This window comes from Tyto alba, unplaced genomic scaffold (assembly GCF_018691265.1).
Source record: "Tyto alba isolate M040663 unplaced genomic scaffold, T.alba_DEE_v4.0 Super-Scaffold_8, whole genome shotgun sequence".
Lineage (NCBI taxonomy): Eukaryota > Metazoa > Chordata > Aves > Strigiformes > Tytonidae > Tyto > Tyto alba.
In genome coordinates this window covers 18742625-18810857 of record NW_024881329.1, presented here as the reverse complement: position 1 = coordinate 18810857, position 68233 = coordinate 18742625, and the positions used below count along the sequence as shown (strand labels likewise).

Here is a 68233-nt window from a genome sequence, read left to right as displayed (position 1 = left end):
TATGCTGGCTGTCCCGAAGGCTGGTTAATTCAGAGATCTTCCTCTCTCTTGCAGGGCTGAGTCTCCTGCTTTTCTTACCAGCAGGTGGAGGCAGAACTGTGGTGGGAGCCTTTTACGAAGATGCTGTAATCAATGGGGTGGTGTAGAGTGAACGTTTCTTTTCTCTGGAGGCTTGTGGCTCTCTTTGGCAGGTCTTCCCTTGGCTGCACGGGGGCCTGGGGCTTTGGATGTGAAGGCAGAAGCTGACAAGCATGAGTTGTAGCAGCACCAGGGACTGAACGTGCTGCTGCTGTTCAGGTAATTCCCCCTGCTTTTAGCTGCAACTTGGTTTGAAAACCAAGCGGCCTTTTCTTATCAAAAGGTAGATCCAGCTCATGCAGGCCCTTTCTTGTCCTTTATAGAAGGAGAAGGGGGCCTGTGTCTGGGTCCCCCTGGCCCCAGCCCGTGTGTAGCTCCATGCCACAGCAGAGGCAAGGACAAGTGAGAGATGCCAACTGGTTGTGGGTGCCATGCGTGGCTGCCCTGCAGTACCAGCAGCCCCCAAATTCTTCAGGTTGGGAAGCTGGGTCACTGGCTTCACTAAAATAATTTTTCTCTCCTCCATTTATCTGTGGACATTAACATGGAATAAGATTTCTTGCCATCATCTCTTGGTGATGGCAGTGGAGGGGAAAAAGCAAAGCATGAAATGCCTTTGGGAAATGAAATGGGTAGAGCCAGAGCAGAAAACAGGATTAGACCTCATGTCAGTAGTGGTTCTGGGACCTGGGACTTGTCTTGTAGTAAAGGTAAACTTGCAATGAGGATGAGAGAGAGAAAGCCTGGCCTCAGGGAACTTTGTGTCTCAGAGTGAGTGTGCAGTGCTGAGGTTTTCCCCAGCATGGGGCAACGAACCTCAACCCTTATGGGCTTCCTCTGGATTCATGCTTGGTGCAATGGTGATCAGGCCATCACCATTTTTCCTGTTTGCATGTAATCCTGAGACCCAGTCACTGATCCTTGCTATGACAGTGTGACAGAAACATCACCATCACCTTCTCCACACTTATGTTTAAAGCCAGGAACTGGGGTCCTGTGTCCTCGCTACTCAAAGAGCCTTGAGATGCTCTTAGCCAGGCCCCCAGATCTCCCTGTCATCCTTTTTCCTTTCCATTCCTGCGTAAACGTGGGCATTATTGCCTCCCTCTGATGGGATGAGCAGCCCCTCACTGCTGCTCTCGGATTTCCCTGTCTTGCTCAGGTAGGTGAGGGTACAGAAGATTTTTCCCTGTCTGGATTCACACCCAATTACATTTGACATCACGGGAGGGAAGGAAGGGCACTGGAGGCAGCTCAGCTTCAACAGATGCCCAGAGGAAGGGGCTGCACCTCTGGGATGTGAAGAACCCCAACAGCTAGCAGCAATGCTTATCCAAAGGTCCTGTGCTGCCTTCTATGATGATGTTAGCGTTTTTCAAACAGCATTACCATTTTATAGGACAAACTGCCTGGGCACGGAGAAGGAAACCCACCTGTGGTTGCAAAGCAGGAACAGAGCTGGCGGTGTCTGCCCATCCTGCTCGTGCCCTCACAGCCAGTGCCGTGGTAGAGCAGGGCTGTGAGCAGTGGGGAGCTGCTGGCAGAGACACAACAAATTCCCCTGGATCCACGGGGGGCTTTGAGGAGGAGATGGCAGGAAGCTGCCAGGGCCAACAGCAGATATGATGGAGTAATTAGAAGGGCTGTCCCCTTCCTGCCAAGCTCAAAGCTTTGTCTGCATGTCCCTTCCCTGATGGGTTCAGAATAGGCTGTTGCCTGTGCTCAGGTGACTGTAAAGTTGCTCTGTGTTTTTTGGCTCCTGAGCTGTCCTGCGTTAAACAGCTATAGTATGAATTGAGAACTGTCTTTAGAAAGGGATATCAATTTTATTTATCTTTATTTTATTTTAGGATCTTACAGAGTCTGCATTAAAAAGTAATACAAGAATCTTCGTTCTTTGCAAGGAAGAGTAGCCTCCGCTCTTTTTCTCCGGAGGTTTGTGCATCGTGGTCAGGCAGCCACAAGAGGGCATAGGCAGACCAGGCAGGGTCTGTCCCCCTGCGAGAATGGAGCATCTTCAGTCCTACCTCACTTCTGCTTCTGTGAAGGCATCACACTTGCTGACCAATCCTCTGCAGCCTCTTGGCAGATTTATTTCTACAGCCTTCCTCTGCTCCTGGCAAGGAGGACTGGTGTTAGATGGGTGCTGTTCTCCTTAGCCAACTAGAGACTAAGTCTGATGTGGAAAGGAAAGGAAGGATTTGGATTTCTTTAAGGGATTCTTAATCCTGAAAAATATTGCAAAGTAATGTGGATGGCCAGGTAAGAGACTGTGGATATTTTGCTATGGCTGGGTCTTTAGGTGTAATGTCCTCACTGGAGTCAGTAGGGGTTGCTATTTGGAAACCTCCCCGTGGCTGGGAGCTGAGCCATGAGGTTGGCTCCTATGCTTCTATGGTCTGAGATGACATCAGCCCTGTCTCTGTCTGCCCACCTCTTCCACCAGAGCTTTCCTACATTTTTTCCTCTTAGAAATAAACCACTGTCCAGTTGCCAGACCCATTCCACGTCCTTTTAACAGTCTCTGGATCTTCCTGTACATGCTGCTGTATGAATAACATTTCTCCTTATGCCCATTTGCCCCACAACATAGGGCCTGCTAGCCTGTCTGGGGCCAAAAAAGAGCTTCAAAGGGATGGCGGTTCAAACATCAGCCTTCGTAGATGTGTGTCACTTGCTTGAAAAACAATGAGCAGAAACATTGGAGAGGATTTTATTTTCCTTCTTCCCTCCTTCCTAAATCATTTTTTCCCTGCCATGAAGCAGAAAGGTGGGTTTATATCTGGAGTTCTGTGTCCGTAACTCAGCCTTTGTGCAATAATCCTTGCATTCTCATGCTCTGTAATCAGAAAAGCGTGTGTGTGTGTGCATTACCTTGAGCCCTTCTTGGAGCTGATGAGGGAAAGGGTGAGTAGGAGCAGACTGCCTATTTGCCCTGGAGATGCCCTAGGAACTGTACGACCAGAGAGGGGTGTGCTGTGACGGACAGTGGCCCTCGGTCATCCCTGCGACTGGTTATGCTGAGAGTCTTGGCCAACTTGAGTAATGATGCTCTGTAGTAGTACTGTAGATATATAGATGCACCAGGATAAATGTATATATAGCTTGATAGTATGTCCCTTGTGCCACCAGGATCTTCAGCAGCAGCCTCTCATGTTTGTTAATATTGTCAGTAAGCAAATTTGCAGGATGTAAGGCATTTTGGTGTGGCACCAAAATACGACTAGTCTGGCAGTTACAGCAGAAGGGACTGGGGATCTTCCTGTGTTTTTTTTTTTCCTGCACCAGTTCCCATGTAGATTATCCTTGGTGGTATCAGTTCAGCCATCAGTGTTGGAGCTTCACTTTCCCCATCTGTCAAACTGGGATATGATTAGTTTCCACTATGAGGTGAATAGTTGGGGCCCACCTTTTAGGACAGCTTCTATCTGGAGCTCTAGTAGGAGTGATAAGGGGCAGGGTGTATATGCCTGGTGTATTTGGTCTACCTGTATGTGGGGGTCTGAGCAGTTATTCATGTACTTATGGCTGGGCAGGATAAGGGTCTGCAGGTCCAGAACGAGGCATCCTAACCTGGACTGCAGAGAAGTTTAGGTTTGCAAAAGGGATATTTTCTATCTCTGATGGAGGTTGGTATTGTGCACAATTAGGTGCTTTTAGATATTTAAATATTGATACATGTTTCAGTGTAGAATCTAGAAGACTCTGCATAGCAGGAGGAGAGAAACCAGGATAAAGGACCTGGAGGTTTGGTTGCTCATGGTAATTCCCTGGGTCTGCTGGGTCCTGTCCTTTACCCTGCCTTTAAGGTTACTCAGGGTTTGCACGGGGCTGTAAATCAGGCTGTCTTGCACAGTCAGTCAGACTGTCCCCACATGCACAGAGAGTTGTGTGTTTCCAGGAATCAACAAAAGAAAGATTTTTTTGTTTGTTTGTTTGCTTCAGATGCAGGCAAGAAGAAAGGAGAAGGTAAGCAGACAGCTTCAAAAACATCAGCTATTTCAAAGCTTTCACGATGACTAGTAACCTTCCTTTGTGACAAACGTACCAAACCAGCAAGGATTACTGCAGAATAGGTGGCACTAAAGCAGCCATGAGGAAATTCCAGTCATTTCAGAAATTTGGAGAGCATGGCCCTGCCAGGAAGAAATCAGTGTCCTGACACAACTCTAAAAGTGCACGTGGCTCTGAGGGCTGAGGCTGGTCGGCTCTGCCAAGGCAACACATTCCTTATAGGAGCAGTTCTTGTGGTGCCACTGGTGCTAGAAGCCAAGAGGTCAGTTCTGCTATTTATCATGTCAATATTTCCGTGTTTGTACAAGGGTTATTGGGCTGAGCTGAAAGGAGCTGGGAGGTTGACTTTAGCCAGACTGTTAAGGCAGGTGGACTTTGTGCCAGTTTACATAACATTTGCAGGATTTTCAGAAGCCAGAACAAGCCCCCATTGGGGTAATTCCCATTTGCGAGAGATGAGTTAGATAGATAGCAAGATGCCTTCTAGACCTGCTTGCTCTGTGATTGTCATGACACACTTCAAATTTTGGTCACCACTGAACTGCTATAGCTGCACACCTGTTGCTGGGGGCTGGGACAAGAAGGCTAAAGTGTGACGTTATGTGTTGAGGTCGAGTGGACAGGGCTCAGTGGACAGCGTGGTCCTTTCTAGGAGGGCTGCTGTGTGCCACAGGGAACTGCAGTAAAGCAGCGGCAAAGCTTGTGCACCACAGAGCTTGGCTAAACAGCAAAGCATCTTCAGCATCCTCTCGACAGTAGGTGTCCAAAGAGACCAACCCCTCCCTACTTACCAAGTAATAATCTATTCTGTGGGTTCCTCCATCACAGGATCTGGGCACACACTGTGGCAGAAGGAACTGAGGTGAAGTACAGGGAGAGCTTTAGAGTATGTAGTGGGCAGTATCAGGAGGCAAGAGAGGGAATGTGAAAGGAGATGAAATCAGAGAGAAGCAGCAAAACTGAGTGGTGTATGTCCTTGGGGAGAACTTGTGCTGGATCACTGGTGTGATGGGAGAATTCATAGCTTGATAATGATTTCACTGGTGAGATGGCGGGTATAAAGTACACAACCTGAAGAGAGAAGTGAAAGAGCTCCTTTGGGGGTGGATTAGAAGGGAAAGAGTGTAGAGAAGATGAGACTAGCTCTAATTGTGGGCTGGGTGTGAGGGGAAGAAAGGCAAATCTGAGCTGACAGCGATGCCTTGGCTCAGGAGATGTGATGGCACTAGCTAGTGTGATAGAGCAGAGAGACAGCAGGGAAAGTTTGGGAAGGAAAAGGTAATTTTTAGCTTTCTTTGGCCAGGTTGAACTTGAAAAGATTCCCCTTGTAGAAGATACCAGACTGGGTGAGCTGAACAGGAAAAGCTGGGTCATTGGTACACGTCTGGTTACTTACAAGTAACTTCCATGATGGAAAAGCGCTCCACAGCAATTTGTGCAGGAGTAGTAGTAAGCCCCAAAACAGCTCCCCGTGCGACTGTCTGAGAGAGAAGCTGTGAAAAGAAACCTGAAAGAGAAATTGGAGGTGGTCCCTAGAAAGCTTTGCAGTGAAAACTGTAGCACTTGTTCATGTGCTACTTAGAGAGCTTTCAATGATACATAGGCACACAGAACCTCATGAGCTTTTTAACTCGATGTACAATACCAGAGACTTCATTAATGTTTCCTATTTATGCTGCCACTTGGGTTCTGGGACTGCAGGTTTTCCTCTGGCAGATGTAGACATGGTATTGACTCAAGGACAGCTCTTCGCCCTTAATTCCCCTGGCTCATTGTGCTAATTCTGCTCTGTTAATCATCTTAGAGTCAATTTAAGATGCCTCATGCCAATGGGCACATATGCCAGTCACGACTGAAAGACACCTTTGCTCTTTCTGCATCAGAACTGCATCTGGGGCTGGAAGAGGTGACTTGTCCATTGCCTTTGATGACCTTCCCCTTTGTCAGGCCACTTGCTGAAAGCCAAGATGGCACAAATTGTAAGGAATGAAGCATGAACTTTCTGTTAAACTGATGACAGTGCAGTGGGCTTGACAAATAATGTTTCTGTGGGAATTGCAGCTGTGTCATATGGTCCCATGAGTGGATGACGAGTCTTTTTGGACAGGTGAAGTGTTGGGACCACCCAAAAATCTTGACCACTCTGACTTGCATTAAGCCTGAAGACTCTTCTAGTTCTACACTAGAGGGGCCACAAGGACCAAGTTTTGTTTGTCTAGCACAGAAATGATACACGTGTCTGAAAAAAGATCTTGTGTTTAACCCCTTGTTTAGGTTGTCTTTCCAGCTCCCCATTCTTCTGACCAGACCACTGCAAATCCGTGGGTTTAGTGATACTTCACTCCTGGTTTGCAGAGGGACTCCTGATGTGACAATTAATTTACACACATCAGACACTACAACAAGCTCTTTAAAATCCTCAGTGACACTGTGAAGACTTAGGAGTTTCCCTGTGGCTCACAGTCCTTAAAATGTTTTAGTTTGGGCTAGTGTTACTGGGTCTGTGACTGAGTGATGGGATAAAACTTATCTCCTTTGCAGCAGATGGTTCTTTCATTTCACATGCAATGCAAATATCACAGGATATTTGCACAGAGGGAAAAAAAGCTCTGGAGGTAATTTAGTCCGACTTCCTACACATAGCTGGGCTACATTTGTGTTAGGTCAGACCAGTCAATGCCGTATCTGATGAGTTTTGAAAACCCAGAAGTAATTTTGCTGTTGTCACTAGTAGTGTCACTAGCTTCTCTTCTTTATGCTGAATTTAAAAGCCTGGCTTTCCACATTCAAAATGCACAAATACCTTAAACCCTCTTACTGCAGCATGCGTGCTACCACACTGTGACTTGTCACTGTCTTAACAGCAACACATCAGTGAAAGCCTTTCTGAAATTTAGGTGCATTTGCAAAATATTTCAGTAGTGACCTTGGAATTTGTCCCTTTCTGTTTAGAAGTGGTTACAGAGACATTGTGGAGAGGAAATTGCTGCTTAATCTCTATCCCCCATTTTCTGTGTGATTCATTTGCGCATCACAAAGCAGACAGATGCAACATCTCTTTGCTTTTTATTTATGGATTTGCAGTTATGCAGACACAAATGTTCATATAATTATAGAATAGTTTGAGTTGGAAGGGACCCTTAATGGTCATCTAGTTCCCGACTTGCCCAAGGTGAGAGACAGAATCTCATGTGGCAACATTCAAGCCCAGACATTTTGTTACTAGGCAAATTGTTGATTTTTTTGCAGGGAGGTGAAAGGAGTCATGATGCTGGAATGCTGCAATGCTCTAGTTTTAAATTCATCCTGATGGTGCCTTGCCCTCTAGTGATGTTGGATTGCATTTCAGTTACACACCTTTACCAAATCAGATGCTTAGCATTTTGTGAGCTTTGGCATGATCGGGAGACAAGAATGAGCAAGGGAGTGGAATTGGTATTGGCAGCAGCACTTTGATTTATGTTCACACTTCATTCCTCTCCCTGCCCAGTGGTGGTGGTGTAGAACAGGATTTGCTGCTTAGGTCCATCTCGAGTCCTGAGTATGGCCTGAAGGTCTGTTGACTTACAAAGGGTGATAATTTCAATTTGGACTGATTGTTCTGGAGATGTTTTTAGGACCAGGCAGAAGGAGGAACTGGCTCCAGCTGAGAAACCAACACCATCTTCTGCAAGATTCAGAAACCAACTTTTCAGGTTTTATCAGGCAGCTGTAAGCAAAGGTGGTTTGGTTTGGTTTTTCCTTTTAATACAGTTTTTCTGGACTAATTCTAATGGCAATATCATCAGTCTAATTTTTCTGTGAAGCATGTTCTTATGGTCTCAGCTGACACTTTTACTTCTCTATGAGCAGTGACTCTCAAAATCACTCGCAGATCTCTTCACTAGAGGTTCTTTCTTGATCCAGGATTTTGTTTGGCACAAAAGGGACCTGAAACAATTTCAGAAGCTGCTCTACAGTGTTCTGGTAGAAGGACAGTGAAATGGCACAGACAAGGGCTGACATGAAATCCTTGAAGACTCACAGTGAAGTGGGTTGATTTGGGCTGGACCTAAAGACTGTCAAGCATTCTTTGTGATTAGAGCCATGCACACAGGGTCTGGCTTTGTGCTGGTCATTATGAAAATGAGAAAAATCACAAGATAAAAAGCAGCATGGTTCCTATGTTTTTATATCAAATGGGTCACTGCTTAATGCAACAGAGGAAAGCAGATCTGAATGCGAGATAACTGAATTAAATTAATCAGACAAGTAGATCAGCCACACCTACTTAAACTAGGATGTGTGCAATCACAACCTATTACTATAATTAATCTTCTCATTGTCATATACAAATTCAGCACCTGGACAGTAAGTTGCATAGTTATCCAATTTGCTAAGAATGATGCTTCAGGCAAGGATGGTCCTTCTGTGTGAGGATCCTTTGCATTGATTTTTTTTTTTTTCCCCTCGTTCCTTGAGTCTTGAATTTCTGCTGAACCTCCCTCGGCTTCTTTGGCTGGACCTGATTAGCCTGTGCTTGACATTCAAACATTAGTTGTTAGCAGTGGGTAGAAGAGCTCTGCTATAAAAACTCAGGGTATTTAGGAAAACATTCATCATTTGCACCAGTGGAGCTCATATTTGCAACCAAGCAACCTCCACAGGGGTTAGATAGCACCTTTATTTATAACACAGCTTGCTGACTTGGGTGGAGTCCCCAAGTATAGTGCAGCCTAAGAATAGCGTCATTGTCTCAGGATCAGCACTATGTGTAGGTGTAGTGGGATATTGTCATTGGATTTAGTGTCTTGAGTACTGGATAACCTTATCTTTTGGTTGAACACAATTAAGTCCAGACAAAAAAACCCCACAACTTTCCTCCAAACTGACTGGCTAATTCTGATCAAAAACTGCAACAGAAGTTAATTATCTGAGCTCCTTTTTTTTTGTTTTGTTTTTTTGTTTTTCTTTTTTTTCTCCTCTTGGGCTTTCTGCCTCTCACTGGGTACACATTTTCTTTAATTCTGCAGCAGGCTGATGGGCAGTTTGTCTCCCTGGGGTGCTAGAAAAGGTGTCTTGATTCAGATCAAATCTGTAATCCAAGATGTGTTCAGCGACTAGAGAAGGCTATGAAACTAATGCCTGATTGTCAGAGAGTCCATTCGCTCACTAAGTCCAGGAAAGACATTAGCTGGAGGTAAAAATTTTGGAACATATTAGTTTTATGGTTCAATTTCATATAGTTGTCTACACAGAGCACTTGTTACCATGAAAGTCAACTTATCGGATCTATAATCATCAAACTTGCACCATGGTATTTCAGGGAACAAGTTTAACTTTTCATATTCATGGTGAGTTACCCTGCATATCTTAGAATAGGATCCCAGATATGAGCATTTTTCTGCATTTCATCTTGCTGGTCACATCTGGGTGCTTGTGGTTTCTTTTTGGTGGAATGCATTTTAGTAGTTGTTTCCCTTGAGTTACGCTTGCCAACAGGCTTTCCATCTCTGTTCCTATTTCCAGTAGTGAATTTTACTGATATTTTTAACACTGGTTCTCAGCACAGGGTTGAATGTTCTTCTGTGATGAGCTGGAGTGACTTTATGAAGAAAACTAATTGCAAAAAAATGATAATGTACTGCTCATAAATAGATTTATGTGTGTGTTGCTATAACTGATATACTATAGTAATAACTGGACTGAAACTCTGGTCCTTTTACATTATATTTATAGGAGAAAGAGAAGTATATGGTGAATATATTGAAGCTGTTCTTCTGGATCTGTGAACTTTTGAACTACTATTACTGTATTTTCCTATAAACCCACATAGAAATGGATGTCCGCTATACATCTTTATTCAGGATTATGGAAGACTGTTTTTAAATTAAACCTTTTATATGACTTGGATTCTCAGCTTGAGTACACTGCTGTTGCTCAAAGAATTAACGTGAATTTAGACAATTCATGGACCAGCCCATGGTCCATGTAGAACAGATTTCTTTGTAGAAAAGATAAATCACTTAAACCGCAATCTCAGTCATGTATTTATGTTGACTCAGTAGATTTCTCACTCTGAATTGTATCTTGTAGCTCTTATTGGAGTAATTGTTTTCCTGTTGTTTCTGGTCAGTGTTTAGGAAACAAAGTCCACACCTATCCTAATTCTGTCAGCAAGCAAAATGTGATAATAATAACTTCTGTACACAAATAAGATCTTTTCATAATTTCCTCCTCCCTGTCTCATTCATCAGTAAGAGGCTGAGCAGCATCATAAACTTCATGCTCTTTGAAAGACTTCTTACCAATTTTCTGAAAGGACTCTCTAATGTCCTGCCTTTACCTTGCCTGTCTTCTCCTTCTCTGTTAAAGGTCTAGTCAGAATTCTGCAAAATGTTCCCCATGTGTCTTGCCTTTCCTGGCTAAGCTCCTGGCTTAAATCATGACTCTCTCCAGCTGAATCACTGGATTCCTGCGGTGGCTGGGGATTGTGGTGCTTCTAAAAACACAGGCTTTCAGGAGAAAGTGATTTCAGATGGTTGTTAAACAATTGATGTGTCTGAGGGTCATGAACGATCTTAATGTCTTCCTGAAGAAGAGGAATGACATCTTGATTCAGACCTTGCTATGCTTGAATGGTGAAATTTCTGGGATGCTGGAAGTGTTGTGCGCCATGCTATGCAAAGGAAAATCACGCTGTGGTAAATAGACCTGTCCCAGAGCAGTGTTAGGGTTGCCATGGGGGGAATGATTCACCTCCCAGCTTGCTTTTGAATTCTGGAATTTTGTATTTTCCCTTTACTACTATTTATAACATGGTTTTCAAACAAGTGATGATTCTCTGCCTGGAAATGTGAATGAAATACTTGCCTTACAAGAGGCTGGAAACTTCACCTATGCCCTATTCTGCAGAAACTGCAAAACAGCTAGGAGAGAGGGACAGTGAAAGTAGGACATAGTATGGATATGTTTCTATATTATACTTGAGGAATTCAGACAGATTTTTCAAGCTGCCAAATAAAATGTATGATAATATGATATAACCTCAACACAAATGTTGAACTAAAAATTGAGTTTCTTCAGAGGCTGAACTTGTCATTGACTCTTCTGAGCAGAATTTTAAAAACCTGTTGCAAGGAAGGAGCTATGTGACAATGTACCTTCTTGCACTATCTGGGTAAAAACTGTATGTATGAATACCAGAGACACATTTCTTATCATGTTGAGATGACTACTAGGTCTGTTGTGAAACAAAGTTCCCTGAGACATCTGGAATCAGGCCATTGCAGAGTAAGTAAACCAGATTTTTTTTTAAAGTAATAGTGCTCATGGATGAAGGCTTCTTTGTAGATCTTACCAATCATAAATATTGCTATTGTTTAGGCTGTTACATAGCTTAAAGTAGAGTTGGAAATGGTGGTCTCAATGCCTGGCATATGAGTATTTAATATAAGAATATTAAGTGCACTTTATGTTGATTTCATGTCTTAAATTTCTTACTATCCATGTGCTAATTTCAAGGGAGGGAATTGAAATTCAGGCTTAATTTCAGCTACCTCATGGAAAGTTTAGTCAGTCACAATTTACTGACACTTAAAGTCAGATTTAAAGAAAAAAAAAAAGCCAACTCAGCCAGTTGTACTACTGGGTTCACAGAGGCAGTATGTTTCCCAAGTTCCCATCTGAGGGATGAGCTGAACTTTGGATAAGCAGAGCCTAAGCTTGTGGAAGATAAAACTTGGAAAACTGGCCAACTTGATGCACTTCAACTAATGCCTGTGATTTCCTAGGAGAGGTACAAGCCCTGTGTAAAAGCAGAGAGGGTTTTAGCACAGCTGTGAGATATGGCTGGGGTGTTGGCATCTTAATCCAGAATGCGAACTCATAACTATCAGGTCCTTGGTCCCCTTCAGGCCATGTTGCCTTGGGATGCTCAGAGGTTCAAGCTATGTTGTGTTTGGTTGCTCAGGGGTTCTGGGAAAAGACTGTACTCCCAGGGAAGAAAGCCAGGTGATATATCCATTTGTAACAGTTTATTTCTGTGTAAGAGCTCCCTGTGTTTGTATTAGGGGAATGTGTTTATTCTAGGATCAAATAAAAGTCCTAATAATGGGGCAAGGTAGGGTCATTTTCTGGTTTGAGTTCTATGACTTCTCATAGAGTGCTTTCTGTGCAGAATGAGTTTACCTATGAAGCAATTAATGTGTACTCTGGAAAACTGTAGTATTGATTTAAGGTAACAAATAACCATAGACTGACCTTTCCTGACTATCGTTTTGTCGCCTGACTTAGGACAGCCTATGCCTATGCTCTTCCTACTTGCAGCCTCTCTCCATTGTTAGGTGCTTCTCTATCTGGTGGTACAGTTCAAATGGGTTTATTTGCAAGAACTAACAGTCCCAGGGTTCTGTTAAAACCTCTGGCCTGACCGAAAGCCCACTGATACTGTTGACTTAAAGCCCACTGAAGCATTAGTCAAGTTGTCGGTTAGAAAAACTGCTGCAAGCTGCTTATCATACCTCTGGGTGAGCTATGAATGGGCAGAAAACTGAGTTTTAGACAAATTGGAAGAAGCTTTATGGAAGTTTTCACATCAGTTTTGTTCTTAGCTGCCTCCCCAAATGGCCTGGAGACTGAGTTTGAGTGGCTGGGCAAATCATTTTACAGGAAGATCTTCTTTTCTTTGGTACTAGTTCCCAAAATGAGGGTAAGCAGTGCCATTGTTCCTGGGCTGTGTGAAGGCTGATGAAATCTATCTATGCTATAAAAGTAAATCTTATAAAAGTAATTTCACTGATTTCACCCTGCAAAGTGGAAAAAAAGGACTTTCCACAATCACTAGCTAACAGCTCATCTTTAAAAAAAACATAGGAAAAAACATAGGGATGCCATAATCAGCAAGACTGATCACAAATCCTTTCTAGAGTTTGCTTCCACAGTGTTCTTATAGTTGTTGGTCTAGGATCTGATTTTGAAGTTATAAGAACAGCAATTACATAAATTCAGACTTGAATCATTCTTCATGCCAAATCCTACCCTGACTCTGTAAGAATTCTGAGTTTTAACATATGTTCTTGATCTCAGAGCCAGACCTGGATGGTGACATTCATTCATGCCCTAGAAAAGTCCCAGCTAGCTTAGCTGCCTTCTCTGTGCTACCTGCTAGTGGGTTTGTATTGCAGAAGGTGTTCTGAGAGGAAGCAGAATCTTTGAGCACTGCAGGGACTCTAGATGTGACTGGAAAAAAGACATAAAGCATTTATATGGTCAACAAACAGTTATGATTTTATTGAGCGGTAGAATACACAAGAAAAAAGTTGTTCTTTTTGAGTTACTGATTTTTTTTTTTTTTTTTTTTAAGAATAATCAGGAGCTTTCCTATAAGGAATGTGGTTTTGATGTTTTAACAGCTACTAGAAAACATTTGAAATGTTAGGACTCTGTTAGGAAGGCTTTTTTCTAGTCTACTAGAAGAGGCCATGACTAGGACATGGCAACTTGTTACAGAAAGAAAAGGATGTCTTTGCCCTAATGAGAACCTAAAATCCAGCCAGTATGATCAGCCCCTGTAGCAAGGAATTATGATGTCTGGAGATATGTCCTGATGAGACTCTGCTGGTGCTCTGAGCCTCCAGGCCCTATTTTGGTAAGCAGTTGGGATCTTAGACTCCACAAATCCATGAGGAAAATTCTCAGTCTTTAAATCCCTTAATTCCCATTGTGCTTCTGCCTGGAAACATGGGGCTAGGTTTTGTGTTAGTTCACAAAGCTGGCACAGGCCTATGGCCTTCAGTGGAGTTGATTTTTGTTGCTGAAGGTCTAGGCTACAGCATTAACCTACTTTAGAACACTTTTCTGGGCAACCTATTGCAGTGTCTCACCACCCTCATAGTAAATGGAAAAATTTGCTGGTGTGCAGAAGCACGTGTTCCGTGGGGGACTCTGACGCTCTGTCAAAGGGCACCGAGCGTGTTACCCCTGTCCGGTCCCTGCTCTCGAGCTGGGGGAGGATGAGCTTGGTGCAAGCTCCAGCTCACCACGAGATGTCTAGGGATGTTGCCAGCCTCTGCTCTCTCCTCTGAGCCTGTGCTCTGCCCTTTCTCGCCTTGTGTCTCCAGCATAAACTCTCGTCCAGGCAGATTCTAGCGATGAATGGGAGAATATGGAACACCTGATTTCAAGTTGCTTTTTCTTCTCTCCCTGCCCTTTGGTGTTTCTTCTCCCACTCCATCACACATCCCTCCCCAGCTGGATCCCTTCCCACATTTCTTCCATCTCTGTATTTCTTCTCCCAGAACACATGCCCATCTCTCTCTTGCCCAGGGGCTTCTCTTGCTTTCGCTGCACTTGCTTCACTTAGTGCCTTTCTCTGCCAGCTGTCTTTGACTATCCTGGTCCTCCAGCTTCTACTTCAGTCCCTGCTAACAAGTGACTGAAGAGAAGCAAAGCCCGTCCTTTCCTGCCTACTGTTTTATTAACTGCCCTGAAACAAACTCTGTGTTTCCAACTTGTGGCCCCTCTCCATTGCCAAGTGCTCATGTAGCCAGTTATGTGGTTTAGCTGCATTAAATAAACCCTGGCAGGCTCCCAGCATGTTTTACAGATTTTTTTTTTTGTGTGTGTGTGTGGGTGTTTCTGTCTCATTACAGTGCAAATGAATGACCTTTACCAAGAGAGAAAGCGTAAAAAATTTCACCTCATTATTTTCAGAGAAAGCAGTTAGTTACGGTCCTTAGAAAGCTGGGCAAAACTGTACTTAAATTTCTGTGTTTGAAACATTTTGATGGCTAATTGTAACCTGCAAAGGGACACTCATCTGTGATTGATTGCTGCATTTTGCCCAGGTTGGAGACAAAGCCAAGCAAGGTCATGTGAACTTTATATCCACCTAAGGTTACAGTTTTACTGAAACTTCTGGAACATCTTCTGTAAACCTGATTACATTTGGTGCTACTTAAAATTATAACGAAGCAGATTGCTTCAGACTTCCAGGGATTCTTTGTCAGGGTTCTGTTTGATCCTGCTCCAGTTAAAGCATGGAGAACTGATACATTAATGTACATGTACAAAAGAGCTTGAATTCCAAGATAAAGGGCTGGGATATTTCGAAGAGAGGGGAAGAAACTATTTGAGCCAGAGAGGCTTTGCCTGAGAAAGCAACCAGCATCTTAACATTTGCACCAGACAAACTTTTTGCACATTTAATTTCAATGAATAAGAGAAATATGAGGCTAATTACAAAGGGTTGGTGACCTGTTCTTTGCAGAACAGACCTTTTTCTCTTGCAGTAGCAAGGACAATGCATAACACTTGGAAATCAGTTCTGTCTATAACATTGTACAGTTTTTATTTCTGGATTTGAGTGACTGATTGATTTTTGTGAAACGGGAATTTTCCAAGAGTCAAAGAAGCAAGTAGCTGGGGAAGAGCTGATATCAAGATCTCTCCTGTTTCCCCCTTTTTTCCTTTGGGTATCTCATCTAAGGTCTTGGGAAAAAAAAATGCCCATTTGTCTAAGAGCTGGCTTTTTCTTCTGCAGAGTGTTGCAGCATAGTTGCTCTCCTTGAATGTTTCAAGTTCTTTCAGCCATCAGCAGCAGTAGCTGCTGTCTCCCAGGTACTGTTAGGCCAGGCTGTTGTGTGGGCAGTACTTTGGGGTTTTAGCAGAAAAATAGTCCTTCCAGTAGACTGGTCAGTGGCAAAAAGGAAGCCGAGCTGCTAAAGCAGGACTATTTACCTAGGCTGAGCTACCAGTTTTCTGCAGTTTCTCAAGGTGTTAAAAAGCAAACAGTTTCCCAAGAAAAAAGAGGGGGAAGAGGGGACAGTGCTAAGGAAGAAGAAGCATCAGTATTGAGAAAATATTTGCTCTGGAACTAAGAACTGGAGGGGTGAAAAAATATGAACTGTCAGAAAAATAAGCTGAATATTTAAAAGATTGCACTGCTGATGCTATTGTGTGCTCGTGGTCATCCTTGCTGGAGCAGAGACAGAGAGATACATTCAAGGAGTCAAGAGAGATGCATACATGAAGGCAGTCTTAACAATGTTAGCCACAATTCTAGGCTAGCTCATTACTACCTATATGGGAAATTACAGCACCCAGAAGGATATTATTGTTTATGCTATTAGAAATCAACTATAAAATTTGCCGAAAGTCTGTTTGAGCTTCAGAGACCCCAAGACAGCAGCTTTTCATCCTAACTATTCCTAGTGATACTCAGGTATTTCCAGCTTAGGGGTGGGCAAGAACACCAGAATAAGCTCTTTACAAACTTTAAGTACTACTAGCTAATTTAAGTTGCAGTTCTGCCTATGAATGTCCTGTCCGTAAGCAAAGATATAATCTCATTTTATTCTCCAAAGAGGGTGGGGGAGGGAGGAATACATTTGTTTTTTGAAGTGGCTGGCCACAGTCTTTTGGAGTTGTCTTTGTTCATGAAGTGCCTTTCTGAGTTTGTGGGACTTGGTTCACATGCAAGGATTTGATGGAGATGATCCAGTTTCAGAGCCGAGCAAAGTAATGAGGCTTGCAAAGTCGTTGCCTAATAACTAGAGTATCCCTATTGTGTGTTTTGAGTGAGCAACGATACATCTGTTGGAACTGGAGACTGATTTGGAAAACGTGGCCCTTTATCATAAACTAAAGGCTATATCTCTGCTGTTGTCTTACAACTGAATCTAAAGCCCTTGATTTATTTGGGATCAGGTTGCCTGTTAGAGAAGCAACTGGAAGCTGTTCAACCACATCTCCTAATAAACCATTAATGGATTTTGGTAATCAGGTGTTGGGCAGACAATAGAGTTTTAGACAACCTGCAAGAGGGTTCTGCAGAAGGTTTTGTATCACCAGCACAGCCGGGTGTTTTCAGCTGCCTCCTGGCAGGCCAGGGGGCCAGGCTGAATGGTTGGGCAGCTCCTCCTTAGGCAGGGAGAACTCATTTTCTTTGCTGATTGTTCCCAAAAGAAGGGTAACCAGTACCATGGCTCCTGGGCTCTGCCAAGCAGAAACAGGCCTGGTTTTTGCCAGGCATGTGCAGACGGACAGAGCCATGTGTTTCTGCAGCACGCTGCCGAACTGCTCTGGTGAAAAGACCATTTGTGGTTACACTGGAGCACTCAGGAGCAATTAGTGAATTTTGCTTATGTGACATCTTTTGTGTAAGTTATGGACAACCCTAATGCTGTGCCAGACCTGTTGATCATTAAAGAGAAATAGACCCTCTTCTAAAGAAGACATGTTGCTGTTTAAGCCCAAAGATCTTCCACAGACCCCTGGAAATAGGGGCTGGTCATAACAATATAGCTATATTAACCCTGTTGAGAGGTGGTTAGATATTAGTTGTGCAGGATCAGTATCACAGCTTTTACTAAAGTGAGCTATGATTAGAGAAATAAAGGAGGGGGAGAAAGGAGGTTCTGGGCAGGGCTGAAAGCCCCATCACAGTACAGCAGCTGTGGGCATCGCAGCCCACCTGAGCTCCCCGTTGTGATGGGCATCATGGACCATGTTATTTTTTCCTTGATAACAAAATGAAACTGTGCTGAGCTCCTCTTTTACACAAACATGGGAAAGGGGAAAGAGGCATAAGCTGACTGGGGTGTCCTTGGATTGCAAGCATGCACTGAAGCCTAGCAACTGTTCTGTGCCTGTGAATCAGGGGCTTGTGTGGTTTAAGTAGAATTAGAATGAATCTTGTGAAGAGAAGGTCAAGGTTGGATATTAACACCTCTTTTTGAAACACTCCTCTCCATCCTCTCCCAACCCTCCATTTTGTGCTATACTGGCATTGCTTTTCATCCTCAGAAGCACATTTTAAATCTGTCTGGATTAAACAGGTTGCCTGAGCCCATACCAGTAGCAGTTGACAAGACAGGAAACTCCCCTCCAACTGTGCACGTAGACATAGACTGAAATCCGAGAGTAAAAGACACGTGTGTGATTTCCCTCCCCCCCCCCCCATGCAGCCCCCCCATCCCTCCTGGTCACTCACACCTCCCCATTAAGATTCATGTTCACTTATGGAGGTAAGCATCCAGCCATAGATCTCCAGATTTCTTTAGGGACCTGTGGAAAAGAAAACGAAAAGTTTGTTTGGCATGTGAATCTTCCCTCTGTCGTTTTATTTTTTTTCTTACAAAGCAGCATGTTTCTGAATTTGAAAATTAATCCCTAGGACACCAAATGTCTTTCCCCAGTACAGCAGATATAGTAAAAAGATCTAGAGTGAGCAAGAACTTCCCCTGATGCCCACTGTATTATCTGTAATCCCTCTAGCCCTGAATAAACAGCGGAGCAGAATTGCCTGGGCTCACCCGATTGCACCTCAAAAGCATTTCCCCACTTCCCCCCAGGAATTCTCATGCAGAATTTCCCATCTGTATCAGCTCCACAAAGATTATGGGACAGATCTGAGCTGGTTTGGGCCCAAAAGTCCTCTAACAGACAGAGTGCAGCCTGAAGGCTAGAAATGTGGCTTTGTATGGTTTACGGGAGATGATCCTTCTATTGGGAGGGCAAATAATTGCTGAGATGGTTTCTGAGAACTTGTGTAGGGAGAGGGGGCTCTGTATGGTGGGAACACCACCCCTGGGTCTCAGCATTGCATGCGTTTTCCTGTGCTAACTGGATAAAAGGACCAAAGGAGGTTTTGAAACAGCTTTCAGCCCTTCTATATGTTGGGGCCAATCTGCTTTAATTTGCAGTTGCTTGGAATGGTTTGAGAGTGGAGATCCCTGGCCTGCAGAATACTTTCTCATGTTCCCTGTCATGAATTATTTCCCCTGGAGTAACTGAGACAGAAACATTAACCCAGTGTCTGCCTGACAAGGACTATTAGCCTAGGCTTCAACTATACCTATAGCGAATCGCCCTTTGCTGCTGGCAGGGCTCAAATGGGAAACAGCACGGGCTGTAACCTGACTCATTCCCCTTTGATTCATCTCACTTTGCAGCCTGAAGATGTGTCGCCAGCTCCCGAAAGTGAGAATCATCAGCTCTCAGAAAAGTGTTTAAAAAAAGGTGTTATAAAAAAGGTCCCTATTGGATCAGGTTAGTATCCATCTAAATGCTAAATATTCGGAACTTTGTTAGCAGTGCTGTGGTTGCAGAAGCTGCTCTGGGGGACGGTTGTTTCTTCCCCCACGATGGAGTGAAGCAGCTTCCCATCTGTTGTCAGTGGGCATTAGTCCACTAAATCAGGGGACCTGTGGCGTTTCTGCTGCGGGTCAACACTGCTGCAGGTGTTCCTCAGGCTGAGATACGAAGATTATTAACCTAGTGACACCCAATTACAACATATCGGCATGGTATTTCTGAAGGGTCTACAGAGTCCTGAATTCTCTGTACTAGAAAATGAAGGTTGTGACAATGAATTGCAAGCTGCAGGTGATACCAGAAGGACCTTACCCAACAATGTCTACGAATGCTTTTCCAAGAGGCTTCTCTTCATATTTGACTCCATACTTGGCACATAATGACATCACCAATGGTTTCACCTTCCAGAAATTGTGCCGTGGCATTGTCGGAAACAGGCTTAAATAGAGAAAGAGAAAACAAACCTGAGAAAACTCTAGAGACTAACCCCAAGGGATGGGCATCTCTGTCTGCCTCCTCACAGGGGCTAATTATTAATGCCTTCTCCTCAGGCTGTACAAGCAGACAAGAGAGGCACAGAGAGATATCCATACTTCACAGTCCTCTGTTTCAAGGAGCCTTCTGAGTACCAAATGCATTGATTCTCCTGCCACTCCACCATGCCTCATAGCACAGCTGTGTTCAAGAAAGACAATGAAAGTCGGTTTGTGCAAGAGAGGACACTATGAGTGCAATGCGAGGGAAGGAAGAGTGAGGAAACAGCCTCAGTCTGCTGAGATGGCTGCCTATTCCCTTTGGGCAATACTAATTGTTTCTTGCCAAATGGAATTCCCAGTTTCCCACCTCTGGAAGCTCATGGAATGGAGAAGCAGGTAAAGAAGAATTTGAGATCACCTTGCCCTCTGCTGTTCAATAGAGATTTCCTCAGCTGACTTCCAAACGAGTCAGCTTTACCCTAAAAGCTGCTGCTTTTACATTTTCTGTTGCCACTGGCAACAGACTGTCCATATGGACTTGGTTTTAATATCTTTCCTGATACAGAGTCCCACACAGCTGTCACACGTTATAAAATGCTGAAGTGCTTTAGGGGAGAGGAAATTTCTGAAATGGATACTCAAGGTCAAGTAGTTAGCTTAGGCTTTGAGTCCATAGCCACTGTAACTGGTAGATAGCTATCGCTAACTCCTAACTAAACCCCAGATTAAAATTACTTCCCTGAAAGCTGAAGTATTTGGTAGCAAGAGAGGAAGATGCCATGCCTGTAGTAGAAACAGACTATGACCCCCAGTAGTCTGGGACTCTCTTTCCTTGGCATACGATAGTGCTCCAAAGATCCTGCCCCATCCCACACATCTGCCTTTAGCAGACTTTCCCTCTCCTCAAGTCCAGTGTTGTGACAACCTGGTAATGGCCAAATGATTCTGGGTCCATACTCACTGGTGCTCAATTTGAAAATTCAGGTGCCCGGTGAACCAGTCGTTGAAAAAGGACTGCTCGATATTGCATGTGGCTGCCATCTGTGAAGGCAAGGAAGCAGCTGTGAAGATTAGTGAAGTCTCACCCTAAAATTAGAACAAAACTCCTCTTGCCTGTGGTGGGAGCTGATATGTGTCTTCCTGTACTGCTGAGCTGTCGGGGGGCAGAGACCGCTGTGCTGGGCACAGCAAGGGGAGCTTTAATCCTCCTTCAGGGTTTACTGCCAACTGGTGTGGTGCCCACGTCTCCATGGGTTTGACCAGTGGTAAAAGGGACGATATAAGGAGGCAGTTTGTGGACATGTGTGACGAGTCACACACCAGTCCACGTATGGACTCCTAAATCTCAGCTTCTCCCATTAAAGATCAGATGGTTAACAACAGTACCAAGCTGGAAAATGGGGGAGCAAAAATGCATGGACATAGAAAGCCTGCTTTCTCCATCCCATCCAGTTATTGCCCAGTTTGCCTTATGTGCAAAGCCTGAATATTCTGGAAATATTTCTTAGGTACTCTTGCTAGTAATGACTGTAAAATTAGGTAGTCTGTCTCAAAATCCTCTTATACTCTGAACTGGCTAAGCTGTGATTTCTATGCAGTAACCGTAGGAGATATACTCCCCTCACCTCCCCAAGATGCATCATAAAACCACATCGGTGTCAAAGAGGCTTATCTTGCTTTCTTATAATCTCCACTCCCCCCTCCAATCTCTCACTCTCACAATCTCTCTGTTTACAGATTCCAGTTGCATAAAGTGTGTATGCAAAAGCTTAAGGTGAGCATCTGAAAACTCCCATGATTTCAATGAATCTATCCACGTGCTTAATTTAAAACAAATGCTCAGGTACTTTCCTGAACAGTAGTTTTAGCGCTTTTTTTTTTTTTAGTTCTTTTAGCACAAGAGAGAGAAATAGACTGTCAGACATTGACAGCTCACCTTCAGTGCCCCATTAACAACTACAAATACTAATATACTAATTAACACACAAGATGCTTTCTTCACTCAGGTCAATTATACCAAATTCATACAGACAGTGTCAAAGTTGCTGTCATTAGCCTTGAGGACTGAACAGGACTTGGATCACTGTAAATAAGAGGTATCCTTTCAGCAGGGTGGATTTGTCAGACCAGGCGTTAAAAAAGATGTAGAAAGCAGCTAGTTTTCATTTCAGTCTTTATTGCTGAAATATAAACTTTAGAAATATATTGAGCTCTCTCTTCAGCTTTGATTTTCATCGGGGCTCTTCTACTTGCTCATAATTATATGCCAAAATTTACCCCCCAGGAAAGCCAAATCATGCTTCTTGAATCTGATATTGCCTCAAATCTGAAGGAAGCTTTTGATTATCAAATTAATTACAGAAGTTTGGACTTTGATGTCTTGACTCAGCATTGCTGGCTCTGGGCAGAACATTTTTCGCGGAGGGGAGTCATGGGCAGAGACCATATAGTGGTAACTCATCCGCTCTTTGAGTAAATCTAATCTGTTTTGGGGTGAGTCAGGGGTATTCTTTCCCCTCCCAGTTACCTGAGAGCTAAGCCAGTCTCTGTGCTTCTCACAATCAATTTCCATTGGAATGTGATTCATCTGCGTGACCCACACAAACCAGTGACTCTCCAGAAACCTTCAAAACCAAACAGGCAAAAACCATGACAATTTATATTGCAGCTCAAGATATGAGGTAAATAGAGTGGGGTTTACAGGGAGCAGCAGGAGACACAACCTGTGAGGAAAGTATTTCTCTGAGGTGTTGAAGTAAATATCTCTTTTTCTATGGAAACGTCTCAACTCTGCCCTGGGCTGGGTATCACTTTAGGGCGGCTTGTTTATTGCTTATGGTATATAACTGCATTTTTAGCACCTGTACAGTAATCTACAGAAATGTACTTTCTTCTCTTTACCCAAAGTAGTTTCTCTACACCAAGACTTAGATGTATGTTGACATGATAGTTGTCCAGAAGCATCCTTGTTTTAGTCTTTAGGCTTGTTTTCTGAAAGAGCAATTTTGCCTTTCATCTTGCACTTTTAGCTTAATCAAAATATGGAAGTTATGGAACTAATGGGTTGGTTGTCCTAAGTTTTTTAGCTTGATTTCAGACCAAAAACGTTGGCTAGGCACTTATACAAATGCATGTCTTTTGGATCTCCTCTTCCTTAGGTCCACAGTGTTTTGAAACTATGAAAACTGAGGTCTTGAACAGTGACATTAAATTTTGTGGAGACAAAAGTTGTAATATTGTGAAGGTTTTTATACATCTGTTGCCATTTCTTTTTACTCAAAAAAAAATATATATAGAAAGTTATTTTCACTGTGATTAAATGTTTCCCTAAAACTAATGCTGACTGTGGGACTAAATGCCATCCTTTGGTACTAGCCAGTCTTCCACACTAGGAGAAGTGGTGAGCATTCACTCGCAGGGGAAGCACGTACAGTGCTCGGCGGGGCTGGTGAATTACCTTTCCAGTAAGCTGGGAAGAGGGTGGCCTGAGACACCCTGGAAGGGTCCAGCCTTGACCAAAGTGGAAAAAATGCATAAATGTGTTGGGATCAGGCAGCACACAAGAACAGGGCACAAGGAAAGAAAGGAAAATCCTGGCTGGACCATCACAAGGGTAGGGGCAGATGCTGAGCACCAGAACCAGTTCTGCTGCAGGGAGGTAGAACTGGGAAATGGTAAGAGGAAAGTGAAGCAGTGGGAATAGCCAAGATAACACACAGTGAGGTCAATGACTGCAGAGAACCTAAATAGGGAAGGCCTGTGGGGCACAGCAGCGCTGAGACTTGGTTCCTCTGGCACTGGAAGGAGGGGAGAGCAGCAGGGATGCCCTTTATCTCCTACCTGACAAAAGTGAGGAGAGACAGGGATCCCAGAACGCCATAGAATGGGATGTATGTGATGAAGTAGCGCATGTAGTAGCTGATGGCCCAGGCTATGTCCTAAGGGAAGAGAAGACATTAGGTATCCCTTTGCCAATCTAATATAACGTGTCCTTGCTGGTGATGTTAAGGACTCTGTGTAGTTAATACAGCAAAGTGCAATCCGTGCCCACTGGCCTCCCTCCCTACTCAAGTTTAATTTCTTACGAGCCAGCTGGACCCCATAAAGATCGAGGGAATGTTTCACTCACCGCCCAGAACCTGCGCCTGATCATGGTCGAGACGATTTGGATTTGGAAATACACAGGGATGAGCAGAGGCGGGAAGACTGCAAAGCAAAGGGAAATGTTTTAGCCATCAGAGGGGCGGAAAGGCATGTGACATGAGTGAGCCAGTGATTTAGGACTGGTTCTAGGGAAAGTCTGCCTAGCACTGGTGAGAGGGGTGAGGGCTGGTGTTGGGGCATGGTTGACTTTCTGTGAAGAAAGGAGGCTCTGCTGCACACCCGTTCATCTTGACTTCTCAAAAAGCATTGACTGGCAACATGCGTTTTTTCCACGGAGCCTCTCACACAGAGGTTGCTTATTCCCCAGTCTCAGTTGTTTGCTTTGCTGTACAGGACCATGCTGGCAATGTTCAAGATGCTCAGATATCACTGAAGAATATACTGAACTGATTTGGGGACCTGCACAGGGGATGGTGGTCCTGAGGAAGGGCAGAATGAGTTGAGACTTAAGGAGGTGCTCTGCTAACACAGTAAGGGCTGGAAAGGTCAACTGGTATTCAGGGAAAAAGGAAAAGTGCAGGGCAGATACTCACTGAGGAAGAAGTACTCGTGCTGGTGGTTGTAAGGCAGGTACTTCAGCTTCTTCTTGCCATACTGCAGGACACAAAGGAGAAAGCTCAGGCTTGGATTATGATGCTCACACGTAAGAAAAGATTCTCTGCAATACTTCTTTATTTATTGACTGGAGAGTTTTGACTAAATTCCTACCACCAGGTAAAAAGTGTTTTGGTATAGTTAAATATCTTTGTAATTGTGATAGGTATAAGTTATTTTTTAAAGTCTTCTGGCTTGATATTCAGATAATTTCTATTTATCTGAGAGCCTGATGGCATTTTAATGCATTTCTTCACCTTTTGCCATGCCTGTGGCTGTGATACAAGCTGCTATCATTACCAACACAAAGGTGATAGGCATAAAGTCTGATTCCATGCAAAATGTCCCAACCATTGACACTTTTTGACTTCTGCAGCTGTCAGCCCCCATGAACTCCTGGCATTAGCCATGTCTTGTAAAAGCTTACTTTACCATCAGTGGGAAATCTAGCGTGGTCCTTGGCTTTTACCACAGCAAGGCATGCAGATGTGCTTAAATCTATAATGTCATGTCACTAGTTTGACATGTAAGTGATAAGAAATATGAGTGCTGTCACTGAGAGCTCTTCTGTACTGATTCCATATTACTATGGTCCACCTACAGAGAGCAGATGTAGAGAAGTTTCTCCAAACACAGGTTCGGACCTTGTATTCACACGAGGAGCTAATGCATGGAGAACCTGTATTGCTGTGAACTTGCATTTTTGCTTCCAGTATAGCAACTTCCTAACGAAGGTAAGTCTTGTAGCACCAATAAGTCAGGCACAACATTCACTCTGGTCTGAGCTCTGAAAGGCTGTGTGCTTAGCATCATCTGGACAAGCATTATATGCAAGTGTGAAAGACTATTGGGATAGACTGATGCTGGCCTAATATTTCAGATATTTTGTAGGAGGGAGATCAAGTTTTCCTTGTTGTCACAAACATTTACATTCTTAGATTTTACTTTAAGTGGTAGAATTATGGTCTGCTTTTAAACCCAGTTATCAGGCACAAGATTTTCCAAAGGGTTGTACCCACATATTTAAGAGTGTGATACCAATTAATATCTTCTAGATAATGTCTTTTTTATGCCCCAGGAGAAGGCCTTCATTTTAGTCATATATAAGAGCCCTTCTGCCTCTTGAAAATTCTGTGTGCAAGACATTCTCTATACATGTCCGTATACCAGTATGTATGTCCCCTACACGTGTCTGGAGTTACTTTCTCAACAGTATAAAAGCTGGCTGAGAAACCATTAACTTTTTAACATTGTATTCCTCTGTCTTGTACTTGCTGCAGATGTTTGTTTGTTTGTTTTCTTTGGGTTTTTTTGTTGTTTTCCTGTTAAAATTAGAAATTCTTGTTCCATTATAAAAAAGACCAAGGATGGTACATGGCTTAAGTCCTTTGTGTAGGTTTCTGTAGAGTAGACATTAAATACTTGGCCTCTGGAAGGACAGAGTGAATTAAAATCCCTTAATATAGCCTGTTATTTCATGTGCAGCATGTTAGTGCATAGTTAATGTAAGAAAGTAAGAAGGTATTGCTTATGCAAGCAATATCCCCTCAACTGCATGGCAAAAGATTCAGTGGAGAGGACCTTGTACAGATTGTCTGGTGCACAACTGGACTGACTAATAATGGAAGATATTTTCTGGGGAAATTGGAGATTGGTTTTGAAATGTTCTGATGAATTACTGACAAACACCATATTTCCCCCTCGTGTTGATATTTCAAGCCAACAGGATAAAGTTATCTTGAATGGCTTTCTACTTTCTTTTCAATCCCATCTTCACTGCTTTTCCCAAGCTACCCCAAAACACTTCCTCCTGTGGACAGTATAGGAAATTGACAGTGAATTATATAGTCAGTCTTGGTCTTCTGCCCAAGCTTTGGGCAGGTGTGACAGGCAAACTCCTGTCAGACAACATAGACAGATGAAATCCCTGGATGAAACATTTCCTTTTTTAGCATTCCTTAAGTCTTGACTGTGTTAAGTCGTGTCTACCAATACTAGCCAACTCCTGGTTTTGCACAAGCATTCTCTGAATTCCTTTAGGAAATGGTTTTCCACATTTTACCCACTTTGCCTTACCTCAACAGGCTGCGTGTCTCCGAGGACCAAAATATGCAGCATGTTCACGTCTGGGTCCTTCTTGAATATATTGGGCTTGGCATGGTGTTGGAAGTGACGATGGTTCCACCAGTTAGCAGAAGCACCCTGGGCAGATAGAAGAACAAGATGTTCATCCATGGGAAACTACAGTTGCTCTAATGGTAGGATTACACATTCATTTATATAAACTAAAACAGTGCAACTCAGATTATGGCCACACTTTTGAAACAGCAATAAGCATTACGTGGCTAAACTGACAACTGCTGTGAGACTGCTGGTTTCAGAGGGCTTCTTTGCCCTCACTAAGGATCATCTGTGTTGAAAGAACAGGGAATAAATATACTTTGAGTGAGTCACATGTCACCACGGCTTCCCACATGTGAAGTTGTCATTAGTAGCTGAATCATGGAGTAATTTAGTTTGGAAAAGACCTTTAAGATCATCGAGTCCAACCATTAACCTAACACTACCAAGTCCACCACTAAACCCTCTTGCTGCCTTACTGATTATTATACTGGTTTCCCTCTACTGCCTGTGCCTGTGAGGAACCAGGCAAGACGAGGTGGGTTTGGGAGAATGCACAAAGCTGTGTCCCACCCTCTACAAGTTCCTACTGCAGGTGGATGCTGAAATGCCTGGACTGGACTGGATCTTGCCCAGGATAGAAGTTCTGAAGGCACCTTGACTGGAAGGGATGTAGCAGGATGGGACATTTGAAAAATATACCTTAGTGGAATGCATGCTGAAAATATGACAGGATGGTCAAGTAGGGGTTTCTGCAATTTAATAAGCTTTGTCCTCAACTGCTATAAATTGATGTGGTTCCACTGAAACTTGTGGAACTACTGTGGTCTGTAACAGCTATGATACAGTCTCTTATGTCTCCTGCACAAGTCTATGTGCAATAGTCACTAACTTCTCTGTGCATCCGCTCACTGTGGAAATGCCCAGAGCTGCAGTTTCCTACTTCAACGTAGTCAAAGTGACTGCTGTTGTTTCTACAGTGCCCTGGGTCCACAAATTCCTTTACCTTCAGATGTCCAATGATGAACTTGTGGACGATGTGGTTCCAGGAAGACTTCTTAAAGACAGAGAGGTGTCCAAAATCATGTTGCAGCCACCCTGCCTGGGCCTGGGAGGAAGGGAAATCAAGTAGTTAGGAAGCTGTTTGAAATCAGAGTTAAGCACAAAAGGAAATGGAGATAGAAGGCAAGTTGTGAGTGTGAGGAAGAGAGGGAATTAATTGAAGTGAGAAAGCGAAGATCTCTGTTTTTGTTCTGGAGGGGAAAATAGAATCATTTAGGTTGGAAAAAGACCTTTATGATCATCAAGTCCAACAGTAAGTCTAACACTACCAAGTCCACCAACACGTGAAAGGAAAGGCCAAAGAGGTGAGAAAAATGTGAGCCACAATCAGCAGTGGGTACAGGTGGACAGAAGTCACCACAGTAACAGGTATGTTATGAATATTTTTCACTAGTGTGAATTTTTTGTACTGGTAAGTCATCTAACATGAAAAGTTAAGTGCACACTGGCCTTCTGAGTGATTTGTGTAGCCAGCATGCTCTGTGCCTACTATTTCTCACCTGGGAAGTTGTAAGGATGCAGGCGAGGATGAGAGTTGTGATCCAGCCAGTACCAAAGTATGAGACCATTAACCAAGCCAAAACTTCCATTGCAATAATATGGCCCAAGTAAAGAGAGAAGAACAAAGGATTTGCTCTGAACAAGTTCATGTCCTCTGCTGTCTTCCTCAGGGTCCGGAAATCCTCCACCAGCTGGGACTGAAAAATAGGCATGCAAGGCACAGTATGCAGCTTATAAGCAAGTCTGAATGTGTCTGAGGAAGGAAGCCCAAGTTCCATACTAAGGAACCTGGCTGTTTCTTGCACTGGTTGTCTGCTCCAGAAGTAAGGAAGGACCTGCCTCCATATTCCCCCTGTATTCTAGCTTTTCATCACACTTTCCTATAAATAAACATCCCGGCTGGTCCGAGCCTGCATCCTGACCTTTTGCACCTTGAGCTAGGAGAGTAATTCAAGCCTGCTGCTGTGAATCAGCAGCACTACGTAGCTCTGTTGAGAGTTACATCGGCTGATGACTCTCGTCTGAATGAGCTTTACAAGTATTAAAGAGGCAGCTGGAGGAGGAGATAATTCAGTCCTATTACTTATGCATAGTTCCAGAGCTCTTATGATGAGCACCCAATATCAGAGCACCTGTCATGTATTTAATATATGGGTCAGCTACCATGCAGTCGTTCATGAAGAACGTTCCTGGGTTAATGCAGGTTAGCATTGTCTCTTCTATTGTGAGTGATACAGATATATCATAATCATCGCCAGTCACAAACAACAGGCCAGGATTGAGTTTCGTGGCAAGAGCTAGTCATGCCATGCACTGGGCCTGAATAATGAATGAACTGTCTGGGAGGGATAAAGAGCTGCCCTGGGGATGCAGAGTGGGTAGAAGAGGCACTTTCTGGGTTTCTGCTGCTTAAGAACAGCCACCTAAATGAGACATCTGGTGCACCTCACCCATAGGTGCCTACTGCTCACGCCATGGATGGCACAAATGTGGCTGCTCTCCAGAGATTTGCTGGTACTGGGCTCAGAAGGATAAGCCAGTTTGAATCTCAAAGAGATATTCCCCTGGGAGTAATCTGTCAAAGGGAACTGCTGAGCAAACAGAGAAAGAGATTCAAGTCTTGTTGAGGTGGTGAGCAGCTTGCTTGTAAGCCTTCTCAGACTTCTTTGCCCACTCCTCTCCTTCCCCTGTAACAGGCAAGCGATGACGTGTTTTAGAGCTTGGTCACCAGAGAAGGAATAGCAGAAGGGACACCAGTCACAAGAGCTGGTGCACATTTCCCAGTTCACATTTCCTTTCAGTATGGGATCAGCCCAGCCTGGGCACCTGGAGTGGGCTGCTAGAAACGGGACACGATTACCACAGACAGAGCTGTTGGTGGCTTGGTGGGAAAGGCAAGGCTTGTACAGCCAGTCTGAATATGTCGCCTCTCTCCCATTTTAATCTATACTGGGATGTGCACACTGCTACATGGAGATGTTCCGTTGCTGAGCACTTTTCTCCCTCTCTGGAGCTGCCTATAGTGAAGAGACCTTTATAATCTGCCCACCTCTGACCTGGGGGACATCCCGAGAGGAAGCAAATGGTGGAACATTCCCATCATAAACCCCAGCTCAGAAACAAATACTCACGTTCTTATCTCGGTCCTGGCTAGGTTCCCCTGGAGCAAGCTCTCCGATAAGTAATGGCTTGAGAAACTTTTGCACCAAGGTGGGATTGATATGGAAGGCCTGGAATGCATCCTGGAGTGGAAATATGAGTAACTGTGTGAGATTCAGGAATAAGCTGTTGCTTCCTACTCATTGTGTCATTCCCATCTACCTCCAGCACTGTCCTTCTATGCAGTCCCCCCACCATGTTACTCTAAAAGAGGGGTGCCAAGCTGACTTCCACCTCTGTGATCACTGTTCAGTGAAGTAATTCTGCTAGAGGCTGATGAATTTGCTTATTTAGTAGGAAGCACATGGTGAGATCTGGGATGCTGTCTAGACATATGGTGAAAGGCACCTCAAGAAATTTTTTCTAAGCAACTAAATACCTAAATCCTGTTAATTCCCTTAGAAGGTAGGCAGAGAGGAATTTGTGCAAATCCCCACTAGGATATAAATACCCGTTGAAAGTCTGCTGCCTGGAGGCAATTCAAGAGAGGGGGTGACTGTGGTGACTGAACCAGGACATGACTGCAGATATAAAAAAATATTACTGGATGTTTTGGCCAGACTTGGAGATCCCAGCACTAACAGCTGAGGAAAAAGTGGTGACTCTTCACTGAGTCAGGCATTGGAGACTGCCTTTCTCTTTTTGTTCTGTAAGATGAGTAACTGAATGCTAACTTAACTCTTCTTTTTTCTAGAACCATATTCTAGATATATAGGCAATTCTATCTCTGTGCAAGTCTAAGTAGTATGTCTTAGAAAGGAAGCAAACCAAAAACTTGGTTGTATACCAGAACTTTAAGCAATTGCTTTAAAGTGCTTGCTATCAAGCTTTGCAGTGTCTAGGACCCCATTCAAAAAGGGATCTACACCAAAAAAAGCAACTTGATTCATTACTCTGAAATATGCCAAGCAGGTTAGCAGTCTTGAAGAGATCATAGTTATCAATACATACGATAAGATTTCTTGTCATTTCTTCTGTGCTGTGCTATATGGCTGCTTGTCCCTATAAGAGGCCCATTAATCTTTTGCGAGACTGCTTGTGTATTTTCTACTCAGTACATACCTTGAATGTTGGGTACATTTTACTGAAGTCTCCCCAACATGTGATAATAGGCATAAATAGCTTGTTAAGTTTCAGCAGAAGAATTTAATTAAGAGATGAAATTTGTGAAATAAATCCTATCCCATATACTGCTGTGGCTGGAAAAGCAGGAAACCCAGATGGAATATTATTTTTCTTACATATTTTCAAGACTTCTTCTAATATGGAAGGACAATGCCTTGATTGTACAGTCTTTTTGATCCTGGCATTCATGAGTTTGCCTGGCTCTTCTTTTTCTGTACTTCTTCCCCTTTCCACATGTTTTTGTCTACCTATGTCCTACAGATGCCTGATGGGAGCATATATTGATGCATCTGCTGATAGTAGTGAGATCCTGCACACCTGTCCTTTCACATGGTGTGGCTTGAATTTTAACCCCAAAGATAGTGGTAGGGACAGAAGGTTGACCAAGGTCAGAAACTCTGTCCTTGCCCCTTTTCTTACTGCACAGAACTGGAGTTAACTCTAGAAAATCACCTAGGAGAGCTGTAATATTGTAAATACATGAAGTGCTAAGACTGATACAGAAAAAACAGTCAAAAATAGAAGTCAGGAGTACCATACTTCAGCCTTTCCACCTTTTTCCCATGCATAACAATAGTAGGGACCAACTGAAATCTCACTTCTGGCTCTAAACAGTAAGGGCAGGCTCAAAAGTGCCCACTGTGTCCAGCTGACCCTTCTGGAAGTTGACCTCCACCAAAAGTCTAGCTCTGGTGTTCAAAAACACCAGCTAACAACCTTGGTCCCAAAGTTCACCCAAATCAATAGAAACTTTCACCTGATTCCAAGACTTTGGATTGAGCTTCACAATAATACTCTGACCATAGAAGTTTTGCTGTGGAGGCATATAAGGAGGGAGAGTGAAAGCTGATCTGAGTCTTTTAACTTGAAGTTAAAGAAATGATATATGAGAAGTTAGAGATGCTGGACTGGTGGGGTGTTGGGTGGGGAGAAGTGCTAGCTACAGGTGCAGGAGAAAAAAAAAAACAACTCTGTGGAAATATTTAAAGATTGCAAAAGCCATAAAACACTGTGGCTATGAGGGAAGAAGTAAGGTGTGGGGGGGAAATATATTTCAGTGAAAGAAGCAAACTGAAATGCCAGAAATGAAACTGAGGTGCATTTTTTCTGTAAAGCACCAGAATCTCCTAGTTACTCTCACCTCAGCTGTCATGCCAGTACCCAGACTATCCCCTTTTGTAACCAATGTCAGGGACAAAGTGATCCCTGTTATCACAGGAGGAAGTTTGGATCAATTTGTCCAGGTCCACTCATGAGGACTCACCCCAGCAGGAGTGAGACTGGTGCTTTCTGACTGCGTTGGGTTAGCTGCTGGTGTCACTTTATTGCTGCCAAAATCAAGGTAAAACTCTAGGGCCAACAAAACTGTTTCTCCAGCCCTGTGCTGCAGACAGTTTGGAGTTTCCCATGCAAAGAAATACTTGTCCTGAATCATCAGCTTCCTTCCCTACTTTGAGGAGTTTGATTTGCTTTACCATAATTTCTGTATACTTCAACCTTTCTGATGTTATCCTCACAGCCCATCTGAGGTTAAGAAATACTATCCTCTCCCTACTACAGAGGGGATAATACACTAAAGGACTGACTTGCCCAAGGTTACAACTGGTTGCAGACCAGCCTTAAGCCTTTTTTATTGGTGCTTCAGTTATTGTAGGTTTTTCTGCTCTTGGACCCCTACATGTGTCACTGTCTGGTTGCTAGTTTCCTTCCCTGGTACAATTTGCCGATGATGTGGAAGAGGGAAGAGCAGAATGAGTGGGGAAGTGAATAGCTGACTGTACCTGCTGCAAGGTTTTGCAATTTTGGGGTTGAAAAAAGGGGAAGATGGGGAAAGAGAGAGAGGATGAACACATAAGAAGCATTAAAGAATGTTGAGTCAATATTATTTAAACTAATGGGGAAAAAAAAAACCTCTTTGCGTGTCTGACTGGGTACTGCCTGGTCACTATGTTAGAGATCTCACTAATTTGTGTTGTATTAATTGGGAGGTGACTCAGAACAGCAGCTTCTGCCTGACCACCTAGAAGGTATTTTTGTCTACCTGGGGCTTCCTTGGCAGTAGCCTATCTGTTTTCTAAATATGCTTACAAATGCTCTGTCATGACTTTTCCAGGGAGAGTTCTCCTCTGCCTCTGAACTTAATAGCCTCCCTTCTTTCTGGATGGGATGAAAAGTAAAGGTTGGAACTGGTCAGAAATGCAATCATGAGTGTCAAAGCACGTTTGTTACTCAAAACGACTCTACCAATCTTCCACTTCCCCGCTATCGCAAGCCTATGTCATGAAGGAAATACTTGAGCAGGAAAGTTTTAACTTCACTGAGAAGTAATGCACATATATGTCGTTGGCATATGTAGAGAATAGGCTTTATCAGTATAGCCTCCAAGTAGGAGAAAGAATAACATCTCCTTCATACTCTTACCATCATCAGCCAGAAAGCTAGTGATGGAAAGATTACTTTTTTATTAGCTGTATCTCATGTGTCTCCTTTACTCATAGGTCCCAAATGTAAGATACTACCTGGATTTTGGAATTATCTTTGGTTCTGTACTGGAGATAAAAAGCAAAAGGCAGAAGAGTCTCTGGACAGTGCCATGTGATATTTACACCTGACCTCCCAACTTTGTGGTCTACTGGCCAAATAAGTTGAAGTGTCCTATGGCAAGTAGGAATTATTCCAGCTGCTTTGGGTGAAAAAAGCTTCGTATTATTGAGGTATGAACCATACTTGAGCATTTGAAGTGCTTAGTGCAGTCAGGACAAGGATGTTCTTTCACATCCTTGAACATCGCTGAAACAGAGAGACTGCAAGGTGCCTTCGCACGCTCTTGCCTTCATTTTCTGAAAGCAACTGTGCATGAAGTGATGATACCAGAACAGGTTGCCCCACACTAGTATGCTGTCTCAGCATTTTAAAGTATGGCCTAAAAGGAATGAATGCTCAGAGTTAGTACCTGTAGGGGAAGTCTGTGCTTAAGCTAGCCTGGGCACTCCTAACCTGACTGGCATGAGCATGCTGAACGTAACAGCTCTTAGAGAAGCTTCTCAGTTAGCTGTTGTGTGAGCATCCTGAGATGAATTAGCTCACACATCACCAAGCAGGGTACCTTTAGAGTGGCCCGGCCTAGATGTGGAGTTCAGTGACTGTGTCAGTGGGCAGCTGGTGGTAGATGGACACACATGATCCTCCAGAGGATCGGTCCAAGATAAATGGACAAGATGCTGAGGTTCCTCTGGGGCAAGTTTGCTGGACTGGAGGTGCTTACTACCTGTGGTGCTAAGGAGAAACTGAGAAAGATGGAAGCTATGTGCAAACCAGGAATGTAAACATGTTAAACGGAATTTTTATCGTTGCCTTTTCCTCCTCTTAAACTCTTCCAGTTGTGATATCTCGCAACACAGAATGAAACCTGCTAGTTAAGCCTTGACAGGGTCAAGGCCAAGGCTTTCTCACTCTGAATGAGAGTGAGATCTTTTTGGCAGTAAACTGTTATTCACCACAGGGAAGCTAGAAACCAGATGCCAATCCTGGCTTAGTGTGGTGATGAACAATTTCAGAGCATTCTTAAGACCTTGCCCTCATGAAGAGTACTCTGAGTCCAGTGGGATGCAATGTACATTGGGGAGGTGAGAGGAGGACCAGCAGTAGCAGAATCACACACCTGTGCTTCAGTCTCCCTTGCAGGGACTCGAGATAAATGCAATAACAGATGCTTTTTGGTTTCTAGTGGAGATATTGGAGTTAAATTCTTGGGGATAGGAGTCAAACTCCTCCGGTTTCAGTAGGCCTGCTTTATGCAGTTGAAAGTAAAACCTGGCCCATCTTTTTGAGGGAGGAAGCTATTCATTCAGAGGATTTATTGGAAAGGGTTGAGAACACCAAAACACATCTCAGTGGTTCAAGGAAGAGAATGGCAAATAACCACGGACCACAGGCAAAAGGAGGTTGATGGAGAGGAAAGGTTGGTAATTCTTGCCAATTAATTCTGCCACACACAGAGCCTCCTCCTTGCTAAGGTGTTAAGAACCATGGGAGACGAACAGTTAATGTTACAGCTTGGGCTCTCCTGCCGCTTACCATGCACATATTCGGAAAAGCTCTGAGGCAGTTTAAATTTTATTAACTATGGGATAATGCCCTGGGGAGAGAACATGCTCTCTGGATGCACTTCTGAAGAAGGTGGCTTTGAGGGAGACTGCAGACAGCCATCTCTGAGGCAATTAATTCATTTTTCTGTTTGTTTGTTTGTTTGCTTTTAAGTTGCTGAAACATGAGAGGTAGCTGAATCCAGCTATGAAGCGCAGGAGCAGCTGTAGCAGCAGCAATTTTCTATTTTTTTTTTTTTCCTTTTCTGAAGAAACCTGTAACTAAATTCTCTAGAGAATTCTCTCCTGGGGAAAAAAAAACCTAAAAAGCTCCTTGTTTTAAAGCCTTAAGCTCACCCTCCTCACAGAAGCAACTTTGAAACACAGACTGGCCTCTCGTTAACCCTTTCTTTGTGCTTGGCTGCTGTGACTCTGCATGTCACAAGCTACACACTGAAGAGGGGAAGACTTGGGACACTTTGCTCGTGAATTCAGCGCTCCAGGCACAGCACAAACAAAACACAAAGACAAAACAGCGGGACTTAAGCAGAGCCGAGCAATCTCTACCAACCAATCTTCCAGATGCTGCGAATTGCCATGGCTCAACGGAGTTGATTGCCAAGGAGTTGCATCAGTTTGGACCAACCTTTTCGCTCCTAAAAGCAGCGAAAGAGATGAGCTGGGTTCCCAGCAGGTGGGAAGAGAGATGGGGAGAGGGAGGCCGGCAGCTCGGCTGCACAAAAGCTGGCTCGTTTCGCAGTAACCACCGGGAAGGCAAAAGGACCCGGCGGGGGTTGCTGGTGAGAACTGGGAGGCAGCCGCGGGTGTGTCTGTGCGTGGGTCCTTACCGTGGCATCTTCGCCGGCGCAGTGGCTGATCACTCGCTGACCCCCCGGGTGTCTGTTTGCCCACTTGGTGACATTATAAACCTTTCGCTCTATCACCAGCCACTTGTCCGTCCTCAGGTTGTGCTTCTGGATCTCCTCCCAGGTGTAGAAGCGGATCTGCGCCTCCGGCTCCCCCGACTCCCCTCCTTTCTCACCCCCTTTCCCCATGGGGTCACTCGCTTCTTTGTCTTCTTGCCCAACGCCGGGGGTGAAGGGGGGAGGGGGGGGGGGAGAAACCTGTCCCTGCAATTACGGCTGAGCGGGGGCGGGGGCGAAGAGCTTTTCTTGCGTGATTGAACTCAGCTGATGCCCTGCTCTCTCCCTCTGCCTCCGCTCATGTCCTCCCTTCTCTTTGTCTCCCGCTGCCCGGCCCTTGCGATCTCTCCGCTCCGCCGCTTGCTCGGAAGTGCCCCCTAGGCTGCTTTTTGCTTTTTCCCGGACTGATGCACTTTCTCCTCGCACACAGCCCCGTTTTGTGGGAAGCTCAGCCCCTTCCACCCACTCCTCCCCCCCCCCCCTCAGCATCCTCCTCCATTCAGTCCCGGCGGGGTTTCCAGAGGGATCAGCAGAGCTCCGGCACCAATCCCGGCGCTGCCGCCGCCCGGCCGCTCCCCGCCATTGGCCCCGCGCGATCTTTCGAAGCCGGGAGGCGGCAGCCGGCCAGGCCGGCCCACGGGGGCCGTGGGACGGGACCCGCGGGGGCCGCGGGCAGCCCCTCCGCTCCTCCTCTGTCGGAGCTTCTTTGCCTCGGGGTTTTCGCTCCTGGCTGAAAACGCTTCCCCTCTTCCCTTGCTCCTTTCCACTTCCCCCCCTCAACCCCCCTTTCTCCCTTTCCCACCTTTTTCCTTTTTCCCCCCTTCATTTCCCCCCTTCCTTTTATTTCCTTTTCCCCTTTTCCCTTTTTTTTCTTTATTTTAATTGTTTACATTTTTTTCATTTTTTCCCCTCTTTCCCCCCTTTCTTCATTTTCCCTATTTTCTCATTTTTCCTTTTATAATTTTTCTTCCTTCTTGCCTTTTATCCCTTCTCCCTCTTCCCCCTTCTCCCTCTTCCCCCTTCTCCCTCTTCCCCCTTCTCCCTCTTCCCCCTTCTCCCTCTTCCCCCTTCTCCCTCTTCCCCCTTCTCCCTCTTCCCCCTTCTCCCTCTTCCCCCTTCTCCCTCTTCCCCCTTCTCCCTCTTCCCCCTTCTCCCTCTTCCCCCTTCTCCCTCTTCCCCCTTCTCCCTCTTCCCCCTTCTCCCTCTTCCCCCTTCTCCCTCTTCCCCCTTCTCCCTCTTCCCCCTTCTCCCTCTTCCCCCTTCTCCCTCTTCCCCCTTCTCCCTCTTCCCCCTTCTCCCTCTTCCCCCTTCTCCCTCTTCCCCCTTCTCCCTCTTCCCCCTTCTCCCTCTTCCCCCTTCTCCCTCTTCCCCCTTCTCCCTCTTCCCCCTTCTCCCTCTTCCCCCTTCTCCCTCTTCCCCCTTCTCCCTCTTCCCCCTTCTCCCTCTTCCCCCTTCTCCCTCTTCCCCCTTCTCCCTCTTCCCCCTTCTCCCTCTTCCCCCTTCTCCCTCTTCCCCCTTCTCCCTCTTCCCCCTTCTCCCTCTTCCCCCTTCTCCCTCTTCCCCCTTCTCCCTCTTCCCCCTTCTCCCTCTTCCCCCTTCTCCCTCTTCCCCCTTCTCCCTCTTCCCCCTTCTCCCTCTTCCCCCTTCTCCCTCTTCCCCCTTCTCCCTCTTCCCCCTTCTCCCTCTTCCCCCTTTTCCTTTTCTCCCCCCCCCTTTTCCTTTTCTCCCCCCCCCCTTTTCCGTTTGTCCCCCCCCCTTTTCCTGTTTGTCCCCTTCTCTCCCTTTACCCCCTTCTGTTTCTTCTTTCCCTTTTACTTTCTTTCATTTTTTTTTCTTTCTCTTCAGAACTGTCAACTTCTTAGCATTGGGTTTGGAAAGGAGATTCTGGTGTTCTGTCTAAAATTAGCATTGTTTTGCTCTATTTTGTCATGCCAAGTTACCGACTCAATGGCTGTCAGACCTAACAGTTGTTTTTTGGCACAAGGAGAGCTGTTTGACAGCAGGCTCAGCTAGAGATCTCTTGTGTAGGGCAATGCTTTTGTGAAACAGGTGGGACAGTTCCATCTTTTCTTTGCTGTGGGGCATTTTATAATAAAATAATCCCTGTCCTTAAGTTCTGCAACTTGTAGTGCAAGGGCAAAAACAATGGAACAACATTTTCACTGCTGTCTTTCTCATGTTTGAAGGTGTCTGGCTGCTGTCCAGGGCAAGGCAGTTGTCACCCACAGCTTTCCTGGTGATAGATATCTTTTCTTGAATTAATAAGTGGAAGGTTTAATTGTAATCTGACTGTTTCTAAGCAGATTTCATATATAAACATTTTAGAGCACAGACTGTACTCCCTAAGTTAGAGCATTCTGTCACATGTTCAGATTTTAGAATTGAAGCAACACTGGATTTCAGTAGCTCAGCCCTTTATTTGTCTCATCTTTCAATAGCACTGTGTTCCGACCTGGTCTGGAAAAGCAGAGGAAGCAACCCATATGGTTAACCATCAAATGTTTTAATTCACAGTGCTTATTTGCTCTCTAGCCAACTCTTGGATCTTGTTGCTGAAGGAGGGAGCTTATTAGTGGGATAAGAGACCACCTCCTTCAGCGAAAGCAAGAAACGCCGCCAGCCCTGGTGCTGTTGTGCTTCTGTCCAGCCCCAGCCATAGGTTAGAGCAGGCACAGACAAGGGTGCTCTGTTTTTGCCTGCTGCCATTAACCTGAAGGAGCTGACAACAGTGAATACCTAAAAATTTCTTGCTCTTCTCCTTTTCTCCACCTATGATCCCCTACACCCACAACAGGTATGGAGATCAAAGTGGAAGATTGTACAGCACTTTTACAACAGTGAGAATCACTTTGTGCTGTCTCTGTGCCAAGGCATGCTATCGGTTTCCTCTGTTTCTGCCTGGTCTTATTGCTGCACAAGGACTTCAGCCTATTAAACAGTCTTTTCCTGTGGTGTGGGGTGACGAAAGTCAGAAATGAAAGGAATGTTTTCCTAAGATTTGCTAGTTTTATTTAGTTTGGTTCAAAATAGACCTCTGACAAGGATAATAATAAATGTCAGCAAGACACTACATTAAGGTGGACCTGAAGCTCATTGCTTGTAATGTGGGAGAAGTTCACCATGACGCTTTCTGGGCTGAGCTCTTTGAATTTCAATATTTTAATTTCGTATGCATGTCTGCATAGCATATTGGATGCTTTAACCGTTGTAATGCTAAGGGTATTCCCTCTGTAGCCTGCTTTTCCCTTGCAACCATACGCCTGGAGGCTGCTGCCCTGGTGCTTTTACTGTGGTATCCAAGTGCCCTCATCCTCAGGGCCTTGCACAGATGCATTCCGATGTGTTTTTCTGTCTTTTATGTCTGGTTTCTCCTAAAAATTAATTACCATGGGTAAGAGAACCATCCTTTCTTACCATGTTCTTTTACCCTTTGACTTGTAGCTTTTAGTTTAGAACTTCAGAGCCTACTGGATAATACAGTAGATAAATAATTTACAAGTCAAATAAATATTACTTGTATGTTACGTGTGCATGGAACATGCAATTCCTGCACCTCATCAAGTGTGCTCCAGTCAATGCTAATGTCATGTCATCCCAGGCAGGAGGGTAACGAGTTTAAGTGGGTTTTGACAAAAACTTGTTGTTCCTGTTGGAAAACTGCTCTGTGGACTCCCTGCTCCACTGGAGAGACGTCCACAAGAGGACAGTTGTCTGAAAGACCCCATTGCTTCTGTTCCTGGCTAGCCTGTGGGAAGATGGTTTTCCTTCCTCTCTCTTTCTCTCCTTGTTTTGGTTGTGTGCTATTTCTTTTGTTTTGGTCTTATTTGTTTGCGGGTTTTGTTTTGAGTTGGGTTTTCTGGTTGTTTCTCCCCCCCCCCCCCCCCCCCCCCCCAAAATAGCTTTGAGGTCCATGTATGCCATAAATCATGTATTCAGCTAAGAAATAATAGAAATTTGTGCAGATAAGCCTGTCTCAGCTTTCATGGTGCACCATCCTTTGCACAATGGGATGAGCTAAGGCAGAGAGTGGGAACTGAGGATATTGAGAGTAAAATAGAGTGAAAACCAGATTTAGCTCCATCTTTAGATTTTTAGCTACCAAGGACAAATACATGTAAGGAGAGGAAGGACCCAAGGCTTTCCTTCCCTTTCACTAGAAAGCAAAGGCTGAGGAGCTCTGAACTTGGGTTGAGATGGGTGAACAATAAATTCAAACACAATGGAAAACAGCTAGGTGACATCCTGCCTTGGCTGGGGAAAGGGGTGCTGGAGCACGAAGCCTGAGGTGAGGGAACCCAATGGTTAGGTAGGGATGCCCTGCAGCATCACTTTAATAACAAAAGCAAACTTTTCCTCAAAGTTCTCAAACTTCTGCTCCTCCAGGGAAGACACAAACTTTTCCTTCTTTCTGTCTCTCCCCTGAAACAAATTTCTAGAGCTTGAGAAGCAATCAGCTCTGAGGATGAATCACTGTATAGAACAGAAGAGTGCACGAAGGTTGATGTGGTTCTGCATATCGTCAAGATATATGATTTTGCACCAAAGGAAACTGATTCAAGCAGAAAGACACCCAAGAGGCTGAAGTAACGAGCAGTAATTTATCCAAAGGTAAGCAATAATTACTGTGTATTTCACTGGAAAAGGCTGAATCCTTGATTTGGGCTTTCAGGATGGAGTGTTCTTCTGATGAAACAAAAAACAGTAATCAGTTCTATGAGGATATCAGGGCTCTTCAAAAGAAGAAGAAAATGTACCTTCTTTGAGCATCTCAAAACTTATGTGTACCCACAAGGAAAACTCCATTTGCCTTTTTAAAGAGAAGGGAAAGACCTCTTTCCTCGCATTAATATTTAAAAATGGGATCCCAGGCTACAGTAAAATATCTCAACCTCATTTCTATCCGGAAAGTAGCCTAGGAATAGTGCTTTCATCTTCAAAATTATTTAGGCATTTAAACTATGTTGTTCTTAGGTCAACACGAAGCCTTCAGGAAGTTGGCTTGTTAATAATACTGCTTCTGAGTGACAGTGTTCCCAGTTCAGAGTTTCAATGTCCCTTACTAATATATCCGACTGCTATTGTTTCCTCATTGCCTTTTTTTTCTGTTATTATCGTGGTTTGAGCTCAGAGGGCAACTGAGCACCGTGCAGCCGCTCACTCTCCCCTTCCCCCCCAGTATCGAGAAGGAGAAAATAAATGGAGGCTTGAGATTTGCGATAGGACAGGGAGGGATAAATCATCCACTATGATCATGGGCAAAAGGCAGACTCATTAGGGGAAGAAAGAAAGAACATAAATTTATTACAAGCACTAACAACCACAACACTTAACAGAGTAGGACAGTGAGAAGCATTATCACATCTTGAGAACACCTTCCTTCCACCCCTCCCTTCTTCCCAGGCTCAGCTCTGCTCCCAGTATCTCTACCTCCTCCCCCAGCAGCGCAGGGGCAGAGAATGGGGGGTGCAGTCAGTGCTGCCACTTCTACCATCTTCGAGGGAGCTTCTGGAACTTCTCCCCCTGCTCCAGCATGGTCCCCCTCTCACAGCGGACAGTCCTCCACAAACTTTTCTCTGACATGAGTCCCTCCCATGGGCCGCAGTGTTCCCCACACTGCTCAGTCATGGGTCACTAACTTTCTCCAACTGGATTCCCTCCCACGGCTGCAGCCGTTCCCGAGCTGCTCTGGCGTGGGACGCCCCCCCATGCTGCAATCCTCCCAGCACTGAATTACAGCAGTGGGGCTACCTTTTCCCACAAGATCCTGGCCTCCTTCAGGCACAGCTCCTTGATCATCTAGGCGAAAACCACAGGCCATAAATCAATGTCTGCTCCACTGTAGATCTTCATGGGTGGCGGAGGGGGCCACCCTGCCGTCTCACCACAGGATACAGGGGGGTCTCTGCTCCGGCACACCTTCCCCCTCCTTTCTTCCTCCGTTCCCCCACTGACCTTGGTGTTCAAGCAGCTGCAGCAACTCCTCCTCACAAGTCCCACTCCTCCTCATCACGTCCCTTCTTAAATATGTTATCGCAGAGGTGCAACTGATGGGCTGTTTTCAAGCAGAGGCGGAGCTGGGGGAGCTTTGAGAAGCTTCTCACAGGGGGCCGCCCCTATAGCCCCCTCCCCTGCTACCAAAAACCCCCCCACTCACTCAAACCCAGGACAGCCAGCCACCAAGAAAGTTTTTTTAAGAGCAGATATTTATACAGCACTTTGTAAACAGGGCTGTGACCAAGGATTTTAGTTATTAAAATAGAAAATTAATAAATAGTAATTAGAAAGGAGAGTGATAGTTTCCTACCAAACTTAACAGTCTCTTACCCCCTTTGGAATCCTGCTGTGTTTCCACATCAGTCCTGGTAGAACTATTTTATTAACATCCAGGTCCTTGAGATTCCCTGCTGGAAGAAATCTTGTTTGTGTAAATGTATGTGTTGGATGTTTGGTTACATGAAGTTGCATGATGTCTGGAGATGTGGGAGTTTGAGGATGAATGGTATAGAATATGCAATGTTGAAGTGCAAGGAACCCCCTTGAAATACTTCCACTGTTGATTAACGTGTTCCGAGTCTATCTGCAATTTCTGAGGGCGCAAAAGAATAAATTTAAATCAGGAAATTACTTGCTTATGGAGTGGAAGTACCCCTGAAGAGAGGAAATACCAGAACCAATTGATTTTTAGTCTAGGAGAGGCTTGTAAAACAAAACCCCATATATATTTTCTCAGTCAAACCCAGACAAATTAAACTTTTAAGGCTCAAAATTGTAATAGTTAAGCAGAACATATGCTAAGAATATTAGTGTATTACCTTCAAGTCAAGGCTACATGCTTTTCTGAACCATATTTTAATAAAATGCTGCTTACTGTGCTAAATTAATTATTTTCCATTCTTATCATATAGAACATTAGACCATTAAAAGCCTTCTGACCTTAAAAATCTCTGAAAAGGAAGAAAAGTTAGTTAAATCTTCTTCATATTTCCATTGCATTTGAGTGTAGCTTTAATCAGAAGAATGACTATTGAAAACCATAGTTTTCTATATATTTTTTTTTCAGATATTCTATATCATATTGGACATTTTGCTTCCTCTGTTACAGAGCTCATGATCATGTGCTACTAGCATTGGTTAATGAAGTTGATATATTTAAAACAAAGACAAAATGCTATCAAAGATGTGTTTGATATTTTTTTACTCTGACATATTCTAGCATCTTGAGCTGGCGACACTTTTTCTAGTCACGGGACAGAGGCCGAGAGCTGACTAACTTTACAAGGCAAACAACCAAAAACCAAACAGAAATTCCCATTGTGCTGTCATCACTGGCATGAATTTCACATTCTGCAGTGGATCTTGGGTTGGCTGTGTGGGATTATCAGGGTCAGGGTACAAACTGCTCTGGGTGCCAAGGAAGCAGGGTACAAAATCACACTTGTTTAGTGCAGAAAGGAGCAGACAGTGCAAGTACCCGTCAGGACAAGAATAAGGAGAGAAATGCTCTGTTCTTAACACTGCCTTGTCACTATAATCTCATTTGTAATAATTTGTAATGAGAAGTCCATCCTACTGATGTTGTCCTGTTATAGTCAGATTCTTTCCTTTTTTCTTTACTCAGATTTTACTTTCAAATGCGAAAAACTCTAAACAATTACTGCTTTACTCCCTCAGATACTAAATTTACATCTTCTGGAGGTCAAAAAATATGCTTATTTTTATTTCAGCAACCCCACCCCTTATGCATAGTGATTCCTGGTTGCTTTTTCTGGCAAGATGTAAACTCCTCCCAAATCACAGTCTTCCTCCAGTGGTTCTTGCTATAATATATGAATTATTTCCCTCTGTCATGTATCATTTTTGCATCTAAATTTTAACAGTCAGTTGTTAGGGCAGAGTACCAGAGCAAATAATCCATGCAGTTAATATGGGCTGAAGAAACACTGTTTATATGCAAAAGCAAGAATTTATTGTAGGTATTGAATAGGAAATTGAGACTGAATTCTCAGCTTCAGTATAAAGTGTTAGCAATCCAAACGAATAGTTCCAGGTACAATACTAACCCATTTAGTCTAAACTATCTAACTACTACAGCTCATTCCCAATAATGCAACAGTTGGAAAGAATAAAGGAAATACTTCTAGTATCTACCCCTTTTTCTGGTGTTATGCTAATCCTTCCAATGCACCTGTGGATCCTAAGCCTGATGCAGGAGTGGTGTTACACTGAGCTGTCGAGCTTCAAGCTCTTCCCTGCGAGGAGTATGATGCTAAAACTGGTGGTTTCCTCCTGAATTTGCTTCAGCAGTGTAGCTGTTTTAATTGCGCTGGTGACAGCCTGCATCTTGTAAATCTTCACCCCACAATTCCCATGCATGCTGCATCTTAAGCATCTTAAGGCTGCATCCTGCATCTTAGGCTGAACAAAAGCCAAGAACCAACTCTTCTTTTAGACTTTGCTATTTTAAGCTGGTTTTCAGCATTTGTTAGTTTTCCTTTAAAATCTCCTATTTTCTATGGCTTCAGACCTCACTATCCATTATTTTAACTCATTTCCCCTTGCTTCATGATGGTAAAATAAAGGCTGCCATCCTTTCAATCCAATTCTCTTTCCCTACTGGTTTGGTCACCAGCCCAGGCACTTAGTGATCCCTCATCACCTGGGTCACTTAGGTATTTAAAAGTATGTTACAGTCAAATCACGGTAGTGACATAAGGAGTTTTAATATATTTTATCTGACTTTTGGTGATCCTCAGTCATCTAGGATGCTACAAATGAATTGCAGTGAGATCAGAAGACTGAATCAAAGAGCATCTTTTATCTCCCCTCAGATTTTTGGTGATCCTCAATTGGAAGCTGGGTGACAGCTGGATCATGACAGTAAGGAGAACTGGAGATGGGAGTAGTGGAGGTAAAACAAGGAGTCAGAAGGCTGAAAAGCAGAAATGCTGTTGGAAGAACAGAGTGCCCAGGTCTGGTTTTACCTCATTAATTGTCTTCAAGCGAAGATTGACTCTGTTAATGCCAGCAGTCACAGCTGGATGCAGGATGCCAGTGAGTGTATAATGGCAGCTGGTTTTCCCTTGCAGTCTTTATTACAAAGATCTCATTCTCGCCTCTGTGAGACCCACTGAGATCCTGAGTATGGCAAGGGCAGGAGAACCATCCACTGCTGACAGCTGGCAGCTTGTGGCACGACATGAAAAACTCCGCTGCTCTGAGCTGGATGATTCAAGTTGCCTCCATGATGTCTTATCTTGGGCTAAATCATCTACTGAGAGGAAAAGAAAGAGAGCCACAGATTTTATGTCAGAAGAAGCTTTGAAGGTAATTCCAAGGACTGTTGTATAATTTGGGTAAAACTGTTAATAAGATGTGTGATAAGTAAATAGAAGAATTTTGCTTTCGCTAAAAGTAATTAAACAATTACTTCTTAGGCTAAAGCTATTATTAGTACAATGATCCAAATTAAAAAAAAAAAAAACGTAAAAGACTTTACTACTGGGAAAAGAAAAGGGGGGAATTGATCTGAGGAAACACCAACCCAACAGCCCCCCCTCTTGGGATGCTCATCAAATGGTCCATATCAAAGGGTGGTAACTCCTTTGCAATGGAATGAGAAAGAACAGAATGGGCCATCTCTGGTATCCCTTGTCCTTGAGATAAGAGAGGAACTGAAACCACTGAGTCATAAAAGACAAAGGAGCTGCAAATTGGCCCAGACTTGAAGGACAGGGTGTACCTGACCACAGGACTGAAGAAAGAAGAAGATAAGATTGTAGAAGAAGCCAGGAGGCGTGCCGAAGGTGTTGAAACCGGCAGCTGGGTGGATAAAAGGGGGGTTGAAACTTAAACAATTTGGTGAGCCTGGACGGAGCTGCCACCCCAGCGCTGCATTTGCTCTCTTACCTTAATAAAGATTCATTAATCCATATTTGGATGTGATTGGCCTTAATCTACCTATAACAAGATGTTAACATCCCTTATAGCTTCTCCGTCCTGCTGAAATCAGAGGAGAACAAGACTGCAATTTATCAAGCTCAGTGATGCTTTTTGCCTATTGTCAAGACCCCTTAAAACAGACTTCCAAAGGTTTAACCTGAGTAGGAACAGAGACTTTTTTTTTTTTTTAATGTGGTGTATAGGAAAAACTGACCAGTGCCAACGCTGTATTCATGATGAAAAGTCAAACTGAAAATATCAACCAAATTTAGGACAATTATTCTTTTGTGCAATAGATAACCAGAAAAAATAGAAATTGTAATAATTACTGCACTGTTCTGAATAGAATGGTTACATTTTAAAAGATGTTAAGCATGTATTAATGTATTTCATGGTTATGTTTGTGAGATGTTCAGCAAAGCAACTTAATTTTTGCTGAGATCAGGAGAGAACCTTTTCTTTCATGGGTGACAGTGCAAATGTGTAGAAGCAGGGATGCCTTACTCAATACAGTAGCTGTGGCACTGGGAAAGGGAGAGAAATAAGAGGTGTTCAATCCACTGTTTTGCAGGCATAGAATTCCAAGCTAGAAAGACATGATGTAGCAATCAGGTGATGTTCAGAACAAGAAGGGATGCAGTCTGGTGGGCTTTTGTTTCTATGGTTACATTCAACTGGAATTGCTGTAACTAGGTCAGATTGGAAGGTGTGAATGAAAACAAAGAAATTTGGAATCGGTAATGAGAGTTCAGAGAGAAGACTTGCTACTAGGAAAAGCAAGAAGGGAGCTGAATGTGGAACCAGGCATTTTAATGTACATTTGTAATGTGTATGTCTGAAGTCCCACACAGATGGATCCGTCTATTTTAGAATCATTCACTCTTTCAGCATTATTCAGTAGTCTGTTGTGCGAAGAATCACCTGCAGACCCCCATCAAGCAGGCATTTTATGTTATATACCTGTGGTGACACCTTTCCTCCCTCCAGCTGCATGTCCAGGCAGCAGCAGCCAAATGCAGCCGTAGGAACAGCAAAGGCTGCGGCAGCTGAACGGGAGAGGCAGGACAGAGAGGGAGAAATTTGCTGGGAAAGGGAAACAAAACCAAGGGCAGGGAAGAGGAGTCATCCTCAGCCCAGAAGTGAGGAGAAACAGGTTGCAAAAGTGGTCTAAAATGAGGCAATTTGGGTGTGAATTGCACTGCAGAGCCTATGCATTCTTTCTCTGTTGATGTCCCAGGTCCTTGGCTTTTCTGCTTTCTCCAAATCCTGGATCTGGTTCAAGATATCGTTTGCCAGCCTGTGTCTTCACCCGGCATATCACAAGCCTCTGTCCTTTCCAAATAGCAAGTCATCTAGGACCATCTAGGACTTGGTATTTTGATCCCTTTTTCATGCTCCTAACCTCCTCAGTAAGTAAACTTGACATTTGCTCATGTCGAACTACTTGATGTTCTTGCCAGCCTGCCCATATTTCTTGCATACCAACTGTTCCCTCCCAGTTTTATGCAATCAGAAATCAAGGTGCATTTACCTAATTTTCCTGCTTGGAAGTGAAGGCATTTAAACAGCCCTGGCACCGGCATGGACACCTTTAGGAATGCATCTAGTAACTGGCTATTTTATGAGCAAACCAAGACGTTGAGGTCTATAGGGTGCTCTCAAACATATTCAAAATAATTTCACCTTGTGCCCATGGCTGCACCAACACTGTAGTACAGTGATTTACTGCAGTCTGGACAGCCGAAAATTATAGAATCACAGGATGGTTTGGGTTGGAAGAGACCTTAAAAATCACCCAGTCCCACCCCCCTGCCCCGGGCAGGGCCCCCTTCCCCCAGCCCAGGGTGCTCCCAGCCCCGTCCAGCCCGGCCTGGAACCCTTCCAGGGAGGGGAAATGCCAGGCAGCTGCCTGCTGCGGGGGGCCCGAAGTTTGCTCCTCTCCCGTGATTTCCACCCCCCAAACCCCACGCCTGCAGCCACGCTGCCTCCACCTCCGGGTGCAGGAACGTCCCCCCCACACCCCCCCTCCAAAAAAAAGAGGCGGGAGCAAGGCGAGCGGGACCCAATGGGAGTGGGGGGAATGGAGGGTAGGCGGGGCTTGGTGGGGCGGGGAGGCAATGGGAGGGCGAGGTCGTTAAGAGGAGGTTGGGAAGGAGTGAGGAGGAGGGGGCGGCCGGCGAGGAGCCGAGCCGAGCCGAGCCGAGCCGAGCCGAGCCGAGCCGAGCCGAGCCGAACCGAACCGAACCGAACCGAACCGAACCATGGAGGACTCGAAGCCCGGCCCGGCGCTGCGGAGCTTCACCTGGGAGGAGATCGGTCAGCGGAGCGGCCGGGGGCCGGGGCCGCAGGAGCGCTGGCTGGTGATCGAGAGGAAGGTGTACGACATCAGCCGGTTCTACCGGAGGCACCCGGGAGGCTCCCGGGTCATCAGCCACTACGCCGGGCAGGACGCCACGGTGAGGGGCGGCGTGTCCCTCCCCGGGGCTTGCAGGGCATCTCTGGGTGGGATGGGGGGGGTGGGGCTTGGGGCAGGAGAGGGTCGTGTTCCACGCACCTACCGGGTCAGCTCGGCTGTGCAAAGGGGCATGCTGAATTTCGGAGGTTTTGCAAGGGAACAGTTTTGAAGGAATAACCGAAATGTATGCAAATAGGGTGGCCACAACCAGCCACAAATCTGGGGGAAAACCCATTCATTTTTGCACCCATACAGTACATAAGAATACCCTTATTTTTACACGTGTCTAGCCACAGGCAAGATCTGAACAGAAACACACGAGGTACTCATAGTGACACTGGTGTGTGCACAGACACTTATTTTTTGCAAGTATGTCAATGCATTCAGCCTCCTCTAACTTTAAAAACCCAGCACGATTTGTCCAAGAGATGGCAGTAGTGCAAAGTATTACTGAAAGTCGCGGTTCAGTTTGTTTTGTGTTTTGTTTGGGGTTTTTGTTTGTTTTTTTTTTTTTTTTTTTTTTTTAAATCATACATGTCTGAACGCCAATGACTATTGCAAAGCAGAGTAAGCATTGTTTGACTTGGCAGCAGGATGTGGGTGATTTTGTCAGTGTATTTCCTTCCTTTGCCTGTTTATGTCTTTCATGAAAGAAAACTCATTTCTCCAAATGTAAGTATTTAGACTCAAAGGCAGGTATGGGATGTTGAAGCTATCTCGAGAGTGGTTTTGATGGACTGTTTCAGTCCAGTTTTCTCCCTGAGCAGAAAGGATAAAACAAGATCTAGTGCTTTTCTTCACTTTATTATAAGCGTATAATTTAAAGACAAAGATAATATGTGATTTTGTACATGCTTCAGGAGGCCAGGATGTGCAGAGGCATTTTCGAAGCCCCGTTGCCATTGTGGGATCAGAAGTGGGTCGGTGACAGCGGCCAGCACGTCAGGCTGAGCACAGTTAGATGCTCACATTGCTGCCAGCTGCATTCTTTAGGTGCTGTCATCTGTGTCACTGCTGGGTGCAGCTGAACTGCTGACTGCTCAGGAACCCCAGCCAAGTAAATTCCAATTTTTCAAATCGTTTTGTCCTGGAAATGTAATGAATCAGGCTCCTCAAAACCAGAAAAACTGGAAAGGAAGATCATGTTTAGTTTGCTGAATGCCACTGGAGTGTTCTGATTTCTAGAAGGTGGAATCTGCAGCCCCTTCAGCTCCCATTAGGATTGCACTGCCAGGTTTTACAGCCTCCATAGAAGGGATTGGTCAAAATGTGTGGTACCATCCTCCTCTGATCCGCTCACATACTCCTCCCCATTTTTTTTTTTCCCCTTCAAACTAGAAAATGCAAATACATTCTCCTCTTCTCTTTCCCTCCTCTAGTCACATAAGCCTGAGCAGAGAGGATGCTACATCTGAAATACAACAGGGCTGACCCAGAGCTGGCAACATCAGCTGTTTTTTTTAACCCCTTTCTTAACTAGAGATCTTTTAAAAGGACAATATATTTTAAAAGCATGCAGTGACGAGCTAGTAATTGTAGTGCTGAATCGTGAGTGGTGCAGGAAGCTTACAGACTGATGTGCAGTGGGCAAATATTGCCTCAGAAAAGGAAAAACATCCTTAAACTGAGGGAGATTGTAAAATATATGCTAGTTTGGACACTGGGAGAGAAATACGCAAAAGGAGGTAAATGGGATATCTTCAGTAGGAAGTAGATGTCAAACTGTCATGTGTACTCAGGGGATTTGTAATCTAAATTAGTAATAGAATAGAATCTACAGTGATAACAATTACTAGTGATTTTTTCCCCTGGCTGCCTGGTTGCCATGGAGATTGATATTATCTTTAAATGATAAAAGTAACTGTCTTCCCTAACAGGGATCTTTTCAATGGTAAGGAAATAAAAAAAGGCCTTTTCATGGGACTGTTCAGAAACATGGAGGGAAATCAGATGGGAAACAGGAGGCAGGTAGCAAGAAAACAAAACTATTCTAGGAAGATGTGGCAGGGTGTTCACTGGGGATTGCCAAGGAAGCATGTCTGGAACAACGTGGGGTTTTTGAGAGACTGTTGTGTGTCACCAGGAGTTGCCATCACCTGTTTGTGTCCTGCTTGTCCCATTGTTTTTCCCAGTTCAGCTAGCGGATTCAGTTTTTGTGCCAACGTCTTGCCCTCCTCCCTAGTCAGACTTTCATTTCAGGATATAGAGCCTGAAGAAAAATAAGGTGGAAGCTAAAGACAAAATAGAGACAAAGTTGTTGAGATGATATATCTTCAGTTTCAACCAGGTGTGAAATGTTCACATTCACAAGTAAGAGGCAAGTAAGTCCATATTTCTTGGTGACCTGTACTTAACAGCATCCAGATAGAAAATGATACAGAGAATTCAGCTTCAAATAATAATTTATGGTCTGAAAAAAGTGGTGAGATTTGTGACAGTAAGATCTGGTTCAGCCATCTCCATTAGTCAGGTTGCTTTCTTCTCTCCAGGATATCATGAAAGATATTTCTTTTGCTGCCACCTGAATGATTGTTTTTCTCATCTTGTTCCTATATCTGTATTTCAGGATCCTTTCATAGCATTTCATCTTGACAAGGCACTAGTAAGAAAGTACATGAGTCCACTCTTAATTGGGGAACTGGCACCAGATCAACCCAGCTTTGAGCCCAGCAAGAATGTAAGTATCTCAAAAACTTGGTATTTGGGTTGAAATTGTGCTCTTCAACTTCTCTTGCTGGTAACTGGAATTCCCTGTACATAAAATGATAGTATCTTTTGGAATCACTGTGTTGGTCTGAATCTTCCCCTATACTTCATGTCATTATTAGTAGTTTTAGTGAAGATTTGTCTCCAGGTGACCCTCAGATTTTCCCCATTGCCACAGCAGCTCCTTGAGCGGGGAAACTGAGCTCCTCTTTGGGTTCCAGAGGTATTTCCAGACTAGCAGATACTCTTGGGTCTCCCCACAGAAAAAGCTGGTAGAAGATTTCCGTGAACTCCGTGCAACTGTCGAGAAGATGGGGCTTCTCAACCCCAACCGCACCTTTTTCATCCTGTATCTCTTTCACATCTTGGTGTTGGATGTTGCAGCTTGGCTCACCATCTGGTATTTTGGAGCATCCACAGTGCCTTTCCTCTTCTCTGCCGTGCTTCTAGGCACTGTCCAGGTAAGCAGCTAGGCAAAAAGAAGCCCCAGAAACATCAAAAGCCAACCCTTTGAGACTTAAGTGCTCATTACCATAAGCACAGGAGAAATCTTATCTCCGTGGACTTCCCCAAATCCTGCTTCTCCCTGGGTTCCACTATGGGGGCAAAATCACAGCGCCACGACATGCTGCTTTGGCAGAGCAGGCTTTGTCCTGCTTTTTCCTTACCGTAGTCTGTCAAAGCCCTCCTTATTTCCTGCCTTCTTCATACAATGGAAGCCATGCTACACTTTTGGGGTGCCCTGTGCCAGATCTCCGAGGCACTGCAGGGGCCAAGCCGCCACGTTCCCATGGGAACTTGCAGCGAGGTAGAGGAGAGGGCAGAGCCGCTCTCAAAGCCCCAGCTATTTCTCCCGTGGCCAGCTGATCCCCTTGGAATTACAAGTACTCGGAGGAGGCAGCAGCAAACTGCTTCTTAAAGGAGACTTTGTTGCTGCTTTCAGTGCAGTTTTATAACAGAATAAATGCTGTTTCTGAGCTCTGTAACTTTTTTTTTTTCCTCGATGTTTTTTTTTCCTTCCTCATGAAAACTATCTGGGTCTAAAAGTCAGTCATTAGGCAAAGTCTGGACTGCTGTGGTATATAGTAAAAGAGAAGTGTTTGGACTGGGTCTTAGTAGTGGAAATGCTCTCTCTATCCAAGGACACGTTGTGAGGGGCGTGGGAGTGGGAGAAGAGAAAGCGCTTTTCCGATGTGGAGACTCCTGACGTCTTTTTTCTGCAGCAGCACTGTTTTGGGTTAGGGGTTTTTTGTTGTTTTGTTTTGTTTTGTTTTTTAATTCCAGGCACAGGCTGGCTGGCTCCAGCATGACTTTGGACACCTTTCAGTCTTTAGCAAGTCCAGATGGAACCACTGGGTGCACAAGTTTGTGATCGGCCATCTGAAGGTGGGCATTCAGTGCTGAGAGGGACTGCTAGCGCCTTGCCCGGGATGCTCTGCAGCCCAAACCAATCTCAGTATGAGAAGAAAGCAAATGCAAGAAACTACTGGGGAGGGAGGACTAAGGGCAGAAGAGACAACTTCTTTACGGCACTCTCTTCTCATCCCTTCCTGCAGGGAGCACCAGCCAGCTGGTGGAATCACCTCCACTTCCAACACCATGCTAAACCCAACTGCTTCCGAAAGGACCCTGACATTAACATGCACCCCTTATTTTTTGCTTTGGGAAAAAGACTCTCTGTAGAGGTGAGACTTGGTGAAGGCTGGGAGGTTACAATATTAGGATTCAATTTTGTAAAGCTGCAGAGAGCTTGGAGATTAGTGCCTGGTTGGTTTGGTTAATGAGCTGTATTTCAGGAATTTGGAGAAGGTGCATCTTGGCATTAATGGCCTTTGAAAAACAGGAATAAAAACTATCCTGATGCACCACTAGCTTCCATATGCTTAATGCTGCAACCATTTTTTTATAGTTTTTGCCCTAATATAATCTTGCTAGGGGTTGAAATTTTCCACATTTATTCTGAAGATTTAAAACAAAACCACCAAAACTGCTTCTGTAAAATTAGAAGTACATCCAGAAAATGGTTTATTGACCTGCTGCTTTATAAAGTGCTACATTGCCTTCCACTAGTCCCCAATATTCCTTAGTAATACTTCTGAGATTTTTATATTCTTAAAATTTCAATAGAAGTTATTTTTGGTATGTTTGAAAATAAGAATGAAATTTTTGTCACAATTAAAAGTTCGTATTTCTCTGAGAGACTTGCAGTTGAATGAAGATAAGATTGGAAGTTGTTCTCTTTAACAAGACCAGCTTTAGCTAATTGTAGTGTTTTGGGAGATGAAGCAGTGGATGTCAATTAAGGACTATCTGGCATGTTTACAATTACTGATCAAAGAAGCTATTTCAGTGGTCTCAGTCTGACAGTGGGTGTCAGACTGGGTCCCACCTGGAGTCCAACTCTATTTCTGAACTCCAAAGTTAATTGAATGACTTTAGCATTTGCTGGTCCTTTACAAAAATAGTTACATAAGTTCATAGTGTCACCTGGCTTAACTGCTCTGATTTGCATTTAAATTAAGGGAGGGCTGCTATTCGGAATTGGTTTGGACATGTACAGGGATATAATGGAGTTTCTCGGGGAAGTCAGTGACGTGATCTGTTATGTTTATACAGTGAATACTGAAAAATTAGCAGCCTCAGAGGGAGGGTAATCTATTCACCTCTGTTCCTGTGGACACAGTTTAATGTCTAGATGCTCATTTCTGTGCTTTGGAGATTAATTGCAAGTAGGTGGGATTTCTACACACTGTAATCTTTATTAATGGTATCACAGATTTCCTTTTTTTTCCCGAAGCTCTATATAGACAGCAAACTCTTCTCAGTGACTCATGTAGTTTTTGATTTAGCTGTTGTTAGGCAACTGTGCCCTCTGTAGGGAAAGAGTTTCCAGTGCACATTGCTCTCTGTGGTGCAAGGGACTGACTACCCAGCCTCTCGTGCATCCAAGGCAGGGATGAAAACTTATTGTAGCAGTCATAGATTGAAGTTCCAGGGGATAGTGAAGCCAATGACATGGTGGATGTTGGCATGGTTTGATAGGGCATCTCTTTCAAAGGTTGGGAGATAGCTATATCTGCATTTCTTTGAAAGCACAGGTAGGAGTGTATGCACAGATGTCTTTAGCTGTCTTCACGGCTTGAGTAATTTGCTTATTTTAACAGCTTGGTGTGCAAAAGAAGAAATTCATGCCTTATAACCACCAGCACAAGTACTTCTTCATCAGTGAGTAACTCTACCCTTTTGCAGTTCTATGGACAGCATTCACTCAACCCCTTCCTTTTCCAGTCCATCTCACTGGGATAGAAGGGCACAGTTAACATCTCTGTAATCTGTTTCTCCGCTCTAGTTGGCCCTCCAGCTCTGGTGCCTCTTTACTTCCAGTGGTACATATTCTACTTTGTGGTACAGCGAAAACAGTGGGTGGTAAGTCAGCTCCACATTGCCAATGGTGACTTCTTCTTCTTTTAGAGATACATTTCAGTGCAAGAAATTACTGGGAGGAGCTCTGAGCTGTGTATCTCTGACAAGGGGTTGTGGGTGTATGATCTAGGAAATAATACCTCTGCTGTTCTGCTTCAGCCTAGGCTATGTGTCTGGAAGCATTCCTTCTTCTGCAGAGCTGATGTTCATATAGAACTTGTCCTTCAGGTAGCATGAGAGTCTAGTTTAAGGTAGAAGTGGTCATTCTGACCACTCTTTTTTGTTTTCCCAAGCCAGTACAATAAAAACTTATGGGCACAGAAAAAGGGGAAAAATAGCAGAAATCAGGGGGGGTTACAGGAGGATTCCCTGTGCTTCCATTTTGCAAAATGATATATTAAAAGTCAGGTAGCTTTCAGGTAGCTAAAGTTGAATCCTCACAGTTCAATGTGAAGTGCAATAGGGTATGTGACTTTCAGAGTTTTAAAAAGGTAATTTTTCAGGGAAAAATCTAAGACCTTGAGAAATAATATGGGGTTTAGAGACTTTAGAAAAAGTGCAGAAAAAAGAAGGATCTTCTCTGAGACGTAGGAGTTAGAGACAAGGCATCTTGGCTGGTTTATTCTTACCCAGGAGATGGGACAGTCAGGTGAAAATGAACATGAGGGAAATAAGAGTTTGCAAGAAATGTGAAGAGGAACAGAAAGGATACGATAGAAGAAAACCACAGCTCTTCATTCTTTTAATTGGCTAGGTTTTTGGTTTTCTCACTGATTTCTTTCTCTTTAGATCCAGATGAAAATGTGATGCTTTAGAGCAAGTCCTCTCTAGTGTTTGCCCTGTGCTGGGCTCATAAGACCAGGATAATTCCAAAGCACAGGAATAGCTGGGGAGTGGCTGTGTGTCAGATTGCTTTGTGATGGGACCGGGGAGGAAAATCTATTATATTATGTGAGGTTTCAAAGGGAATGCCACACAGAGTGAATGGTAAATTCAGAAGCCAGTAATTCTCCCACTTAATAAGTTTTATCTGTTCCCTATACTACAGGACCTGGCCTGGATGCTGACCTTCTACATCCGATTCTTTCTCACCTACTTGCCCTTACTGGGGGTGAAGGGTATCCTCGGTCTTCATCTGTTAGTCAGGTATCAGTCAACTTATAATTCCTCCATTTTCTTTACCCAGTTCCTATCGATCCTTCGTGCCAGTTTTTCTTCAACCCCCTGCTCATCTTTCTCCTTGGCTCCCTGTTCTTCTGTCTCCTTATGCCTTTCAGCAAGGCAGAGGTGGTTGTCTGTTGGGCATGTGTCTTTAGAAGGTAGAAAGTGTCTCTGTAGAAGGTAGAAGTCTTGTGTAGGTCTGATCTGCTGACCAGATGTTTGGCCTTCCTGGTGTTGATTTTATCAAGCAGTGACTAGCTTGTATGTGTACAAGCGTTTTCTACTGACTTGTTACGGCATAGATGTGAGTCAATATTGGTTTTGTGTGTTTGTATGCACAGGTTTATAGAGAGTAACTGGTTTGTCTGGATAACACAAATGAATCACATCCCGATGCACATCGATTATGATAAGAATGAGGACTGGTTCTCTACCCAGGTAAGATCTTCTTTCCAGAACCTGTGACTTTGAAGGTGAGAAGTTACAGTTCTGGGTATGTAATGCCCAAGACAGCTGATCATGGAAGTGATGGGAATGGAGAGGAAAGCATAAGCATCTTGTCCTCACTGTGTGACGAGTGATTAGTGCAAAGAAAGAAGGTGCAGAAGTGGGATGGAGGCTTCAAATGCTGAGCATAGATACCTTAATGAAAATAATGAGAGATGCTACAATGCTCTTCAGATGGGGAGCTTTCTGTGCATGAAGGATGCAGATCTCTTGTGTGCTGTCTTTTATTTTAGCTGTAAAGCCATTACACAGGATTTTTTTTAGGTGAGAGAGGTGAAAGTCATGGTTGTTTTGTCTTATCTCACTGGGGAAGTCAAGTCTGTTCTCCTAAATTATGTCCCTAACGATGGTATATCACAGCATGGCCATCTTGACTGGAGATAGCTCTTGGAGTTGCTGTATTCAGCTAGAAGGCACGTGATGATAAGGAATTTGTACCTGCTTACTGTTGTGTTTGGCACATGTAGGAGAAGGGGCATTCTTAAAACAACACTTAAATGTTGCTGTTTTTTCTCTCAGCTCCAGGCAACCTGTAATGTTCATCAGTCCTTATTCAATGACTGGTTTAGTGGACATCTGAACTTCCAAATCGAGCACCAGTGAGTTGAAGCATGGGTTGGGGATGTGAGGGAATTTCAAGGAGTGCTAGTTACACTAGGTTTGAAGAGCCTACAAGGTCCCTGTCTCTCTATCAGCTAATACAGGAACAAAAGATAATGTAGGTAAATTTTGTGCTTTTTATATGGGGATGGAATGGGAACTCCAAGTGATGGGTCAGAAAATTTTTGGAGCACCGTTGCGTACCAACATTACTTCAGATATGAGTAGCATGGCACAGGAGTGAGAATTACCAACCTCCTGGTTAGTTAGTACAGATAGTGACTGAAGTGACATGAGGCAGACCACAGCCACTAGTGCTCTGTAGTGGGCACAAGGGGAGGCTGAGGGACTCCCAGGCTTGGGCACAGAAGAGGGGCAGGAATTCTGTAGGGTGGTGATGGATGCCACTGAATCACCATATTCTTTTCCTACAGCCTTTTTCCTACAATGCCTCGACACAACTACTGGAAGGTGGCTCCTTTGGTGAAGTCCCTGTGTGCCAAACATGGCATTGAGTACCAGTGCAAGCCACTGCTCACCGCCTTTGCAGACATAGTGCAGTATGTATCAACCCGCTGCATTCCCCAAATGAAGGGTTTTCCAATATTACGGAATGAACAAGTGAGGGACATGCGAAGGGGAGGGGCAGCCAGCTCGGATCACAGAAGTTCTGTGAAGAGCTGTAGATAGTATAGATGACTATGAAAGTGATTGGAAAATTGTTCAGCCACGGTGCTGTTTTCAGTAGCAGCAGAGTGAAGGTGTCAGTAGGAATGACCTAATGGGGAGCTCCCTTTCTTCAGCTCTGAAGAGTCAGAGGTCAGTAGGTTGCCAGGTGCCCCTGTCTCCAAGTATGGTCCAGGGAAAGAGGTGTTTTCATAAAGATGAGTTTGAACTGTCATTCATTTTTCCTTTTTTTCCTTCCTTTCTTTCCCTCCTTGCCCCCCAGATATTTCTTATTCCATTGAAAACTCATGTGGCTCTCTTCTGTCGTGCTTACTCCTTTTGTTTACATTCTAATTGTTTGCTTTAGACTTCCAGTCTTTGTCTGATGTAGCCCCAGTGGTTTGGTTCTTCTTCATCTTTCCAAGGAGCTGTAGTCTACATTGCCTTGCCTCCAAAGATCTCTGAGCAACCCGATCTAGTTGAAGATGTTCCTGCTTATTGCAGGAGGGTTGGACTAGGTGGTCTTTAAAGATCCCTTCCAACCCAAACCATTCTGTGGTCTCCTTTGCTTAATCTTCCCCCAAGGCGTTGTTCCCTGGGTGCTGTATTTCATTACCTTGCTTCTAAGGAAATGTGGTTTTCTCTTGGCAGCTCTTTGAAAGATTCAGGGGAGCTCTGGCTTGATGCCTATCTACATAAATAAGAAGCAGTGGATCCTTGCAGAGGAATTCCCCACCCTCCTTGCCTCCTGTGGTGGTCACCATGAAGATACTGCACAGATGAGAGAGAGCTGGCTAAGCCAGAGGTGGGGAGGTGGTGTCGCTTTATTTGATTGATGAATGTGATTAATATGTTTTTTTAAAAAGATGTGTTTTTAATTATTCTTGTGCTTCTTTTGTTCCTCTTCTCTGCTACTGAGTTATGGGGAAAAGCTGAATGGTGGAGGTTATGTTCCGCCAAGCTGGAGGCAGCTTTGGGACTGAGAACAGATTCCTTTTTGCTTATACTTCATTTACTGAATATATAGGAGGGAAGTCTCTTACCTAACATAGGCTTTTGTGAGGTGGCTCTCATTGTGAATGTAGTAAGAAAGCTGAGACAGTATGAAATCAAAGAACACATGAGTTAGTGAAATGTGGAAGCAATAAGGAATTGTGTAGATACAGTATTTTCAAATACCAAAATGTAATTAACAATGGCAATAGAAATGCCCAAATCAAGGAGCAGTGAGGAGCACCTGAGAGCCCAAACCAATTTGTATATATGTGGGTGAGGAGGAGAAGGTGAAGGCAGCAGTTCTGTAGGAAAAAGCATGAGGAAAAAGATCTAATTGGCGCCCTAATTGAGGTAGAGAAACAGGAAAGTGGAGGTTACTCCAAGTGCAGGCATGTGGATGTGAGAGCTCGACATGGCATATTCTGTGGGAAAGCTGCCCTCCTCATCTCTCCTGTGGTGAAAGCCTCTCGGTTAGTTGCTCATTGGTAACCTCCCATGGAGTCTCTACAAGTGGTTTCCACCGCGCCATGCTTCTGAGTGTTATTGAACCCATTACTGGAAGTCAGAAGAGACAGAAATATGGCACTTGGGATCCTTACGAGGGTGACTAAGGAAGCAAAAGGGTAATCGGTCTGTGGTCATCTGAAGCTTCACTCTTTTGAACCTCTGAACTGATGAATGATTTGTTAAGTGGAGAGAACTCAGGACTTCTGGCCCGTGGCGCAGGAGGTGTTCCTGTCTGAGCTCAGACATTTAATGGAGGTATAAAAGTGTTAGTAGTTGGGGTACTGTTCAAATGCATTGAACTTTTTGATCAGCAGCCGTGGGTGGGCTGCATACCCATAGGCACGCATCAGCCACACATTGCTGGTCGTTCTCTGTTGGATGATGTACCTTCAGAACACACACCAAGAGGGCATGTACTGTGTGATTTATTGGAGTGTTAATTAGCCTTACTCCATTTCCTGGTGTCTTTTCGTTTACTACACCAGTGTTACAGATGCCAAACTAGGATATAGCACCTGGCATAACACTAATGAAGATGGCTCTGTCACCCTGTTACCTTAGTGATGGGTGGCTTAGTCTCCAGAGGGATGGGTTGATTTTGAGGAAGATATGGTGCTTCTTCTGATTAATATCTAAAAGGAGCATGGCTTGTGAGGAAATGGAAGAAATGCATCTTCCCAGACCAAGGGTGCTGTTAAGCACGGAATAAAATTGTAATGAAAATAATAAAATAACCATGAAATCATTGATACCTGTTGATAAAGACCATAAAGGAAATGGGCCTTAGTTACTCTTCTACCTTGTTTTTTCCTGCTCCTTTTCTTTCCCTTTTATTATTTGAACTGTTGATGGAGGAAAGTCTAATAATAAAATTCTTTATCTTACCAATTATTGCTGTCATCAGCGTAAAATATGTCTGCACAAGAGTCTGCACTCCATAATGTGGAACAAATGCCCTTCCACAGATGCGAAGAGGAACTGTCATAACCCTCACCATTTGTATTTTGGAGGAAGGGAATCAGCTCTGTTCTTTTTCACTTGGGTGAAATATGCAGTATAAATGATTAAACCAAAATGAATCCTACCAAAACAAAACCATATACCAGTTATTCCTCCAGACTGAGGAGGAAAGGAAAAAATGAACTCCCCTGGACTTCTGAAAGTTTTATTACTTCATATGTAGTGAGGTATATGTGTTTTATGGAATCAAGAGCTGTTCTGTAAGGACTTAGTTCAACAGGCTGTCTGATCTCAGATGAAACTTCAGTGGCACTGCCAAAAGTTCCCTGTGACCTTGGAGTGTTGACCCTAAGCCACAAAGGGACTGAAGTCTTGTTACTCTAGTCAGCAGAGCTATTTAACATCTCAGCTCTGTACTGGGATCCCCTGGGCTAGGCTCTTCATATGTACAGAGAAAACTGGACATGTGGGGAGCTGCCTAAGCTAGGCAAGATAAAACAGTGAAGACAAGGAAGTCTTCAAAAATCCTGTAGAGGCATTCCATCTCCCAAACTCAAGCATCACAGCTCTGAATTTTGTCCATCAGATAAAAGGACGCAGACTGTCTTGGTAGCAAGAATGCTTTCATCTCATGTTTTGGCCATAATTGCCAGGTTTGAGAATAAAGTTCACTCCTGCCTTCTTTGTGTGGCCTAGTGAACCTTTAATTTGGATATGCAAGTAGAATGGTTTCAACAGGCAAGGAAGGTACTCTTCCTCTTTTGTCAGGACACATTTTCAACCATCTCTGCCAAAAGAGGGAACTGAGCCTAAGATTCTCTGGTTGCTGGGTACTGATGATCTAGCCACAGAGATACTTATAAAAGTGCAAGTACTTCCAACATGTTTTGAAGGAAGACAGCTAGGCTTCAGCTTGGTTCATGAAGCTTTGAAAGTACTTACCAGAGGGATGGTGACAAATAAGGTAAGTAGAAGAAATGCTGCTTGTAGGTCAAGTGGGCCATAAGTGTTCAGCAATGTTGAAGTGCTTGGTGTTTCCCAGCTAGTGGCTTTATTTTGAATGCCCAGAGTCAGAACATTAATTATCTGGATGTTTAATTTTGAAAATTCAAATAAATTTAAGCTACCCCCCAGGGCTAGGATGATCTAGGAGTTAACAGTTTTGAAGAGAATAACGTGTCTAAGTTCCACCTTAGTGCCTAACACTCCAGTGTCTTGTGTTTTCTCTGCCACAGTAAAGAGGAAACATCCACAATACAATAAACAATTGCCTGACTAACCAGGAAAAATAGATAGAACTGATTCACAGTCCTATAGGGTAAGACCAAAAGGGGACCTGAATCAACATAAGCAGGCATGTGTATGTTGAGTTTGCTAGAAGTTCTCCAGGTGTATGATAGCTCAGGAGGAGAAATAAGCTGTATGACAACTTCCTCGGTTTCTGCGATTACTCTGGGCTGTTTAGAATCCATGGGGGCAGATTACTCTGAGACTTCTAATATTGAAATTTTACAATACTTAAATGCGAGTCTAAAACCCCTTTCAGGTTCTCTGAATATGCATTGGGATATACCTTTTTGGACCAACACCACTGGCCCCAAATTTGACATTCAGTGTGGAAGTCCTTTTTCTTCACAGTTCAGCCTTAAAACATGGAACCTGACCATCATGAAATAGCCACAGGATGACAGTTAGGCATCAGAAAGGAAGGAGGATATCCAATCTCACTGGGAACTGAAGCATGAGTGTTTAAAGGCTCCTGACTTGCTATTATCCTACTTTTCTGTTCACTTAAAGGAAGTAAATGTGCAATTAATGCACAACTCAAAGCAACTTTTGGCTGATGTGAGAATGGAAATCCTAAAACTCACTAACCAAAGCGTTATATCCCCATCTCACTCTCTGTAATAGGTAAGACTGTTAAAATAACCTTTGCCTGTAAGCAGGAGTAGCTTGTGGGACCTTTTGTTTTTGGATCTTTATTTTAGTTCAGCCTAGACACTAGGAAATAAAAGGTATGCTAAATATCTAATACAGATTTAATAAACATAAACATTCATTCTCTCTGAAGATCTTTCCAGCAGATCAGACCATGCGGTACTGGAGATTCATTCATCTTCTGTCTGTAATTGTTCAAAGCCAAGTGACCACTAAGATGGTAGTTCTGAAGTTTTGTGTGTGGCATTCACATATCCTGTATTTACATGTTCTTTTTCTGCCACAGTTGTGGCAGGTTAGGCAATTAGGTATTTGAATTACAAGGTGAGAGATTTAATGAATAGGATAATTGTTTAAAAACCCTGGCACTGTAACAAAGCTTATTTAGGGATGAAGACAGAGAATTTACACCCAAGGTGAAGCCTGCTAGTCTTCAGCCTCTCCGTGGGATTTGGATGTTGGGAGAGGATATAGTCCCCAAAGATGTTCAAAGGCAAACAATTCATCAGGCATTTGCACGGGGTCTTAAAAACCACAGTCTGAGGCTCATAAGCCTTTGAAGATTATCCAGTTAAGTGGAGTATCATTGGACAAAGAGGTGTCTCCAGCCCAGAATAAATTACTTTTTTCCAATCAAGGAGGAATATTTTCAGCAATGGAGTAGCTGGAATTATAAAAATGTTAAGTTGTTAGAACAGTTAAGGGTGATTTGTCAACTGGAAGAGGAAAATGCTGTAGCTTTCCCCTTCCCAACAACCCAATCATTTTGACTTGTTAATATAATGAATGATCTGGATTTGCAATCCTTGACCAACCCATGCGTGTGTTTGCTTCCATTACTCTGAATTCCTGAAGAGGTGAACTGTATTGTTTATAGAAATTTCTCACTCTTTGGAAAAGAAGGAGAAATTAAGATGATTGTAGGACCAGATAGGATAAATAATGGATGCAGATGAGCCACTTGGAAACTGGATGCTTTGTTGCTTCCCAAGATTTCTTTTAGAAGAAATATAAAAAGATTTCTTAATAGGTCAGGTGTAGAAGAGTAATGTATTAATGCAACACGACTCATGGGTGGGGAAAGAAAGAGGATTACATTACGCTGGAGGAGAGTTCATTGGCACGAATGTGGTTTCTGTGCGATTTACATCTGTTTCAGAGATTAAGTATTCAGAAAATGATGAGCAATTTCTACAAAGAAAGTTTTGAAACCAATAAAAACTAATGCACTGATGAGTTCTTATATGAAAGGCTGATTATGATGGTGTCCTTTATGCAACATAGTTTGCTTCTGTGAGAAGTAGCAGTTTTGTAGAGTTGGAGGATCAAATGAGAAATAAAATGAGAAATTTTATAGCAGAATACTTCAGTCTGTCAGTGATAAATACTCAGTAGCTGAAATGTGAATCAGTAGCAGTTCAAGCTATATAGAAGGTGCAAATTCCTAGTACCGACATTGATTAGCCCAATGTTCAATATAAGAGGAGCAGTGATAGATTGTCCAGTAAAGGAAATATGAAAATTCAAGAATAACTTAATTTTCTAGCAGATGGTTCCTTGTAAACTGTAACTGTTGTCTGATTTGACTCAGGAAGAGATCAGGGCAGTATTATTATAATTGGGTCACCTCCTGCATAATAGATCTTTTGAGATGTGCATAAGTGCCTCTAAAGCAATCATTTAGATACGTAGCCAGATAGAATGATAAATTCTTCTGGCAAGAAAAGATGCAAATGTCCTAACAAGTGAGTCTGAATTCTTTTCCAGGTTCATCTCACAATCAATTATGAAAAGGAACAAGATGAAGTAATAAATGCTGGATGTTGCCCAGGTAGAAAGAAAAGGTGAATGAAGATGCTGCCAATGAGCTCAGGTTTCTTTGGTCATTGTGTTGGTCATTTTGAGGGTCCCTTTATTTTATTCCCTCTTTTTGCCTCATTGAAGAGGAAGATCATGTGACTTCATTTGAAACTAGAAAGCTACAAATATTTATGTATTGAGCAAATATCCCAAAGTTACAAAAATAGAGGAATAAATAAGGGGAAAAGGTCTGCTGGAATCTAATTCAGATTCCAGAACAGACATTCTGAGTAACTAGTTTATGTCTTATAGACAACTTCTACTTCTTGAAGAAAACTTTTCTTCTGAGAGAACAACATCACTTTAACAAAGATAATCACCACCCATAATTGCTGCAAGGCAGAACATGTCAAGGCAGGGATAGACTAGGCTAGATTCCTAAACTTTGTGTCATCAGATGCAAGACTAGAGGCAGAATATGTGGAAATTTTTAAATGAAAATAAAAAAGAATTTGAGAAAATGCCAAAGTCATATCAGAACAATAGGACTCATCAAGATTCCTTCTGTCTTAGTTTGTTCGTTCAAGATTTTTGTACTGGAGGAACTGAAGCCATGGTGTACTCCAGCCTGTTGTACCTGCCAATGAAGGACTTGTCAGAGAGAACCAGGACGATGTCTGGCCCAGGAGCAGAAGGAGTTGGAACTTCCTGTAACATAGGAGGAAAATAGGATTTCCTTGGCAGTGCCTCAGTCCTCAGAAACTGTCTTTGGGGGGGGGTTAAATTCCTAGTCATGCTTTTGAAGCATGAATAAGACTCATGTTGTCTCAGACCACTTGTTGTAGAATTAACTGTACTTGGGAAGCTGACTCCCAGATGGGTCCAGAGGAGGCCACGAAGATGATCGGGGGCTGTAGCACTTTCCTTATGATCACAGGCTGAGAGAGTTGGGGGGGTTCAGCCTGGAGAAGAGAAGGCTCTGGGGAGACCTTAGAGCAGCCTCCCAGTGCTTAAAGGGGGGACAGGAAAGGTGGGGAGGGACTCTGGATCAGGGAGTGTGGGGATAGGATGAGGGGTGACATATTTAAACTGAAAGAGGGGAGATTTAGATTAGATATAAGAAAGAAATTCTTCACTGTGAGGGTGATGAGACACTGGCACAAGTTGCCCAGGGAAGTTGTGGATCCCCAGTCCCTGGACAGGTTCAAGGCCAGGTTGGACGGGGCTTTGAGCAACCTGGTGTAGTGGAAGGTGTCCCTGCCTGTGACAGGGGGGTTGGAATTAGATGATCTTTAAGGTCCCTCCCAACCCAAATCATTCTATGATTCTATGACTACCTGACAGATGAATGTTCTAGTGTCAGAGTTAAAATGGGATCTAGCATGATGCCTTCTTGATTAAAATGGATAGTGGCTGAACTTCTTGTCTTAAGACAGGCCCACATGTCCTATATATATGAATCTAAAAAGCCAAAAACCTACTCCATGCTGCCTCAAATTTTAGGGTAGCGATGAAGCATTAGTTTCTCCAGAGGTGAAGAGGTCTGTGTGGTTAGATTTACCGAATGTGGCATGCTATCCCAGGAGACTAGATACTTTATGGGAAACCTGGACAGAGAAAATGGAAATAGATTGACATTGGACAGGCCCTGCTCCTGCAAAGGGAGCACCTGATGTTCTGAAGTATGGTCACTAGATTGCCTAGACAATGCCTGTCCAACAATAGGTTTGATTGTTCAGATATGAAAGCTCCTGATACTTATTCTAGGAGGAAGTGTCACACAGTGGTAGGATGCCATATGGTTTTCAAAATTTAGAGAGAATTTCACCATAGTTGTTGGAGACATGTCCAAAACTATAACCAGTTTGACATTGCCTAAAAACTTTCTCAACAGAGAAAAGCTACAGTCAAAAGAATTCAGGAATAAACGCAAAAAACTCTAGAAATAGGACAGAAATGGGGTGCACCTTCCATGTATTAACTCCAAACTGGAGAGTTACAAGGTTGCTTACAAGGCTTGTAGGTATTTGCCTGATGGGTGAACATTTTTCTACTGCTTGACCATTTTCCTGTATCAACCAGACATTCACATACCAATCTGAGTATCCTTTGTCGCTTGAAATGAGCTACTATCAAGACTAGATTGATGCTGAAGACCTCTGAGGCTGTGCGGGGATCAGATGAAAGCACTCTGTATTGGTAATTCCTTCTCTTAAATATTCTTGTACTTTTAACACAGAAGGGCATATGTTCTTGTTTTTGGAACCAAACTCCAGCTGGAGTCTTCTTGCAGGCAACTCTTGACCTGTGCTGAACTATATGTCAGCCCTGTTGGACATACAAACACACTGCTCACCTGCATCTGAAAGCACTTCTGCATGCTTTCCTTGTTTTCAGAGAGGTGCAGTTGATTTTCCTCATAAGACAATGATAGTTCTTACCAAAAAAAAATTAAAACCAAAACAAATGCAACAGAAAAATACCAGTTTGTATTACTGCAGTCTAGGGTCCTTGGGTCCTGAACATGGTAGACCTCTGCCCTGGCATGTTTGCCATGTACCATGGAATATCTATAAATGGGTCCAGAATTCATTCCATTTTGTCTGAAGTGGTAGAGTAGCTTGTGGCTAAAAGTTATGATCTGTCATCAGAGATAAAATAACTGTCAGGTAGGAGTATATGTGCACCCACATCAGAGCAACATGTCCCTGCTTAGCTACACTGGACTTGAGCCTTGGCTGCTTTTATTTAAGAGCCAAGTTTGAAAAATGAAAGAAACTAATCATTACAGTCAGATGGAGTAAGGAGCTCTGAGATGAGTATGGAGGAGTCTTAGAGTATAAAAACTTTATGGGACTTGTGTCCCTAGCAAGGAGTGGAGAAACAAACGCAGGAGAGCATTTTTGATAGATAAGGAACCACCTGTGAGGTGGATTGGGAATGCAAAGAATAGAGAAAAGGTCACAGAATTGCAAGTAGGAATTGCTGAAGTGTCAAAGAAAATTAAACTTTGCCAAAGAAATTAAAGCAAGTAGCAAAAGTTTTTTCATATAAATAAAAAATATGACAGACTGACTCGTGGAGATGGTAGAATGACTGACTTGTGGAGATGGTAGGATAGAGAAGTTTAAGCTTGGTGCATGTCTCTGACTCAAAATGCATATGTTGCCCTGCTAAGAATATGCCCTGCAATATGTGTCTGAGGAAGGATGGTGCTGGAGGCAGATGGTGAAGGCCAGAGAACTGAATTATTGTCAAATAGTGCAGGAGGCAAGTTGTTGCAGGATCCCTGCTTCATATGTTGCAGAAGTTGGAAAGTGGCCCAAGATTCACAGGAAGGACAGAAGGAATAAGGTGCTCTGTGTGTAGTCTGTGGAACCACTGTGGGTATTTTAGTCTTGTTTATGTTATGTTGTTCCTAATTGGAGTTGTACAAGTTATCTACTAAAAAACTTTCAAGCATGGTCACCGTTTGTAGTTTTTCTTCTGTGGATGCACAATTTCAGATAGCCAAAATATTCAGAAGTGTGTCTGTAATCAGTGGATGCTCTGCACTGACCACAGAAAATACTATGAAAATGCTGACTAGTCTAAAAAAAATCAACCCCAAGTATATGACAGTGGGAAAACAAAATGGGTTTGCCACAGGCATTTAAGAATTTTAGCTTGAATCATGCTGTGTCTTATTTCTTCTTTGTAACAGATATAATGCTACCCATGTGCTTGAGAGAGGGGCTTTTTAAGAGACTGTACAGCTTGTAAAGTAGATGTTCTTCATCCAGTTTGGCCCAGGACCCTCACTTGGTAGGTGTTCTCACAACACGTGTGACAGGCTCCAGGCAAAATTTAGTTTCCATAGAAAAGGTGGTCAAATGAACCACAGGTGGCATTCTGTATGACAAAATTATTCAGAACTTAGTGAACTTCTATGGAACAAGAGATTTTATTAGAAGCAAGATGCTTCACTGTATCTTAGTACTGATTTTTTTCTGGACCACTCTGCTGTGCCAGTTTATGTCCAGTGGATTAAATGTAAACTGCAAACACTTACGTGATACGGGATAAAAATGTTGATGCAATAACTACCAGTTCAGCAGTCACGTACTGGCTTTCTGGAAAACTGTGTTGAGTGCCTATGCAAGGAAACTCTTAGTCACAAAAGCAGCAATGCAGAATAGCTCTGTGCATGTGTACGAGCTCCCAGACACATACACCATGGATTTTGGCAGGTGGGTGGGTGGTTGTTGCGGAACACCGAGTATGGTGTACATTCACTTTAATTGATTTCTCAATAGTTTTTCTGGGTGAGCATAACTGTGGCTTTCACTATCTGCCTGGGCTGTTCCATGCAACTCTGGAATTTGTTTGGTGACCTGGATAACAGAGAGAGACAGCTTCTGCTTTCAAACTGGGAAAAGACTTGTCTGAGGCTTTTAAATGTAATGTGATATCGATGGGCATTACAGGACCCTCTGGACGGGATCTGATGCTAAATAAGTTCAGACATGAAACACTATGTACACTGTTAATATGGAGAACAATTATCTTAGAGTTCCCAAACTTAATTAGTCTAAGTAACAACAGTGGTTTGGTGGATACTGGCACCCACAGCATGTGTTAACAGTGAAAGTCATGATTACTGTGTGTGTATAGGCAGAGACATCCCATATTTGTTCACTCCAATATGTTCCTGGCTCT

At 43.7% G+C, this 68233-nt stretch overlaps 2 protein-coding genes and 1 long non-coding RNA gene across 5 annotated transcripts; 2 read left to right on the top strand and 1 right to left on the bottom strand.

Moving 5' to 3' along the window:
- Window positions 1–13336: 13336 nt before the first annotated feature.
- On the bottom strand, window positions 13337–36337 carry FADS2 (fatty acid desaturase 2). The gene is made up of 12 exons (XM_033006786.2): window positions 35803–36337; window positions 29717–29827; window positions 28085–28282; window positions 27529–27630; window positions 26478–26603; window positions 24341–24401; window positions 23773–23849; window positions 23484–23581; window positions 22171–22267; window positions 20605–20684; window positions 19480–19605; window positions 13337–18138 (listed from the first exon to the last, which is right to left on the bottom strand). The coding sequence occupies exons 1-12, from the start codon at window positions 36007–36009 to the stop codon at window positions 18087–18089; spliced, it is 1335 nt and encodes a 444-aa protein (XP_032862677.1). The 5' UTR covers window positions 36010–36337; the 3' UTR covers window positions 13337–18086.
- LOC116965060 lies at window positions 26606–47285 on the top strand. 2 transcript variants are annotated; one of them, XR_004409116.2, is made up of 5 exons: window positions 26606–26659; window positions 40314–40485; window positions 44706–44846; window positions 44964–45201; window positions 47054–47285. It is a non-coding gene; the product is annotated as an uncharacterized LOC116965060 (long non-coding RNA). The 2 variants fall into 2 exon arrangements; XR_004409115.2 differs by having other exon boundaries at window positions 44706–45201.
- A 666-nt stretch (window positions 47286–47951) lies between these two features.
- On the top strand, window positions 47952–58212 carry FADS1 (fatty acid desaturase 1). 2 transcript variants are annotated; one of them, XM_042785110.1, is made up of 13 exons: window positions 47952–48045; window positions 48076–48272; window positions 50838–50948; window positions 51241–51438; window positions 52262–52363; window positions 52534–52662; window positions 54142–54202; window positions 54327–54403; window positions 55449–55546; window positions 55903–55999; window positions 56588–56667; window positions 57103–57228; window positions 57986–58212. In XM_042785110.1, exons 2-13 carry the CDS (start codon window positions 48078–48080, stop codon window positions 58035–58037), a joined length of 1326 nt encoding a protein of 441 aa, XP_042641044.1. In that variant the 5' UTR covers window positions 47952–48045; window positions 48076–48077; the 3' UTR covers window positions 58038–58212. The 2 variants fall into 2 exon arrangements, with proteins under 2 accessions (XP_042641044.1, XP_042641043.1); XM_042785109.1 differs by having other exon boundaries at window positions 47964–48272.
- Window positions 58213–68233: the final 10021 nt, after the last annotated feature.

Bases quoted from the DNA above. Each gene is read 5' to 3' on its own strand.
- FADS2 (XM_033006786.2), bottom strand. From the start codon at position 36,009: ATGGGGAAAGGGGGTGAGAAAGGAGGGGAGTCGGGGGAGCCGGAGGCG. The intron at 23,582-23,772 runs GTGAGTGAAACA...CTCTTCCCTTAG, and splicing joins TCAGGCGCAGGTTCTGGGCG to GACATAGCCTGGGCCATCAG. The intron at 18,139-19,479 runs GTAAGGTCCTTC...TCTTTTCCACAG, and splicing joins GCATTCGTAGACATTGTTGG to GTCCCTAAAGAAATCTGGAG.
- FADS1 (XM_042785110.1), top strand. From the start codon at position 48,078: ATGGAGGACTCGAAGCCCGGCCCGGCGCTGCGGAGCTTCACCTGGGAG. The intron at 51,439-52,261 runs GTAAGCAGCTAG...TTTTAATTCCAG, and splicing joins TGCTTCTAGGCACTGTCCAG to GCACAGGCTGGCTGGCTCCA. The intron at 56,000-56,587 runs GTAAGATCTTCT...TTTTTCTCTCAG, and splicing joins AGGACTGGTTCTCTACCCAG to CTCCAGGCAACCTGTAATGT.